General features: G+C 47.2%; 8 non-coding genes across 8 annotated transcripts; all 8 read right to left on the bottom strand.

Annotated features, from left to right (window-relative positions):
- Positions 1 to 34,050: 34,050 nt before the first annotated feature.
- Positions 34,051 to 34,123, bottom strand: TRNAI-GAU (transfer RNA isoleucine (anticodon GAU)). Its single transcript has one exon. It is a non-coding gene; the product is annotated as a tRNA-Ile (tRNA).
- A 1,985-nt stretch (positions 34,124 to 36,108) lies between these two features.
- On the bottom strand, positions 36,109 to 36,181 carry TRNAD-GUC (transfer RNA aspartic acid (anticodon GUC)). Its single transcript has one exon. It is a non-coding gene; the product is annotated as a tRNA-Asp (tRNA).
- A 9,014-nt stretch (positions 36,182 to 45,195) lies between these two features.
- Positions 45,196 to 45,268, bottom strand: TRNAK-CUU (transfer RNA lysine (anticodon CUU)). Its single transcript has one exon. It is a non-coding gene; the product is annotated as a tRNA-Lys (tRNA).
- Positions 45,269 to 49,344: 4,076 nt separating this feature from the next.
- TRNAK-CUU (transfer RNA lysine (anticodon CUU)) lies at positions 49,345 to 49,417 on the bottom strand. Its single transcript has one exon. It is a non-coding gene; the product is annotated as a tRNA-Lys (tRNA).
- Positions 49,418 to 52,319: 2,902 nt separating this feature from the next.
- TRNAK-CUU (transfer RNA lysine (anticodon CUU)) lies at positions 52,320 to 52,392 on the bottom strand. The gene has a single exon. It is a non-coding gene; the product is annotated as a tRNA-Lys (tRNA).
- A 3,159-nt stretch (positions 52,393 to 55,551) lies between these two features.
- On the bottom strand, positions 55,552 to 55,624 carry TRNAN-AUU (transfer RNA asparagine (anticodon AUU)). Its single transcript has one exon. It is a non-coding gene; the product is annotated as a tRNA-Asn (tRNA).
- A 1,102-nt stretch (positions 55,625 to 56,726) lies between these two features.
- Positions 56,727 to 56,799, bottom strand: TRNAN-AUU (transfer RNA asparagine (anticodon AUU)). The gene has a single exon. It is a non-coding gene; the product is annotated as a tRNA-Asn (tRNA).
- Positions 56,800 to 59,223: 2,424 nt separating this feature from the next.
- Positions 59,224 to 59,296, bottom strand: TRNAN-AUU (transfer RNA asparagine (anticodon AUU)). Its single transcript has one exon. It is a non-coding gene; the product is annotated as a tRNA-Asn (tRNA).
- Between the last annotated feature and the right edge of the window lie 12,793 nt (positions 59,297 to 72,089).

Here is a 72,089-nt window from a genome sequence, read left to right as displayed (position 1 = left end):
TCACCGCGTGTCGAGCCCAGATTGAGAAATGTGCCTACGGAACTCTCCAAGACGAATTGCTGAGAGACCGAATAGTAGTCGGGGTGCGAGACAAAGCCCTGTCGGAAAAAATGCAATTAGACGGAAACCTTACACTGGAGAAACCGATCTCAACCGCCCGCCATGCCGAAGAAGTTCGCCGACAACAACAAGAATTAAACGCAGGAAGTTATAAAAACGGAACTCCGGCTGTTGTCGAAAAGCTTGGCTCTCGAAACACCTCTCAGACGAAGGAGAACAGGCGACCAAGAGCAACTCATCCTTCAAGACCAATTCAACGCGATCACAAGGTTACTTCAGATACCTGCAAGAAATGCGGAATGTTCGAGAAACACAATCGAGAGCGATGCCCAGCATATAGAGCAGTTTGCAGGAAGTGTAAGAAGATTGGCCGCTACGAGCGTGTGTGTCAAAGGTTAACCACCAACTACAATCGTGAGGTCACATCGCAAATGATCTCTGTGGATGATGATGACTCAACGCCAATGGATACGTTCTTGGGAAAAGTCAGCAGCGACGAGATACAAGATCGTTGGATGGTAAACATTAGGATTAATGCAAAACAAGTTCAATTCAAGATAGATACCGGCGCGGACGTTTGCGTATTACCAGACTCGCTGTACAAGGCGAAATTTCAAGACTTAGCACTGAATAAATCTGACCGACGTCTGTTTGGACCAGGGAAGACCTTGATTAACTGCAAAGGTTTCATTGAAGCCTACCTGTCAAGTAGAGATACCACCATCCATGACAAGGTCTATGTCATCGACCAATTGCAAGTTCCACTTCTAAGCCTCAGAGCAAGTGAAGACCTGAAAATAGTTCAAAGAATCGATGAGCTGCAACTCACGGAGACGAGTATAAGACCAAAGGACCATTATCCTCAACTATTTACCGGCTTAGGACGAGTCAAACGAAGCTACAAACTGAAGCTGAAACCGAACGCAGTACCGTATGCAGTGACGACTCCACGTCGAGTTGCGATTCCTTTGATGTCACAAGTCGAAGCTGAATTGAAACGAATGGTGGACTTGGGAGTAATCCGGAGAGTCGAGGACCCCACAGACTGGTGCGCTCCCATGGTGGTCGTGAGAAAGGATTCTGGCGAATTAAGGATATGCGTGGATTATACGCAACTGAATAACTACGTACAACGTGAACGGTACCAGATACCGGCTGTAGACCATACGCTTGGACGACTGGCTGGAGCCGAGATCTTCTCAAAACTTGATTGTAATTCCGGTTATTGGCAGATACCGCTACATCCGGACTCCATATTACTTACGACTTTCATGACGCCATTTGGAAGATATTGCTGCAATTGCCTGCCCTTTGGTTTAACATCTGCATCCGAGCACTACCAAAGCCAAATGTCTTCGTATATTGAAGGCGTCAAGAACACAGTTTGTCATCAGGACGACATTCTAGTATGGGGCAAGGACATGGCCGAACATGATGAAAACCTAAAGGAAGTTCTCGAAAGATTGAAAGACCAAGGAGTCACGCTCAATGAAAGGAAATGCCTCTTTGGAGTCAAAATTCAAATTCAAATTCAAAATGTTTATTTTTTACTTATCATTACATATACAGTTTGCTACGGGGCTAAGTCACATTGTGACTTGTAAGCCCCGTGCCTATCTGCTTAATTTAATACAACAATTTAATTTAAAATATAGATTTAACAATGGTGTATTATAATAATTAGTGTTAAAGATTCATGAAAAAAGAATTAATGAATTTATGTTATATCCACTTAAAATTGAACAGTGGCGTGGTATATTATAAAAAATTTAACAAAAGGATCAAGTTTTTGGGGCACGTAATAGACAGTGCCGGGATCAGTCCAGACGAGGAGAAGGTTCGAGCCATAGTCGAGATGAAATCACCATCTGATGTCGCAGAGCTACGTCGTCTATTAGGAATGGTAAATTATCTTGGAAAGTTCATTCCCCGAATGGCCGAGCAGCTTAAACCACTAAGTAGTCTATTGAGCACCAAGAACAGCTGGATTTGGGGCCCAAGTCAAGAAATGGCCTTCAAATACCTCAAGACGACACTCACAAGCAAGCCTGTTTTGGGTATCTTCGATCCAAGGAAGCCAACAGTAGTATCCGCCGATGCGTCAAGCTATGGGATTGGAGCAATACTTCGACAAGAACAAGCCAATGGAACTTACAAAGTCATTGCCTATGCCTCGAAGACGTTATCCTCGACAGAACAACGCTATGCGCAGATCGAGAACGAGGCGTATGCATTAACGTGGGCATGCCAGCGATTTGAGGATTTCATAACGGGTATAACAATAAAGCTAGAAACTGATCATCAGCCCCTTGTTTCCATATTGCATTCGAAACAACTGGACGATTTATCTCCGAGACTGCAAAGGCTACGTTTACGCATGATGCGATACTCGTACAAGGTCTCCTACGTGCCTAGCTCCGAAATTAAATGGTTGTCAGGTATTGTGGAAAACCTTGACTTTTTACGTCACATCTGAGACCTCACAACACGGCTCCCGGATAGACTCGAACCACCGACCTATTGGTTAACAGCCGAACGTGCTAACCATTGCGCCACGGAAGCCCAAAAATTAAATGGTCGTCAGGTGTTGTGGAAAAAACCTTGACTTTTTACGTCACATCTGAGACGTCACAACACCGCTCCCGGATGGGCTCGAGCCACACACCTATTGGTTAACAGCCGAACGCGCTAACCTTTGAGCCACGGAAGCTCAGAAATTAAATGGTTGTCAGGTATTTTGTATAAGTTATGACTTTTTACGTTACATCTGAGACCCTACAACACCTCTTCCGGTTGGGCTCGAACCACCAACCTTTCGGTTAACAGCCGAACGCGCTAACCATTGCGCCAAGGAAGCCCAAAAATTTAATGGTCGTCAGGTATTGTTGCAAAACTTTGTCTTTCTACGTTACATTTGAGATCCCACACCACCGCTCCCGGGTGGGCTCGAACCACCAACCTATTGGTTAACAGGCGAACGCGCTAACCATTGAGCCACGGAAGCTCAGAATTTAAATGGTTGTCACGTATTGCGGAAAAGTTTTGACTTTTTACGCTATATCTGAGACCCCACAACACCTCTCTCGAGTGGGCTCGAACCTTCAACCTTTCGATTAACAGCTGAACGCGCTAATCATTGCGCCACGGAAGCCCAAAAATTAAATGGTCGTCAGGTGCTGTGGAAAAAACCTTGACTTTTTACGTCACATCTGAGACGTCACAACACCGCTCCCGGATGGGCTCGAACCACACACCTATTGGTTAACAGCCGAACGCGCTAACCTTTGAGCCACGGAAGCTCAGAAATTAAAAGGTTGTCAGGTATTGTGGATAAGTTATGACTTTTTACGTTACATGTGTGACCCTACAACACCTCTTCCGGTTGGGCTCGAACCACCAACCTTTCGGTTAACAGCCGAACGCGCTAACCATTGCGCCAAGGAAGCCCAAAAATTTAATGGTCGTCAGGTATTGTGGCAAAACTTTGGCTTTCTACGTTACATTTGAGATCCCACACCACCGCTCCCGGGTGGGCTCGAACCACCAACCTATTGGTTAACAGCCGAACGCGCTAACCATTGAGCCACGGAAGCTCAGAAATTAAATGGTTGTCACGTATTGTGGATAAGTTTTGACTTTTTACGCTACATCTGAGACCCCACAACACCTCTTCCGGGTGGGCCTGAACCACCAGCCTTTCGATTAACAGTTGAACGCGCTAATAATTGCGCCACGAAAGCCCAAAAATTAAATGTTCGTCAGGTATTGTGGAAAAACTCTGACATTTTACGTTACATCTGAGACCTCACAACACCGCTCCCGGATAGGCTCTAACCACCAACCTATTGGTTAACAGCCGAACGCGCTAACCATTCAGCCACGGAAGCTCAGAAATTAAATGGTTGTCACGTATTGTGGAAAAGTTTTGACTTTTTACGCTACATCTGAGACGTCACAACACCGCTCCCGGATGGGCTCGAACCACCAACCTATTGGTTAACAGGCGAACGCGCTAACCATTGAGCCACGGAAGCTCAGAATTTAAATGGTTGTCACGTATTGCGGAAAAGTTTTGACTTTTTACGCTATATCTGAGACCCCACAACACCTCTCTCGAGTGGGCTCGAACCTTCAACCTTTCGATTAACAGCTGAACGCGCTAATCATTGCGCCACGGAAGCCCAAAAATTAAATGGTCGTCAGGTGCTGTGGAAAAAACCTTGACTTTTTACGTCACATCTGAGACGTCACAACACCGCTCCCGGATGGGCTCGAACCACACACCTATTCGTTAACAGCCGAACGCGCTAACATTTGAGCCAAGGAAGCCCAAAAATTTAATGGTCGTCAGGTATTGTGGCAAAACTTTGGCTTTCTACGTTACATTTGAGATCCCACACCACCGGTCCCGGGTGGGCTCGAACCACCAACCTATTGGTTAACAGCCGAACGCGCTAACCATTGAGCCAAGGAAGCTCAGAAATTAAATGGTTGTCACGTATTGTGGATAGGTTTTGACTTTTTACACTACATCTGAGACCCCACAACACCTCTTCCGGGTGGGCTTGAACCGCCAGCCTTTCGATTAACAGTTGAACGCGCTAATAATTGCGCCACGGAAGCCCAAAAATTAAATGTTCGTCAGGTATTGTGGAAAAACTCTGACATTTTACGTTACATCTGAGACGTCACAACACCGCTCCCGGATGGGCTCGAACCACCAACCTTTCGGTTAACAGCTGAACGCGCTGACCATTGCGCCACGGAAGCCCAAAAATTAAATGGTCGTCAGGTATTGTGGAAAAATTTTGGCTTTCAACGTTACATTTGAGATCCCAAAATACCGCTCCCGGGTGGGCTCGAACCACCAACCTATTGGTTAACAGCCGAATTCGCTAACCATTGAGCCACGGAAGCTCAGAATTTAAGTGGTTGTCACATAGTGTGGAAAAGTTTTGACATTTTACGTTAGATCTGAGACGTCACAACACCGCTCCCGGATGGGCTCGAACCACCAACCTTTCGGTTAACAGCTGAACGCGCTAATCATTGCGCCACGGAAGCCCAAAAATTAAATGTTCGTCAGGTATTGTGGAAAAACTCTGACATTTTACGTTACATCTGAGACCTCACAACACCGCTCCCGGATGGGCTCGAACCACCAACCTATTGGTTAACAGCCGAACGCGCTAACCATTGCGCCACGGAAGACCAAAAATTAAATGGTCGTCAGGTGTTGTGGAAAAAACCTTGACTTTTTACGTCACATCTGAGACGTCACAAAACCGCTCCCGGATGGGCTCGAACCACACACCTATTGGTTAACAGCCGAACGCGCTAACCTTTGAGCCACGGAAGCTCAGAAATTAAATGGTTGTCAGGTATTGTGGATAAGTTATGACTTTTTACGTTACATGTGTGACCCTACAACACCTCTTCCGGTTGGGCTCGAACCACCAACCTTTCGGTTAACAGCCGAACGCGCTAAACATTGCGCCAAGGAAGCCCAAAAATTTAATGAACGTCAGGTATTGTGGCAAAAGTTTGGCTTTCTACGTTACATTTGAGATCCCACACCACCGCTCCCGGGTGGGCTCGAACCACCAACCTATTGGTTAACAGCCGAACGCGCTAACCATTGAGCCACGGAAGCTCAGAAATTAAATGGTTGTCACGTATTGTGGATAAGTTTTGACTTTTTACGCTACATCTGAGACCCCACAACACCTCTTCCGGGTGGGCCTGAACCAATAGCCTTTCGATTAACAGTTGAACGCGCTAATAATTGCGCCACGGAAGCCCAAAAATTAAATGTTCGTCAGGTATTGTGGAAAAACTCTGACATTTTACGTTACATCTGAGACCTCACGACACCGCTCCCGGATGGGCTCTAACCACCAACCTATTGGTTAACAGCCGAACGCGCTAACCATTCAGCCACGGAAGCTCAGAAATTAAATGGTTGTCACGTATTGTGGAAAAGTTTTGACTTTTTACGCTACATCTGAGACCCCACAACACCTCTCCCGGTTGGGCTCGAACCACCAACCTTTCGATTAACAGCTGAACGCGCTAACCATTGCGCCACGGAAGCCCAAAAATTCAATGTTCGTCAGGTATTGTGGAAAAACCTTGACGTTTTACGTCACATCTGAGACCTCAAAACACCGCTCCCGGATGGGCTCTAACCACCAACCTATTGGTTAACAGCCGAACGCGCTAACCATTGAGCCACGAAAGCTCAGAAATTAAATGGTCGTCACGTATTGTGGAAAAACTTTGGCTTTCTACGTTACATTTGAGATCCCACAACACCGCTCCCGGGTGGGCTCGAACCACCAACCTATTGGTTAACAGCCGAACGCGTTAACCATTGCGCCACGGAAGCCCAAAAATTAAATGGTCGTCAGGTATTGTGGAAAAACTTTGGCTTTCTACGTTACGTTTGAGATCCCACAACGCCGCTCCCGGGTGGGCTCGAACCACTAAATTATTTGTTAACTGCTGAACGCGCTAACCATTGCGCCACGGAAGCTCAGAAATTAAATGGTTGTCACGTATTGTGGAAAAGTTTTGACTTTTTACGCTACATCTGAGACCCCACAACACCTCTCCCGGGTGGGCTCGAACCACCAACCTTTCGATTAACAGCTGAACGCGCTAACCATTGTGCCACGGAAGCCCAAAAGTTAAATGCTCGTTAGGTATTGTGTAAAAACCTTGACTTTTTACGTCACATCTGAGACCTCACTACACCGCTCCCGGATGGGCTCGAACCACCAACCTATTGGTTAACAGCCGAACGCGCTAACCATTGCGACACGGAAGCCCAAAAGTTAAATGCTCGTCAGGTATTATGTAAAAACCTTGGCTTTTTACGTCACATCTGAGACCTCACAACACCGCTCCCGGATGGGGTCGAACCACCAACCTATTGGTTAACAGCCGAACGCGCTAACCATTGAGCCACGGAAGCTCAGAAATTAAATTGTTGTCAGGTATTGTGGAAAAACTTTGGCTTTCTACGTTACATTTGAGACCCCACAACACCTCTCCCGGGTGGGCTCGAACCACCAACCTTTCGATTAACAGCTGAACGCGCTAACCATTGTGCCACGGAAGCCCAAAAATTAAATGCTCGTCAGGTATTGTGTAAAAACCTTGACTTTTTACGTCACATCTGAGACCTCACAACACCGCTCCCAGATGGGCTCGAACCACCAACCTATTGGTTAACAGCCGAACGCGCAAACCATTGCGCCACGGAAGCCCAAAAGTTAAATGCTCGTCAGGTATTGTGTAAAAACCTTGACTTTTTACGTCACATCTGAGACCTCACAACACCGCTCCCGGATGGGCTCGAACCACCAACCTATTGGTTAACAGCCGAACGCGCTAACCATTGCGCCACGGAAGCCCAAAAGTTAAATGCTTGTTAGGTATTGTGGAAAACCTTGACTTTTTACGTCACATCTGAGACCTCACAACACCGCTCCCGGATGGGCTCTAACCACCAACCTATTGGTTAACAGCCGAACGCGCTAACCATTGAGCCACGAAAGCTCAGAAATTAAATGGTCGTCACGTATTGTGGAAAAACTTTGGCTTTCTACGTTACATTTGAGATCCCACAACACCGCTCCCGAGTGGGCTCGAACCACCAACCTATTGGTTAACAGCCGAACGCGTTAACCATTGCGCCACGGAAGCCCAAAAATTAAATGGTCGTCAGGTTTTGTGGAAAAACTTTGGCTTTCTACGTTACGTTTGAGATCCCACAACGCCGCTCCCGGGTGGGCTCGAACCACTAAATTATTTGTTAACTGCTGAACGCGCTAACCATTGCGCCACGGAAGCTCAGAAATTAAATGGTTGTCACGTATTGTGGAAAAGTTTTGACTTTTTACGCTACATCTGAGACCCCACAACACCTCTCCCGGGTGGGCTCGAACCACCAACCTTTCGATTAACAGCTGAACGCGCTAACCATTGCGCCACGGAAGCCCAAAATTTCAATGTTCGTCAGGTATTGTGGAAAAACTCTGACATTTTATGTTACATCTGAGACGTCACAACACCGCTCCCGGGAGGGCTCAAACCACCAGTCTTTTGAATAGCAGCTGAACGCGCTAACCATTGCGCCACGGAAGCCCAAAAATTAAATTGTCGTCCGGTATTGTGGAAAAACTTTGACTTTTTACGTAACATCTGAGACCTCATAGCACCGCTCCCGGGTGTGCTCGAACCACCAACCTTTCTGTTAACAGCCGAACGCGCTAACGATTGCGCCACGGAAGCCCAGAATTTAAATGGTCGTCCGGTATTGTGGAAAAACCTTGACTTTTTACGTCACATCTGAGACGTCACAACACCGCTCCCGGATGGGCTCGAACCACCAACCTATTGGTTAACAGCCGAACGCGCTAACCATTGAGCCACGGAAGCTCAGAAATTAAACTGTTGTCAGGTATTGTGGAAAAACATTGGCTTTCTACGTTACATTTGAGACCCCACAACACCTCTCCCGGGTGGGCTCGAACCACCAGTCTTTTGAATAGCAGCTGAACGCGCTAACCATTGCGCCACGGAAGCCCAAAAATTAAATTGTCGTCCGGTATTGTGGAAAAACTTTGACTTTTTACGTAACATCTGAGACCTCATAGCACCGCTCCCGGGTGTGCTCGAACCACCAACCTTTCTGTTAACAGCCGAACGCGCTAACCATTGTGCCACGGAAGCCCAAAAGTTAAATGCTCGTTAGGTATTGTGTAAAAACCTTGACTTTTTACGTCACATCTGAGACCTCACTACACCGCTCCCGGATGGGCTCGAACCACCAACCTATTGGTTAACAGCCGAACGCGCTAACCATTGCGACACGGAAGCCCAAAAGTTAAATGCTCGTCAGGTATTATGTAAAAACCTTGGCTTTTTACGTCACATGTGAGACCTCACAACACCGCTCCCGGATGGGGTCGAACCACCAACCTATTGGTTAACAGCCGAACGCGCTAACCATTGAGCCACGGAAGCTCAGAAATTAAATTGTTGTCAGGTATTGTGGAAAAACTTTGGCTTTCTACGTTACATTTGAGACCCCACAACACCTCTCCCGGGTGGGTTCGAACCACCAACCTTTCGATTAACAGCTGAACGCGCTAACCATTGTGCCACGGAAGCCCAAAAATTAAATGCTCGTCAGGTATTGTGTAAAAACCTTGACTTTTTACGTCACATCTGAGACCTCACAACACCGCTCCCGGATGGGCTCGAACCACCAACCTATTGGTTAACAGCCGAACGCGCAAACCATTGCGCCACGGAAGCCCAAAAGTTAAATGCTCGTCAGGTATTGTGTAAAAACCTTGACTTTTTACGTCACATCTGAGACCTCACAACACCGCTCCCGGATGGGCTCGAACCACCAACCTATTGGTTAACAGCCGAACGCGCTAACCATTGCGCCACGGAAGCCCAAAAGTTAAATGCTTGTTAGGTATTGTGTAAAAACATTGACTTTTTACGTCACATCCGAGACCTCACAACACCGCTAGCGGATGGGCTCGAACCACCAACCTATTGGTTAACAGCCGAACGCGCTAACCATTGCGCCACGGAAGCCCAAAAGTTAAATGCTCGTCAGGTATTATGTAAAAACCTTGACTTTTTACGTCACATCTGAGACCTCACAACACCGCTCCCGGATGGGGTCGAACCACCAACCTATTGGTTAACAGCCGAACGCGCTAACCATTGCGCCACGGAAGCCCAAAAATTAAATGGTCGTCATTTATTGTGCAAAAACTTTGGCTTTCTACGTTACATTTCAGATCCCACAACACCGCTCCCGGGTGGGCTCGAACCACCAACCTATTGGTTAACAGCCGAACGCGCTAACCATTGAGCCACGGAAGCTCAAAAATTAAATGGTTGTCAGGTATTGTGGAAAACCTTGACTTTTTACGTCACATCTGAGACCTCACAACACCGCTCCCGGATGGGCTCGAACCACCAACCTATTGGTTAACAGCCGAACGCGCTAACCATTGCGCCACGGAAGCCCAAAAGTTAAATGCTCGTCAGGTATTGTGTAAAAACCTTGACTTTTTACGTCACATCTGAGACCTCACGACACCGCTCCCGGATGGGCTCGAACCACCAACCTATTGGTTAACAGCCAAACGCGCTAACCATTGAGCCACGGAAGCTCAGAAATTAAATTGTTGTCAGGTATTGTGGAAAAACTTTGGCTTTCTACGTTACATTTGAGACCCCACAACACCTCTCCAGGGTGGGCTCGAACCACCAACCTTTCGATTAACAGCTGAACGCGCAAACCATTGTGCCACGGAAGCCCAAAAATTAAATGCTCGTCAGGTATTGTTTAAAAACCTTGACTTTTTACGTCACGTCTGAGACCTCACAACCCCGCTCCCGGATGGGCTCGAACCACCAACCTATTGGTTAACAGCCGAAAGCGCTAACCATTGCGCCACGGAAGCCCAAAAATTAAATGGTCGTCAGGTATTGTGGAAAAACTTTGGCTTTCTACGTTACATTTGAGATCACACAACACCGCTCCCGGGTGGGCTCGAACCACCAACCTATTGGTTAACAGCTGAACGCGCTTACCATTGAGCCACGGAAGCTCAGAAATTAAACGGTTGTCAGGTATTGTGGAAAAACTTTGGCTTTCTACGTTACATTTGAGACCCCACAACACCTCTCCAGGGTGGGCTCGAACCACCAACCTTTCGATTAACAGCTGAACGCGCTAACCATTGCGCCACGGAAGCCCAAAAATTAGATGCTCGTCAGATATTGTGTAAAAACCTTGACTTTTTACGTCACATCTGAGACCTCACAACACCGCTCCCGGATGGGCTCGAACCACCAACCTATTGGTTAACAGCCGAACGCGCTAACCATTGCGCCACGGAAGCCCAAAAGTTAAATGCTCGTCAGGTATCGCGTAAAAACCTTGACTTTTTACGTCACATCTGAGACGTCACAACACCGCTCCTGGATGGGCTCGAACCACCAACCTTTCGGTTAACAGCCGAACGCGCTAACCATTGCGCCACGGAAGCCCAAAAATTAAATGGTCGTCAGGTATTGTGGCAAAACTTTGGCTTTCTACGTTACATTTGAGATCCCACACCACCGCTCCCGGGTGGGCTCGAACCACCAACCTATTGGTTAACAGCCGAACGCGCTAACCATTGAGCCACGGAAGCTCAGAAATTAAATGGTTGTCACGTATTGTGGATAAGTTTTGACTTTTTACGCTACATCTGAGACCCCACAACACCTCTTCCGGGTGGGCCTGAACCACCAGCCTTTCGATTAACAGTTGAACGCGCTAATAATTGCGCCACGGAAGCCCAAAAATTAAATGTTCGTCAGGTATTGTGGAAAAACTCTGACATTTTACGTCACATCTGAGACCTCACAACACCGCTCCCGGATGGGCTCGAACCACCAACCTATTGGTTAACAGCCGAACGCGCTAACCATTGAGCCACGGAAGCTCAAAAATTAAATGGTTGTCAGGTATTGTGGAAAACCTTGACTTTTTACGTCACATCTGAGACCTCACAACACCGCTCCCGGATGGGCTCGAACCACCAACCTATTGGTTAACAGCCGAACGCGCTAACCATTGCGCCACGGAAGCCCAAAAGTTAAATGCTCGTCAGGTATTGTGTAAAAACCTTGACTTTTTACGTCACATCTGAGACCTCACGACACCGCACCCGGATGGGCTCGAACCACCAACCTATTGGTTAACAGCCGAACGCGCTAACCATTGAGCCACGGAAGCTCAGAAATTAAATTGTTGTCAGGTATTGTGGAAAAACTTTGGCTTTCTACGTTACATTTGAGACCCCACAACACCTCTCCCGGGTGGGCTCGAACCACCAACCTTTCGATTAACAGCTGAACGCGCAAACCATTGTGCCACGGAAGCCCAAAAATTAAGTGCTCGTCAGGTATTGTTTAAAAACCTTGACTTTTTACGTCACGTCTGAGACCTCACAACACCGCTCCCGGATGGGCTCGAACCACCAACCTATTGGTTAACAGCCGAAAGCGCTAACCATTGCGCCACGGAAGCCCAAAAATTAAATGGTCGTCAGGTATTGTGGAAAAACTTTGGCTTTCTACGTTACATTTGAGATCACACAACACCGCTCCCGGGTGGGCTCGAACCACCAACCTATTGGTTAACAGCTGAACGCGCTAACCATTGCGCCACGGAAGCCCAAAAATTAGATGCTCGTCAGATATTGTGTAAAAACCTTGACTTTTTACGTCACATCTGAGACCTCACAACACCGCTCCCGGATGGGCTCGAACCACCAACCTATTGGTTAACAGCCGAACGCGCTAACCATTGCGCCACGGAAGCCCAAAAGTTAAATGCTCGTCAGGTATCGCGTAAAAACCTTGACTTTTTACGTCACATCTGAGACGTCACAACACCGCTCCTGGATGGGCTCGAACCACCAACCTTTCGGTTAACAGCCGAACGCGCTAACCATTGCGCCACGGAAGCCCAAAAATTAAATGGTCGTCAGGTATTGTGGCAAAACTTTGGCTTTCTACGTTACATTTGAGATCCCACACCACCGCTCCCGGGTGGGCTCGAACCACCAACCTATTGGTTAACAGCCGAACGCGCTAACCATTGAGCCACGGAAGCTCAGAAATTAAATGGTTGTCACGTATTGTGGATAAGTTTTGACTTTTTACGCTACATCTGAGACCCCACAACACCTCTTCCGGGTGGGCCTGAACCACCAGCCTTTCGATTAACAGTTGAACGCGCTAATAATTGCGCCACGGAAGCCCAAAAATTAAATGTTCGTCAGGTATTGTGGAAAAACTCTGACTTTTTACGTCACATCTGAGACCTCACAACACCGCTCCCGGATGGGCTCTAACCACCAACCTATTGGTTAACAGCCGAACGCGCTAACCATTGAGCCACGAAAGCTCAGAAATTAAATGGTCGTCACGTATTGTGGAAAAACTTTGGCTTTCTACGTTACATTTGAGATCCCACAACACCGCTCCCGGGTGGGCTCGAACCACCAACCTATTGGTTAACAGCCGAACGCGTTAACCACTGCGCCACGGAAGCCCAAAAATTAAATGGTCGTCAGGTATAGTGGAAAAACTTTGGCTTTCTACGTTACGTTTGAGATCCCACAACGCCGCTCCCGGGTGGGCTCGAACCACTAAATTATTTGTTAACTGCTGAACGCGCTAACCATTGCGCCACGGAAGCTCAGAAATTAAATGGTTGTCACGTATTGTGGAAAAGTTTTGACTTTTTACGCTACATCTGAGACCCCACAACACCTCTCCTGGGTGGGCTCGAACCACCAACCTTTCGATTAACAGCTGAACGCGCTAACCATTGCGCCACGGAAGCCCAAAATTTCAATGTTCGTCAGGTATTGTGGAAAAACTCTGACATTTTATGTTACATCTGAGACGTCACAACACCGCTCCCGGGAGGGCTCAAACCACCAGTCTTTTGAATAGCAGCTGAACGCGCTAACCATTGCGCCACGGAAGCCCAAAAATTAAATGGTCGTCCGGTATTGTGGAAAAACTTTGACTTTTTACGTAACATCTGAGACCTCATAGCACCGCTCCCGGGTGTGCTCGAACCACCAACCTTTCTGTTAACAGCCGAACGCGCTAACGATTGCGCCACGGAAGCCCAGAATTTAAATGGTCGTCCGGTATTTTGGAAAAACCTTGACTTTTTACGTCACATCTGAGACGTCACAACACCGCTCCCGGTTGGGCTCGAACCACCAACCTATTGGTTAACAGCCGAACGCGCTAACCATTGAGCCACGGAAGCTCAGAAATTAAACTGTTGTCAGGTATTGTGGAAAAACTTTGGCTTTCTACGTTACATTTGAGACCCCACAACACCTCTCCCGGGTGGGCTCGAACCACCAACCTTTCGATTAACAGCTGAACGCGCTAACCATTGTGCCACGGAAGCCCAAAAGTTAAATGCTTGTTAGGTATTGTGTAAAAACCTTGACTTTTTACGTCACATCTGAGACCTCACTACACCGCTCCCGGATGGGCTCGAACCACCAACCTATTGGTTAACAGCCGAACGCGCTAACCATTGCGACACGGAAGCCCAAAAGTTAAATGCTCGTCAGGTATTATGTAAAAACCTTGGCTTTTTACGTCACATGTGAGACCTCACAACACCGCTCCCGGATGGGGTTGAACCACCAACCTATTGGTTAACAGCCGAACGCGCTAACCATTGAGCCACGGAAGCTCAGAAATTAAATTGTTGTCAGGTATTGTGGAAAAACTTTGGCTTTCTACGTTACATTTGAGACCCCACAACACCTCTCCCGGGTGGGCTCGAACCACCAACCTTTCGATTAACAGCTGAACGCGCTAACCATTGTGCCACGGAAGCCCAAAAGTTAAATGCTCGTTAGGTATTGTGTAAAAACCTTGACTTTTTACGTCACATCTGAGACCTCACTACACCGCTCCCGGATGGGCTCGAACCACCAACCTATTGGTTAACAGCCGAACGCGCTAACCATTGCGACACGGAAGCCCAAAAGTTAAATGCTCGTCAGGTATTATGTAAAAACCTTGGCTGTTTACGTCACATCTGAGACCTCACAACACCGCTCCCGGATGGGGTCGAACCACCAACCTATTGGTTAACAGCCGAACGCGCTAACCATTGAGCCACGGAAGCTCAGAAATTAAATTGTTGTCAGGTATTGTGGAAAAACTTTGGCTTTCTACGTTACATTTGAGACCCCACAACACCTCTCCCGGGTGGGCTCGAACCACCAACCTTTCGATTAACAGCTGAACGCGCTAACCATTGTGCCACGGAAGCCCAAAAATTAAATGCTCGTCAGGTATTGTGTAAAAACCTTGACTTTTTACGTCACATCTGAGACCTCACAACACCGCTCCCGGATGGGCTCGAACCACCAACCTATTGGTTAACAGCCGAACGCACAAACCATTGCGCCACGGAAGCCCAAAAGTTAAATGCTCGTCAGGTATTGTGTAAAAACCTTGACTTTTTACGTCACATCTGAGACCTCACAACACCGCTCCCGGATGGGCTCGAACCACCAACCTATTGGTTAACAGCCGAACGCGCTAACCATTGCGCCACGGAAGCCCAAAAGTTAAATGCTTGTTAGGTATTGTGGAAAAACCTTGACTTTTTACGTCACATCTGAGACCTCACAACACCGCTCCCGGATGGGCTCTAACCACCAACCTATTGGTTAACAGCCGAACGCGCTAACCATTGAGCCACGAAAGCTCAGAAATTAAATGGTCGTCACGTATTGTGGAAAAACTTTGGCTTTCTACGTTACATTTGAGATCCCACAACACCGCTCCCGGATGGGCTCGAACCACACACCTATTCGTTAACAGCCGAACGCGCTAACCTTTGAGCCAAGGAAGCCCAAAAATTTAATGGTCGTCAGGTATTGTAGCAAAACTTTGGCTTTCTACGTTACATTTGAGATCCCACACCACCGCTCCCGGGTGGGCTCGAACCACCAACCTATTGGTTAACAGCTGAACGCGCTAACCATTGAGCCACGGAAGCTCAGAAATTAAATGGTTGTCACGTATTGCAGAAAAGTTTTGACTTTTTACGCTACATCTGAGACCCCACAACACCTCTCTCGGGTGGGCTCGAACCTTCAACCTTTCGATTAACAGCTGAACGCGCTAATCATTGCGCCACGGAAGCCCAAAAATTAAATGGTCGTCAGGTGCTGTGGAAAAAACCTTGACTTTTTACGTCACATCTGAGACGTCACAACACCGCTCCCGGATGGGCTCGAACCACACACCTATTCGTTAACAGCCGAACGCGCTAACCTTTGAGCCAAGGAAGCCCAAAAATTTAATGGTCGTCAGGTATTGTGGCAAAACTTTGGCTTTCTACGTTACATTTGAGATCCCACACCACCGGTCCCGGGTGGGCTCGAACCACCAACCTATTGGTTAACAGCCGAACGCGCTAACCATTGAGCCACGGAAGCTCAGAAATTAAATGGTTGTCACGTATTGTGGATAGGTTTTGACTTTTTACACTACATCTGAGACCCCACAACACCTCTTCCGGGTGGGCTTGAACCGCCAGCCTTTCGATTAACAGTTGAACGCGCTAATAACTGCGCCACGGAAGCCCAAAAATTAAATGATCGTCAGGTATTGTGGAAAAACTCTGACATTTTACGTTACATCTGAGACGTCACAACACCGCTCCAGGATGGGCTCGAACCACCAACCTTTCGGTTAACAGCTGAACGCGCTGACCATTGCGCCACGGAAGCCCAAAAATTAAATGGTCGTCAGGTATTGTGGAAAAATTTTGGCTTTCAACGTTACATTTGAGATCCCAAAATACCGCTCCCGGGTGGGCTCGAACCACCAACCGATTGGTTAACAGCCGAATTCGCTAACCATTGAGCCACGGAAGCTCAGAATTTAAGTGGTTGTCACATATTGTGGAAAAGTTTTGACATTTTACGTTACATCTGAGACGTCACAACACCGCTCCCGGATGGGCTCGAACCACCAACCTTTCGGTTAACAGCCGAACGCGCTAACCATTGCGCCACGGAAGACCAAAAATTAAATGGTCGTCAGGTGTTGTGGAAAAAACCTTGACTTTTTACGTCACATCTGAGACGTCACAAAACCGCTCCCGGATGGGCTCGAACCACACACCTATTGGTTTACAGCCGAACGCGCTAACCTTTGAGCCACGGAAGCTCAGAAATTAAATGGTTGTCAGGTATTGTGGATAAGTTATGACTTTTTACGTTACATGTGTGACCCTACAACACCGCTCCCGGATGGGCTCGAACCACCAACCTTTCGGTTAACAGCCGAACGCACAAACCATTGCGCCACGGAAGCCCAAAAGTTAAATGCTCGTCAGGTATTGTGTAAAAACCTTGACTTTTTACGTCACATCTGAGACCTCACAACACCGCTCCCGGATGGGCTCGAACCACCAACCTATTGGTTAACAGCCGAACGCGCTAACCATTGCGCCACGGATGCCCAAAAGTTAAATGCTCGTCAGGTATTGTGTAAAAACCTTGACTTTTTACGTCACATCTGAGACCTCACGACACCGCTCCCGGATGGGCTCGAACCACCAACCTATTGGTTAACAGCCGAACGCGCTAACCATTGAGCCACGGAAGCTCAGAAATTAAATTGTTGTCAGGTATTGTGGAAAAACTTTGGCTTTCTACGTTACATTTGAGACCCCACAACACCTCTCCCGGGTGGGCTCGAACCACCAACCTTTCGATTAACAGCTGAACGCGCAAACCATTGTGCCACGGAACCCCAAAAATTAAATGCTCGTCAGGTATTGTGTAAAAACCTTGACTTTTTACGTCACGTCTGAGACCTCACAACACCGCTCCCGGATGGGCTCGAACCACCAACCTATTGGTTAACAGCCGAACGCGCTAACCATTGCGCCACGGAAGCCCAAAAATTAAACGGTTGTCAGGTATTGTGGAAAAACTTTGGCTTTCTACGTTACATTTGAGACCCCACAACACCTCTCCAGGGTGGGCTCGAACCACCAACCTTTCGATTAACAGCTGAACGCGCTAACCATTGCGCCACGGAAGCCCAAAAATTAGATACTCGTCAGATATTGTGTAAAAACCTTGACTTTTTACGTCACATCTGAGACCTCACAACACCGCTCCCGGATGGGCTCGAACCACCAACCTATTGGTTAACAGCCGAACGCGCTAAAATTAAATGGTCGTCACGTATTGTGGAAAAACTTTGGCTTTCTACGTTACATTTGAGATCCCACAACACCGCTCCCGGGTGGGCTCGAACCACCAACCTATTGGTTAACAGCCGAACGCGTTAACCATTGCGCCACGGAAGCCCAAAAATTAAATGGTCGTCAGGTATTGTGTAAAAAATGGTTAGCCGAACGCGCTAACCATTGCGCCACGGAAGCCCAAAAGTTAAATGCTCGTCAGGTATTGTGTAAAAACCTTGACTTTTTACGTCACATCTGAGACCTCACGACACCGCTCCCGGATGGGCTCGAACCACCAACCTATTGGTTAACAGCCGAACGCGCTAACCATTGAGCCACGGAAGCTCAGAAATTAAATTGTTGTCAGGTATTGTGGAAAAACTTTGGCTTTCTACGTTACATTTGAGACCCCACAACACCTCTCCCGGGTGGGCTCGAACCACCAACCTTTCGATTAACAGCTGAACGCGCAAACCATTGTGCCACGGAAGCCCAAAAATTAAATGCTCGTCAGGTATTGTGTAAAAACCTTGACTTTTTACGTCACGTCTGAGACCTCACAACACCGCTCCCGGATGGGCTCGAACCACCAACCTATTGGTTAACAGCCGAACGCGCTAACCATTGCGCCACGGAAGCCCAAAAATTAAACGGTTGTCAGGTATTGTGGAAAAACTTTGGCTTTCTACGTTACATTTGAGACCCCACAACACCTCTCCAGGGTGGGCTCGAACCACCAACCTTTCGATTAACAGCTGAACGCGCTAACCATTGCGCCACGGAAGCCCAAAAATTAGATACTTGTCAGATATTGTGTAAAAACCTTGACTTTTTACGTCACATCTGAGACGTCACAACACCGCTCCTGGATGGGCTCGAACCACCAACCTTTCGGTTAACAGCCGAACGCGCTAACCATTGCGCCACGGAAGCCCAAAAATTAAATGGTCGTCACGTATTGTGGAAAAACTTTGGCTTTCTACGTTACATTTGAGATCCCACAACACCGCTCCCGGGTGGGCTCGAACCACCAACCTATTGGTTAACAGCCGAACGCGTTAACCATTGCGCCACGGAAGCCCAAAAATTAAATGGTCGTCAGGTATTGTGGAAAAACTTTGGCTTTCTACGTTACGTTTGAGATCCCACAACGCCGCTCCCGGGTGGGCTCGAACCACTAAATTATTTGTTAACTGCTGAACGCGCTAACCATTGCGCCACGGAAGCTCAGAAATTAAATGGTTGTCACGTATTGTGGAAAAACTTTGACTTTTTACGTAACATCTGAGACCTCATAGCACCGCTCCCGGGTGTGCTCGAACCACCAACCTTTCTGTTAACAGCCGAACGCGCTAACGATTGCGCCACGGAAGCCCAGAATTTAAATGGTCGTCCGGTATTTTGGAAAAACCTTGACTTTTTACGTCACATCTGAGACGTCACAACACCGCTCCCGGATGGGCTCGAACCACCAACCTATTGGTTAACAGCCGAACGCGCTAACCATTGAGCCACGGAAGCTCAGCAATTAAACTGTTGTCAGGTATTGTGGAAAAACTTTGGCTTTCTACGTTACATTTGAGACCCCACAACACCTCTCCCGGGTGGGCTCGAACCACCAACCTTTCGATTAACAGCTGAACGCGCTAACCATTGTGCCACGGAAGCCCAAAAGTTAAATGCTCGTTAGGTATTGTGTAAAAACCTTGACTTTTTACGTCACATCTGAGACCTCACTACACCGCTCCCGGATGGGCTCGAACCACCAACCTATTGGTTAACAGCCGAACGCGCTAACCATTGCGACACGGAAGCCCAAAAGTTAAATGCTCGTCAGGTATTATGTAAAAACCTTGGCTTTTTACGTCACATCTGAGACCTCACAACACCGCTCCCGGATGGGGTCGAACCACCAACCTATTGGTTAACAGCCGAACGCGCTAACCATTGAGCCACGGAAGCTCAGAAATTAAATTGTTGTCAGGTATTGTGGAAAAACTTTGGCTTTCTACGTTACATTTGAGACCCCACAACACCTCTCCCGGGTGGGCTCGAACCACCAACCTTTCGATTAACAGCTGAACGCGCTAACCATTGTGCCACGGAAGCCCAAAAATTAAATGCTCGTCAGGTATTGTGTAAAAACCTTGACTTTTTACGTCACATCTGAGACCTCACAACACCGCTCCCGGATGGGCTCGAACCACCAACCTATTGGTTAACAGCCGAACGCACAAACCATTGCGCCACGGAAGCCCAAAAGTTAAATGCTCGTCAGGTATTGTGTAAAAACCTTGACTTTTTACGTCACATCTGAGACCTCACAACACCGCTTCCGGATGGGCTCGAACCACCAACCTATTGGTTAACAGCCGAACGCGCTAACCATTGCGCCACGGAAGCCCAAAAGTTAAATGCTTGTTAGGTATTGTGGAAAAACCTTGACTTTTTACGTCACATCTGAGACCTCACAACACCGCTCCCGGATGGGCTCTAACCACCAACCTATTGGTTAACAGCCGAACGCGCTAACCATTGAGCCACGAAAGCTCAGAAATTAAATGGTCGTCACGTATTGTGGAAAAACTCTGACATTTTACGTCACTTCTGAGACCTCACAACACCGCTCCCGGATGGGCTCGAACCACCACCCTATTGGTTAAAAGCTGAACGCGCTAACCATTCAGCCACGGAAGCTCAGAAATTAAATGGTTGTCACGTATTGTGGAAAAACTTTGGCTTTCTACGTTACATTTGAGATCCCACAACACCGCTCCCGGGTGGGCTCGAACCACCAATCTATTTGTTAACAGCCGAACGCGTTAACCATTGCGCCACGGAAGCCCAAAAATTAAATGGTCGTCAGGTATTGTGGAAAAACTTTGGCTTTCTACGTTACGTTTGAGATCCCACAACGCCGCTCCCGGGTGGGCTCGAACCACTAACCTATTTGTTAACTGCTGAACGCGCTAACCATTGCGCCACGGAAGCCCAAAAATTAAATGCTCGTCAGGTATTGTGTAAAAACCTTGACTTTTTACGTCACTTCTGAGACCTCACAACACCGCTCCCGGATGGGCTCGAACCACCAACCTATTGGTTAACAGCCGAACGCGCTAACCATTGAGCCACGAAAGCTCAGAAATTAAATGGTTGTCAGGTGTTGTGGATAAGTTATGACTTATTACGTTACATCTGAGACCCTACAACACCTCTCTCGGTTGGGCTCGAACCACCAACCTTTCGGTTAACAGCCGAACGCGCTAACCATTGCGCCAAGGAAGCCCAAAATATAAATGGTCGTCAGGTATTGTGGAAAAACTTTGTCTTTCTACGTTACATTTGAGATCCCACAACACCGCTCCCGGGTGGGCTCGAACCACCACCCTATTGGTTAAAAGCTGAACGCGCTAACCATTCAGCCACGGAAGCTCAGAAATTAAATGGTTGTCACGTATTGTGGAAAAACTTTGGCTTTCTACGTTACATTTGAGATCCCACAACACCGCTCCCGGGTGGGCTCGAACCACCAACCTATTTGTTAACAGCCGAACGCGTTAACCATTGCGCCACGGAAGCCCAAAAATTAAATGGTCGTCAGGTATTGTGGAAAAACTTTGGCTTTCTACGTTACGTTTGAGATCCCACAACGCCGCTCCCGGGTGGGCTCGAACCACTAACCTATTTGTTAACTGCTGAACGCGCTAACCATTGCGCCACGGAAGCCCAAAAATTAAATGCTCGTCAGGTATTGTGGAAAAACTCTGACATTTTACGTTATATCTGAGACCTCACAACACCGCTCCCGGATGGGCTCGAACCACCAACCTATTGGTTAACAGCCGAACGCGCTAACCATTGAGCCACGGAAGCTCAGAGATTAAATGGTTGTCATGTGTTGTGGATAAGTTATGACTTATGACGTTACATCTGAGACCCTACAACACCTCTCTCGGTTGGGCTCGAACCACCAACCTTTCGGTTAACAGCCGAACGCGCTAACCATTGCGCCAAGGAAGCCCAAAATATAAATGGTCGTCAGGTATTGTGGAAAAACTTTGTCTTTCTACGTTACATTTGAGATCCCACAACACAGCTCCCGGGTGGGCTCGAACCACCACCCTATTGGTTAAAAGCTGAACGCGCTAACCATTCAGCCACGGAAGCTCAGAGATTAAATGGTTGTCAGGTGTTGTGGATAAGTTATGACTTATGACGTTACATCTGAGACCCTACAACACCTCTCTCGGTTGGGCTCGAACCACCAACCTTTCGGTTAACAGCCGAACGCGCTAACCATTGCGCCAAGGAAGCCCAAAATATAAATGGTCGTCAGGTATTGTGGAAAAACTTTGTCTTTCTACGTTACATTTGAGATCCCACAACACAGCTCCCGGGTGGGCTCGAACCACCACCCTATTGGTTAAAAGCTGAACGCGCTAACCATTCAGCCACGGAAGCTCAGAAATTAAATGGTTGTCACGTATTGTGGAAAAACTTTGGCTTTCTACGTTACATTTGAGATCCCACAACACCTCTCCCGGGTGGGCTCGAACCACCAACCTTTCGATTAACAGCTGAACGCGCAAACCATTGTGCCACGGAAGCCCAAAAATTAAATGCTCGTCAGGTATTGTGTAAAAACCTTGACTTTTTACGTCACGTCTGAGACCTCACAACACCGCTCCCGGATGGGCTCGAACCACCAACCTATTGGTTAACAGCCGAACGCGCTAACCATTGCGCCACGGAAGCCCAAAAATTAAACGGTTGTCAGGTATTGTGGAAAAACTTTGGCTTTCTACGTTACATTTGAGACCCCACAACACCTCTCCAGGGTGGGCTCGAACCACCAACCTTTCGATTAACAGCTGAACGCGCTAACCATTGCGCCACGGAAGCCCAAAAATTAGATACTTGTCAGATATTGTGTAAAAACCTTGACTTTTTACGTCACATCTGAGACGTCACAACACCGCTCCTGGATGGGCTCGAACCACCAACCTTTCGGTTAACAGCCGAACGCGCTAACCATTGCGCCACGGAAGCCCAAAAATTAAATGGTCGTCACGTATTGTGGAAAAACTTTGGCTTTCTACGTTACATTTGAGATCCCACAACACCGCTCCCGGGTGGGCTCGAACCACCAACCTATTGGTTAACAGCCGAACGCGTTAACCATTGCGCCACGGAAGCCCAAAAATTAAATGGTCGTCAGGTATTGTGGAAAAACTTTGGCTTTCTACGTTACGTTTGAGATCCCACAACGCCGCTCCCGGGTGGGCTCGAACCACTAAATTATTTGTTAACTGCTGAACGCGCTAACCATTGCGCCACGGAAGCTCAGAAATTAAATGGTTGTCACGTATTGTGGAAAAACTTTGACTTTTTACGTAACATCTGAGACCTCATAGCACCGCTCCCGGGTGTGCTCGAACCACCAACCTTTCTGTTAACAGCCGAACGCGCTAACGATTGCGCCACGGAAGCCCAGAATTTAAATGGTCGTCCGGTATTTTGGAAAAACCTTGACTTTTTACGTCACATCTGAGACGTCACAACACCGCTCCCGGATGGGCTCGAACCACCAACCTATTGGTTAACAGCCGAACGCGCTAACCATTGAGCCACGGAAGCTCAGAAATTAAACTGTTGTCAGGTATTGTGGAAAAACTTTGGCTTTCTACGTTACATTTGAGACCCCACAACACCTCTCCCGGGTGGGCTCGAACCACCAACCTTTCGATTAACAGCTGAACGCGCTAACCATTGTGCCACGGAAGCCCAAAAGTTAAATGCTCGTTAGGTATTGTGTAAAAACCTTGACTTTTTACGTCACATCTGAGACCTCACTACACCGCTCCCGGATGGGCTCGAACCACCAACCTATTGGTTAACAGCCGAACGCGCTAACCATTGCGACACGGAAGCCCAAAAGTTAAATGCTCGTCAGGTATTATGTAAAAACCTTGGCTTTTTACGTCACATCTGAGACCTCACAACACCGCTCCCGGATGGGGTCGAACCACCAACCTATTGGTTAACAGCCGAACGCGCTAACCATTGAGCCACGGAAGCTCAGAAATTAAATTGTTGTCAGGTATTGTGGAAAAACTTTGGCTTTCTACGTTACATTTGAGACCCCACAACACCTCTCCCGGGTGGGCTCGAACCACCAACCTTTCGATTAACAGCTGAACGCGCTAACCATTGTGCCACGGAAGCCCAAAAATTAAATGCTCGTCAGGTATTGTGTAAAAACCTTGACTTTTTACGTCACATCTGAGACCTCACAACACCGCTCCCGGATGGGCTCGAACCACCAACCTATTGGTTAACAGCCGAACGCACAAACCATTGCGCCACGGAAGCCCAAAAGTTAAATGCTCGTCAGGTATTGTGTAAAAACCTTGACTTTTTACGTCACATCTGAGACCTCACAACACCGCTTCCGGATGGGCTCGAACCACCAACCTATTGGTTAACAGCCGAACGCGCTAACCATTGCGCCACGGAAGCCCAAAAGTTAAATGCTTGTTAGGTATTGTGGAAAAACCTTGACTTTTTACGTCACATCTGAGACCTCACAACACCGCTCCCGGATGGGCTCTAACCACCAACCTATTGGTTAACAGCCGAACGCGCTAACCATTGAGCCACGAAAGCTCAGAAATTAAATGGTCGTCACGTATTGTGGAAAAACTCTGACATTTTACGTCACTTCTGAGACCTCACAACACCGCTCCCGGATGGGCTCGAACCACCAACCTATTGCTTAACAGCCGAACGCGCTAACCATTGCGCCACGGAAGCCCAAAAGTTAAATACTCGTCAGGTATTGTTTAAAAACCTTGACTATTTACGTCACATCTGAGACCTCACAACACCGCTCCCGGATGGGCTCGAACTACCAACCTATTGGTTAACAGCCGAACGCGCTAACCATTGAGCCACGGAAGCTCAGAAATTAAATGGTTGTCAGGTGTTGTGGAAAAACTTTGGCTTTCTACGTTACATTTGAGACCCCACAACACCTCTCCCGGGTGGGCTCGAACCACCAACCTTTCGATTAACAGCTGAGCGCGCTAACCATTGCGCCACGGAATCCCAAAAATTAAATGCTCGTCAGGTATTGTGTAAAAACCTTGACTTTTTACGTCACATCTGAGACCTCACAACACCGCTCCCGGATGGGCTCGAACCACCAACCTATTGGTTAACAGCCGAACGCGCTAACCATTGCGCCACGGAAGCCCAAAAATTAAATGGTCGTCAGGTATTGTGGAACAATTTTGGCTTTCTACGTTACATTTGAGATCACACAACACCGCTCCCGGGTGGGCTCGAACCACCAACCTATTGGTTAACAGCCGAACGCGCTAACCATTGCGCCAAGGAAGCCCAAAATTTAAATGCTCGTCAGGTATTGTGAAAAAACCTTGACTTTTTACGTCACATCTGAGACCTCACAACACCGCTCCCGGATGGGCTCGAACCACCAACCTATTGCTTAACAGCCGAACGCGCTAACCATTGCGCCACGGAAGCCCAAAAGTTAAATACTCGTCAGGTATTGTGTAAAAACCTTGACTTCTTACGTCACATCTGAGACCTCACAACACCGCTCCCGGATGCGCTCGAACCACCAACCTATTGGTTAACAGCCGAACGCGCTAACCATTGCGCCACGGAAGCCCAAAAGTTAAATGCTCGTCAGGTATTGTGTAAAAACCTTGACTATTTACGTCACATCTGAGACCTCACAACACCGCTCCCGGATGGGCTCGAACTACCAACCTATTGGTTAACAGCCGAACGCGCTAACCATTGAGCCACGGAAGCTCAGAAATTAAATGGTTGTCAGGTGTTGTGGAAAAACTTTGGCTTTCTACGTTACATTTGAGACCCCACAACACCTCTCCCGGGTGGGCTCGAACCACCAACCTTTCGATTAACAGCTGAACGCGCTAACCATTGCGCCACGGAATCCCAAAAATTAAATGCTCGTCAGGTATTGTGTAAAAACCTTGACTTTTTACGTCACATCTGAGACCTCACAAAACCGCTACCGGATGGGCTCGAACCACCAACCTACTGGTTAACAGCCGAACGCGCTAACCATTGCGCCACGGAAGCCCAAAAGTTAAATACTCGTCAGGTATTGTGTAAAAACCTTGACTTCTTACGTCACATCTGAGACCTCACAACACCGCTCCCGGATGGGCTCGAACCACCAACCTATTGGTTAACAGCCGAACGCGCTAAACATTGCGCCACGGAAGCCCAAATGTTAAATGCTCGTCAGGTATTGTGTAAAAACCTTGACTTTTTACGTCACATCTGAGACCTCACAACACCGCTCCCGGATGGGCTCGAACCACCAACCTATTGGTTAACAGCCGAACGCGCTAACCATTGCGCCACGGAAGCCCAAAAGTTAAATGCTCGTCAGGTATTGTGTAAAAACCTTGATTTTTTACGTCAAATCTGAGACCTCACAACACCGCTCCCTGATGGGGTCGAACCACCAACCTATTGGTTAACAGCCGAACGCGCTAACCATTGCGCCACGGAAGCCCAAAAATTAAATGGTCGTCATTTATTGTGCAAAAACTTTGGCTTTCTACGTTACATTTGAGATCCCACATCACCGCTCCCGGGTGGGCTCGAACCACCAACCTATTGGTTAACAGCCGAACGCGCTAACCATTGAGCCACGGAAGCTCAGAAATTAAATGGTTGTCAGGTATTGTGGAAAAACTTTGACTTTTTACGTCACATCTGAGACCTCACAACACCGCTCCCGGATGGGCTCGAACCACCAACCTTTCGGTTAACAGCCGAACGCGCTAACCATTGCGCCACGGACGCCCAAAAAAAATGGTCGTCAGGTATTGTGGAAAAACTTTGGCTTTCTACGTTACATTTGAGATCACACAACACCGCTCCCTGGTGGGCTCGAACCACCAACCTATTGGTTAACAGCCGAACGCGCTAACCATTGCGCCACGGAAGCCCAAAAATTAAATGGTCGTCAGGTATTGTGGAAAAACTTTGGCTTTCTACGTTACATTTGAGATCACATAACACCGCTCCCGGGTGGGCTCGAACCACCAACCTATTGGTAACAGCTGATCGCGCTAACCATTGCGCCACGGAAGCCCAAAAATTAAATGCTCGTCAGGTATTGTGGAAAAACTCTGACATTTTACGTTACATCTGAGACGTCACAACACCGCTCCCGGGAGGGCTCGAACCACCAACCTTTCGGTTAACAGCTGAACGCGCTGACCATTGCGCCACTGAAGCCCAAAAATTAAATTTTCGTCAGGTATTGAGGTAAAACTTTGACTTTTTACTTCACATCCTAGACCTCACAACACCGCTCCCGGATGGGCTCCAACCAACAAACTTTCGATTGACAGCCGAACGCGCTAACCATTGAGCCACGGAAGCTCTGAAATTAAATGGTTGTCACGTATTGTGGAAAAGTTTTGACTTTTTACGCTACATCTGAGACCCCACAACACCTCTACCGGGTGGGCTCGAACCACCAACCTTTCGATTAACAGCTGAACGCGCTAACCATTGCGCCACGGAAGTCCAAAAATTAAATGTTCGTCAGGTATTGTGGAAAAACTCTGACATTTTACGTTACATCTGAGACATCACAACACCGCTCCCGGATGGGCTAGAACCTCCAACCTATTGGTTAACAGCCGAACGCGCTAACCATTGAGCCACGGAAGCTCAGAAATTAAATGGTTGTCAGGTATTGTTGAAAATTACGACTTTTCACGCTTCATCTGAGACCTCACAACACCTCTCACGGGTGGGCTCGAATACCAACCTTTCGATTAACAGCTGAACGCGCTAACCATTGCGCCACGGAAGCCCAAAAATTAAATGCTCGTCAGGTATTGTGGAAAAACTCTGACATTTTACGTTACATCTGAGACGTCACAACACCGCTCCCGGGAGGGCTCGAACCACCAACCTTTCGGTTAACAGCTGAACGCGCTGACCATTGCGCCACTGAAGCCCAAAAACTAAATTTTCGTCAGGTATTGAGGTAAAACCTTGTCTTTTTACTTCACATCTGAGACCTCACAACACCGCTCCTGGATGGGCTCGAACCACCAACCTTTCGGTTAACAGCCGAACGCGCTAACCATTCGCCACGGACGCCCAAAAATTAAATGGTCGTCAGGTATTGTGGAAAAACTTTGGCTATTTACGTTACATTTGAGATCCAAAAACACCGCTCCCGGGTGGGCTCGAACCACCAACCTATTGGTTAACAGCCGAACGCGCTAACCATTGAGCCACGGAAGATCAGAAATTAAATGGTTGTCACGTATTGTGGAAAAGTTTTGACTTTTAACGCTACATCTGAGACCCCACAACACCTCTTCCGGTGGGCTCGAACCACCAACCTTTCGATTAAGTGCTCGACGCGCTAATTATTGCGCCACGGAAGGCCAAAAATTAAATGTTCGTCAGGTATTGTGGAAAAACTCTGACATTTTACGTAACATCTGGGACGTCACAACACCGCTCCCGGATGGGCTCGAACCACCAACCTTTCGGTTAACAGCCGAACGCGCTAGCCATTGCGCCACGGACGCCCAAAAATTAAATGGTTGTCAGGTTTTGTTGAAAAGTTACGACTTTTCACGCTACATCTGAGACCCCACAAAACCTCTCTTTTGGGCTCGAACCACCAACCTTTCGGTTAACAGCTGAACGCGCTAACCATTGCGCCACGGAAGCCCAAAAATTAAATGGTCGTCAGGTATTGTGGAAAAACTTTGGCTATTTACGTTACATTTGAGATCCAAAAACACCGCTCCCGGGTGGGCTCGAACCACCAAGCTAATGGTTAACAGCCGAACGCGCTAACCATTGAGCCACGAAAGATCAGAAAATAAATGGTTATCACGTATTATGGAAAAAGTTTGACTTTTCACGCTACATCTGAGACCTCACAACACCTCTCCCGGGTGGGCTCGAACCACCAACCTTTCCATAAACAGCTGAACGCGCTAACCATTGCGCCACGGAAGCCCAAAAAATAAATGCTCGTCAGGTATTGAGGTAAAACTTTAACTTTTTACTTCACATCCGAGACCTCACAACACCGCTCCCGGATGGGCTCGAACCACCAACCTTTCGATTAACAGCCGAACGCGCTAACCATTGAGCCACGGAAGCTCAGAAATTGAATGGTTGTCACGTATTGTGGAAAAGTTTTGACTTTTTACGCTACATCTGAGACCCCACATCACCTCTTCCGGGTGGGCTCGAACCACCAACCTTTCGATTAACAGCTGAACGCGCTAACCATTGCGCCACGGAAGCCCAAAAATTAAATGTTCGTCAGGTATTGTGGAAAAACTCTGACATTTTACGTTACATCTGAGACATCACAACACCGCTCCCGGATGGGCTAGAACCACCAACCTATTGGTTAACAGCCGAACGCGCTAACCATTGAGCCACGGAAGCTCAGAAATTAAATGGTTGTCAGGTATTGTTGAAAAGTTACGACTTTTCACGCTACATCTGAGACCCCACAAAACCTCTCTCGTTTGGGCTCGAACCACCAACCTTTCGGTTAACAGCTGAACGCGCTGACCATTGCGCCACTGAAGCCCAAAAATTAAATTTTCGTCAGGTATTGAGGTAAAACTTTGACTTTTTACTTCACATCTGAGGCCTCACAACACCGCTCCCGGATGGGCTCGAACCACCAACCTTTCGGTTAACAGCCGAATGCGCTAACCATTCGCCACGGACGCCCAAAAATTAAATGGTCGTCAGGTATTGTGGAAAAATTTTGGCTATTTACGTTACATTTGAGATCCAAAAACACCGCTCCCGGATGGGCTCGAACCACCAACCTATTGGTTAACAGCCGAACGCGCTAACCATTGAGCCACGAAAGATCAGAAAATAAATGGTTATCACGTATTATGGGAAAAGTTTGACTTTTCACGCTACATCTGAGACCTCACAACACCGCTCCCGGATGGGCTCGAACCACCAACCTTTCGATTAACAGCCGAACGCGCTAACCATTGAGCCACGGAAGCTCAGAAATTGAACGGTTGTCACGTATTGTGGAAAAGTTTTGACTTTTTACGCTACATCTGAGACCCCACATCACCTCTTCCGGGTGGGCTCGAACCACCAACCTTTCGATTAACAGCTGAACGCGCTAACCATTGCGCCACGGAAGCCCAAAAATTAAATGTTCGTCAGGTATTGTGGAAAAACTCTGACATTTTACGTTACATCTGAGACATCACAACACCGCTCCCGGATGGGCTAGAACCACCAACCTATTGGTTAACAGCCGAACGCGCTAACCATTGAGCCACGGAAGCTCAGAAGTTAAATGGTTGTCAGGTATTGTTGAAAAGTTACGACTTTTCACGCTACATCTGAGACCCCACAAAACCTCTCTCGTTTGGGCTCGAACCACCAACCTTTCGGTTAACAGCTGAACGCGCTGACCATTGCGCCACTGAAGCCCAAAAATTAAATTTTCGTCAGGTATTGAGGTAAAACTTTGACTTTTTACTTCACATCTGAGGCCTCACAACACCGCTCCCGGATGGGCTCGAACCACCAACCTTTCGGTTAACAGCCGAATGCGCTAACCATTGAGCCACGAAAGCTCAGAAAATAAATGGTTGTCACGTATTGTGGAAAAGTTTTGACTTTTTACGCTACATATGAGACCCAACAACACCTCTCCCGGGTGGGCTCGAACCACCAAACTTTCGATTAACAGCTGAACGCGCTAACCATTGCGCCACGCAAGCCCAACAATTAAATGTTCGTCAGGTATTGTGGAAAAACTCTGACATTTTACGTTACATCTGAGACGTCACAACACTTCTCCCGGATAGGCTCGAACCACCAACCAATTGGTTAACAGCCGAACGCGCTAACCATTGAGCCACAGAAGCTCAGAAATTAAATGGTTGTTAGGTTTTGTGGATAAGTTATGACTTTTTACGTTACATCTTAGACCCTACAACACCTCTCCCAGGTGGGCTCGAACCACCATCCTTTCGGTTAACAGCCGAACGCGCTAACCATTGCGCCAAGGAAGCCCAAAAATTAAATGGTTGTCACGTATTGTGGAAAAGTTTTGACTTTTAACGCTACATCTGAGACCCCACAACACCTCTTACGGGTGGGCTCGAACCACCAACCTTTCGATTAAGAGCTGGACGCGCTAATTACTGCGCCACGGAAGCCCAAAAATTAAATGTTCGTCAGGTATTGTGGAAAAACTCTGACATTTTACGTAACATCTGAGACGTCACAACACCGCTCCCGGATGGGCTCGAACCACCAACCTTTCGGTTAACAGCCGAACGCGCTAGCCATTGCGCCACGGATGCCCAAAAATTAAATGGTTGTCAGGTATTTTTGAAAAGTTACGACTTTTCACGCTTCATCTGAGACCCCACAAATCCTCTCTCGTTTGGGCTCGAACCACCAACCTTTCGGTTAACAGCTGAACGCACTAACCATTGCGCCACGGAAGCCCAAAAATTAAATGGTCGTCAGGTATTGTAGAAAAACTTTGGCTATTTACGTTACATTTGAGATCCAAAAACACCGCTCCCGGGTGGGCTCGAACCACCAAGCTATTGGTTAACAGCCTAACGCGCTAACCATTGAGCCACGAAAGATCAGAAAATAAATGGTTATCACGTATTATGGAAAAATTTTGACTTTTCACGCTACATCTGAGACCTAACAACACCTCTCCCGGGTGGGCTCGAACCACCAACCTTTCGGTTAACAGCCGAATGCGCTAACCATTCGCCACGGACGCCCAAAAATTAAATGGTCGTCAGGTATTGTGGAAAAATTTTGGCTATTTACGTTACATTTGAGATCCAAAAACACCGCTCCCGGGTGGGCTCGAACCACCAACCTATTGGTTAACAGCCGAACGCGCTAACCATTGAGCCACGAAAGATCAGAAAATAAATGGTTATCACGTATTATGGAAAAAGTTTGACTTTTCACGCTACATCTGAGACCTCACAACACCGCTCCCGGATGGGCTCGAACCACCAACCTTTCGATTAACAGCCGAACGCGCTAACCATTGAGCCACGGAAGCTCAGAAATTGAATGGTTGTCACGTATTGTGGAAAAGTTTTGACTTTTTACGCTACATCTGAGACCCCACATCACCTCTTCCGGGTGGGCTCGAACCACCAACCTTTCGATTAACAGCTGAACGCGCTAACCATTGCGCCACGGAAGCCCAAAAATTAAATGTTCGTCAGGTATTGTGGAAAAACTCTGACATTTTACGTTACATCTGAGACATCACAACACCGCTCCCGGATGGGCTAGAACCACCAACCTATTGGTTAACAGCCGAACGCGCTAACCATTGAGCCACGGAAGCTCAGAAGTTAAATGGTTGTCAGGTATTGTTGAAAAGTTACGACTTTTCACGCTACATCTGAGACCCCACAAAACCTCTCTCGTTTGGGCTCGAACCACCAACCTTTCGGTTAACAGCTGAACGCGCTGACCATTGCGCCACTGAAGCCCAAAAATTAAATTTTCGTCAGGTATTGAGGTAAAACTTTGACTTTTTACTTCACATCTGAGGCCTCACAACACCGCTCCCGGATGGGCTCGAACCACCAACCTTTCGGTTAACAGCCGAATGCGCTAACCATTGAGCCACGAAAGCTCAGAAAATAAATGGTTGTCATGTATTGTGGAAAAGTTTTGACTTTTTACGCTACATATGAGACCCAACAACACCTCTCCCGGGTGGGCTCGAACCACCAAACTTTCGATTAACAGCTGAACGCGCTAACCATTGCGCCACGCAAGCCCAACAATTAAATGTTCGTCAGGTATTGTGGAAAAACTCTGACATTTTACGTTACATCTGAGACGTCACAACACTTCTCCCGGATAGGCTCGAACCACCAACCAATTGGTTAACAGCCGAACGCGCTAACCATTGAGCCACAGAAGCTCAGAAATTAAATGGTTGTTAGGTTTTGTGGATAAGTTATGACTTTTTACGTTACATCTTAGACCCTACAACACCTCTCCCAGGTGGGCTCGAACCACCATCCTTTCGGTTAACAGCCGAACGCGCTAACCATTGCGCCAAGGAAGCCCAAAAATTAAATGGTTGTCACGTATTGTGGAAAAGTTTTGACTTTTAACGCTACATCTGAGACCCCACAACACCTCTTACGGGTGGGCTCGAACCACCAACCTTTCGATTAAGAGCTGGACGCGCTAATTACTGCGCCACGGAAGCCCAAAAATTAAATGTTCGTCAGGTATTGTGGAAAAACTCTGACATTTTACGTAACATCTGAGACGTCACAACACCGCTCCCGGATGGGCTCGAACCACCAACCTTTCGGTTAACAGCCGAACGCGCTAGCCATTGCGCCACGGATGCCCAAAAATTAAATGGTTGTCAGGTATTTTTGAAAAGTTACGACTTTTCACGCTTCATCTGAGACCCCACAAATCCTCTCTCGTTTGGGCTCGAACCACCAACCTTTCGGTTAACAGCTGAACGCACTAACCATTGCGCCACGGAAGCCCAAAAATTAAATGGTCGTCAGGTATTGTAGAAAAACTTTGGCTATTTACGTTACATTTGAGATCCAAAAACACCGCTCCCGGGTGGGCTCGAACCACCAAGCTATTGGTTAACAGCCTAACGCGCTAACCATTGAGCCACGAAAGATCAGAAAATAAATGGTTATCACGTATTATGGAAAAATTTTGACTTTTCACGCTACATCTGAGACCTAACAACACCTCTCCCGGGTGGGCTCGAACCACCAACCTTTCGGTTAACAGCCGAATGCGCTAACCATTCGCCACGGACGCCCAAAAATTAAATGGTCGTCAGGTATTGTGGAAAAATTTTGGCTATTTACGTTACATTTGAGATCCAAAAACACCGCTCCCGGGTGGGCTCGAACCACCAACCTATTGGTTAACAGCCGAACGCGCTAACCATTGAGCCACGAAAGATCAGAAAATAAATGGTTATCACGTATTATGGAAAAAGTTTGACTTTTCACGCTACATCTGAGACCTCACAACACCGCTCCCGGATGGGCTCGAACCACCAACCTTTCGATTATCAGCCGAACGCGCTAACCATTGAGCCACGGAAGCTCAGAAATTGAATGGTTGTCACGTATTGTGGAAAAGTTTTGACTTTTTACGCTACATCTGAGACCCCACATCACCTCTTCCGGGTGGGCTCGAACCACCAACCTTTCGATTAACAGCTGAACGCGCTAACCATTGCGCCACGGAAGCCCAAAAATTAAATGTTCGTCAGGTATTGTGGAAAAACTCTGACATTTTACGTTACATCTGAGACATCACAACACCGCTCCCGGATGGGCTAGAACCACCAACCTATTGGTTAACAGCCGAACGCGCTAACCATTGAGCCACGGAAGCTCAGAAGTTAAATGGTTGTCAGGTATTGTTGAAAAGTTACGACTTTTCACGCTACATCTGAGACCCCACAAAACCTCTCTCGTTTGGGCTCGAACCACCAACCTTTCGGTTAACAGCTGAACGCGCTGACCATTGCGCCACTGAAGCCCAAAAATTAAATTTTCGTCAGGTATTGAGGTAAAACTTTGACTTTTTACTTCACATCTGAGGCCTCACAACACCGCTCCCGGATGGGCTCGAACCACCAACCTTTCGGTTAACAGCCGAATGCGCTAACCATTGAGCCACGAAAGCTCAGAAAATAAATGGTTGTCACGTATTGTGGAAAAGTTTTGACTTTTTACGCTACATATGAGACCCAACAACACCTCTCCCGGGTGGGCTCGAACCACCAAACTTTCGATTAACAGCTGAACGCGCTAACCATTGCCCCACGCAAGCCCAACAATTAAATGTTCGTCAGGTATTGTGGAAAAACTCTGACATTTTACGTTACATCTGAGACGTCACAACACTTCTCCCGGATAGGCTCGAACCACCAACCAATTGGTTAACAGCCGAACGCGCTAACCATTGAGCCACAGAAGCTCAGAAATTAAATGGTTGTTAGGATTTGTGGATAAGTTATGACTTTTTACGTTACATCTTAGACCCTACAACACCTCTCCCAGGTGGGCTCGAACCACCATCCTTTCGGTTAACAGCCGAACGCGCTAACCATTGCGCCAAGGAAGCCCAAAAATTAAATGGTTGTCACGTATTGTGGAAAAGTTTTGACTTTTAACGCTACATCTGAGACCCCACAACACCTCTTCCGGGTGGGCTCAAACCACCAACCTTTCGATTAAGAGCTGGACGCGCTAATTACTGCGCCACGGAAGCCCAAAAATTAAATGTTCGTCAGGTATTGTGGAAAAACTCTGACATTTTACGTAACATCTGAGACGTCACAACACCGCTCCCGGATGGGCTCGAACCACCAACCTTTCGGTTAACAGCCGAACGCGCTAGCCATTGCGCCACGGACGCCCAAAAATTAAATGGTTGTCAGGTATTGTTGAAAAGTTACGACTTTTCACGCTACATCTGAGACCCCACAAATCCTCTCTCGTTTGGGCTCGAACCACCAACCTTTCGGTTAACAGCTGAACGCACTAACCATTGCGCCACGGAAGCCCAAAAATTAAATGGTCGTCAGGTATTGTAGAAAAACTTTGGCTATTTACGTTACATTTGAGATCCAAAAACACCGCTCCCGGGTGGGCTCGAACCACCAAGCTATTGGTTAACAGCCGAACGCGCTAACCATTGAGCCACGAAAGACCAGAAAATAAATGGTTATCACGTATTATGGAAAAAGTTTGACTTTTCACGCTACATCTGAGACCTCACAACACCTCTCCCGGGTGGGCTCGAACCACCAACCTTTCGATTAACAGCTGAACGCGCTAACCATTGCGCCACGGAAGCCCAAAAATTAAATGCTCGTCAGGTATTGTGGAAAAACTCTCACATTTTACGTTACATCTGAGACGTCACAACACCGCTCCCGGGTGGGCTCGAACCACCAACCTTTCGGTTAACAGCTGAACGCGCTGACCATTGCGCCACTGAAGCCCAAAAATTAAATTTTCGTCAGCTATTGAGGTAAAACTTTGACTTTTTACTTCACATCCGAGACCTCACAACACCGCTCCCGCATGGGATCGAACCACCAACCTTTCGATTGACAGCCGAACGCGCTAACCATTGAGCCACGGAAGCTCAGAAATTAAATGGTTGTCAGGTATTGTGGAAAAACTCTGACATTTTACGTTACATCTGAGACATCACAACACCGCTCCCGGATGGGCTAGAACCTCCAACCTATAGGTTAACAGCCGAACGCGCTAACCATTGAGCCACGGAAGCCCAGAAATTAAATGGTTGTCAGGTATTGTTGAAAAGTTACGACTTTTCAAGCTACATCTGAGACCCCACAAAACCTCTCTCGTTTGGGCTCGAACCACCAACCTTTCGGTTAACAGCTGAACGCGCTGACCATTGCGCCACTGAAGCCCAAAAATTAAATTTTCGTCAGGTATTGAGGTAAAACTTTGACTTTTTACTTCACATCTGAGGCCTCAAAACACCGCTACCGGATGGGCTCGAACCACCAACCTTTCGGTTAACAGCCGAACGCGCTAACCATTGCGCCACGGACGCCCAAAAAAAATGGTCGTCAGGTATTGCGGAAAAACTTTGGCTATTTACGTTACATTTGAGATCCAAAAACACCGCTCCCGGGTGGGCTCGAACCACCAAGCTATTGGTTAACAGCCGAACGCGCTAACCATTGAGCCACGAATGATCAGAAAATAAATGGTTATCACGTATTATGGAAAAAGTTTGACTTTTCACGCTTCATCTGAGACCTCACAACACCTCTCCCGGGTGGGCTCGAATACCAACCTTTCGATTAACAGCTGAACGCGCTAACCATTGCGCCACGGAAGCCCAAAAATTAAATGCTCGTCAGGTATTGTGGAAAAACTCTGACATTTTACGTTACATCTGAGACGTCACAACACCGCTCCCGGGAGGGCTCGAACCACCAACCTTTCGGTTAACAGCTGAACGCGCTGACCATTGCGCCACTGAAGCCCAAAAATTAAATTTTCGTCAGGTATTGAGGTAAAACCTTGTCTTTTTACTTCACATCTGAGACCTCACAACACCGCTCCCGGATGGGCTCGAACCACCAACCTTTCGGTTAACAGCCGAACGCGCTAACCTTTCGCCACGGACGCCCAAAAATGAAATGGTAGTCAGGTATTGTGGAAAAACTTTGGCTATTTACGTTACATTTGAGATCCAAAAACACCGCTCCCGGGTGGGCTCGAACCACCAACCTATTGGTTAACAGCCGAACGCGCTAACCATTGAGCCACGGAAGATCAGAAATTAAATGGTTGTCACGTATTGTGGAAAAGTTTTGACTTTTAACGCTACATCTGAGACCCCACAACACCTCTTCCGGGTGGGCTCGAACCACCAACCTTTCGATTAAGTGCTCGACGCCCTAATTATTGCGCCACGGAAGGCCAAAAATTAAATGTTCGTCAGGTATTGTGGAAAAACTCTGACATTTTACGTAACATCTGAGACGTCACAACACCGCTCCCGGATGGGCTCGAACCACCAACCTTTCGGTTAACAGCCGAACGCGCTAGCCATTGCGCCACGGACGCCCAAAAATTAAATGGTTTACAGGTTTTGTTGAAAAGTTACGACTTTTCACGCTACATCTGAGACCCCACAAAACCTCTCTTTTGGGCTCGAACCACCAACCTTTCGGTTAACAGCTGAACGCGCTAACCATTGCGCCACGGAAGCCCAAAAATTAAATGGTCGTCAGGTATTGTGGAAAAACTTTGGCTATTTACGTTACATTTGAGATCCAAAAACACCGCTCCCGGGTGGGCTCGAACCACCAAGCTATTGGTTAACAGCCGAACGCGCTAACCATTGAGCCACGAAAGATCAGAAAATAAATGGTTATAACGTATTATGGAAAAAGTTTGACTTTTCACGCTACATATGAGACCTCACAACACCTCTCCCGGGTGGGCTCGAACCACCAACCTTTCGATTAACAGCTGAACGCGCTAACCATTGCGCCACGGAAGCCCAAAAAATAAATGCTCGTCAGGTATTGAGGTAAAACTCTGACATTTTACGTTACATCTGAGACATCACAACACCGCTCCCGGATGGGCTAGAACCACCAACCTATTGGTTAACAGCCGAAAGCGCTAACCATTGAGCCACGGAAGCTCAGAAATTAAATGGTTGTCAGGTATTGTTGAAAAGTTACGACTTTTCACGCTACATCTTAGACCCCACAAAACCTCTCTCGTTTGGGCTCGAACCACCAACCTTTCGGTTAACAGCTGAACGCGCTGACCATTGCGCCACTGAAGCCCAAAAATTAAATGTTCGTCAGGTATTGTGGAAAAACTCTGACATTTTACGTTACATCTGAGACGTCACAACACTTCTCCCGGATGGGCTCGAACCACCAACCTATTGGTTAATAGCCGAACGCGCTAACCATTGCGCCACTGAAGCCCAAAAATTAAATTTTCGTCAGGTATTGAGGTAAAACTCTGACATTTTACGTTACATCTGAGACGTCACAACACTTCTCCCGGATAGGCTCGAACCACCAACCAATTGGTTAACAGCCGAACGCGCTAACCATTGAGCCACAGAAGCTCAGAAATTAAATGGTTGTTAGGTTTTGTGGATAAGTGTGACATTATGCTTTGTATTATTAGTAGGCCAGTTTATGAACAGCCCCATATTAGCTTAATGTCTATTATTTATCTAATCTCTCGTGTATAAAAAGGCCCCCTCTCTGTGTTAAAAATTCAGTCTATCTCGGATCTCGATCATATATAAATCATTGTAAATAAAACCATAGTTTTAAAGTATCAACTCCTGTGTAGTCGTACAAACACACAACATGGTGTCAGAAGTTCGTTAATGTGGTATTTAGTCGCGCGATATCACGGTTAGCTTTAATTCGTTAATCAGTAATCGACTAGATTTGCGGTCTACCTCGACACGGAAAATGCAGAACGCCGCAGCCTTTCAAGTGCAACCGCCTTGCCAATTCAACTTTTCGAATTCCAATGAGAGGCCCCGATGGAGGAGGAGGTTCGAGAGATTCAGATCCGCGTCCGGTCTTAGTTCCAAGACAGGAGAGGAACAAGTCAACGCGTTAATATACATGATGGGCGACAAAGCTGATGACGTATTCTTGTCATTTACGTTTGCCACCGATGCAGAGAAGTCTGACTTCAATGTCGTTATGAATAAATTCGAAGGACATTTCATTCTCCGGAGGAACGTTATCTACGAGCGAGCAACCTTCAACTCACGAGTTCAGCAAGATGGCGAACCGGTAGAAGAGTTTATCACCGCGTGTCGAGCCCAGATTGAGAAATGTGCCTACGGAACTCTCCAAGACGAATTGCTGAGAGACCGAATAGTAGTCGGGGTGCGAGACAAAGCCCTGTCGGAAAAAATGCAATTAGACGGAAACCTTACACTGGAGAAACCGATCTCAACCGCCCGCCATGCCGAAGAAGTTCGCCGACAACAACAAGAATTAAACGCAGGAAGTTATAAAAACGGAACTCCGGCTGTTGTCGAAAAGCTTGGCTCTCGAAACACCTCTCAGACGAAGGAGAACAGGCGACCAAGAGCAACTCATCCTTCAAGACCAATTCAACGCGATCACAAGGTTACTTCAGATACCTGCAAGAAATGCGGAATGTTCGAGAAACACAATCGAGAGCGATGCCCAGCATATAGAGCAGTTTGCAGGAAGTGTAAGAAGATTGGCCGCTACGAGCGTGTGTGTCAAAGGTTAACCACCAACTACAATCGTGAGGTCACATCGCAAATGATCTCTGTGGATGATGATGACTCAACGCCAATGGATACGTTCTTGGGAAAAGTCAGCAGCGACGAGATACAAGATCGTTGGATGGTAAACATTAGGATTAATGCAAAACAAGTTCAATTCAAGATAGATACCGGCGCGGACGTTTGCGTATTACCAGACTCGCTGTACATGGCGAAATTTCAAGACTTAGCACTGAATAAATCTGACCGACGTCTGTTTGGACCAGGGAAGACCTTGATTAACTGCAAAGGTTTCATTGAAGCCTACCTGTCAAGTAGAGATACCACCATCCATGACAAGGTCTATGTCATCGACCAATTGCAAGTTCCACTTCTAAGCCTCAGAGCAAGTGAAGACCTGAAAATAGTTCAAAGAATCGATGAGCTGCAACTCACGGAGACGAGTATAAGACCAAAGGACCATTATCCTCAACTATTTACCGGCTTAGGACGAGTCAAACGAAGCTACAAACTGAAGCTGAAACCGAACGCAGTACCGTATGCAGTGACGACTCCACGTCGAGTTGCGATTCCTTTGATGTCACAAGTCGAAGCTGAATTGAAACGAATGGTGGACTTGGGAGTAATCCGGAGAGTCGAGGACCCCACAGACTGGTGCGCTCCCATGGTGGTCGTGAGAAAGGATTCTGGCGAATTAAGGATATGCGTGGATTATACGCAACTGAATAACTACGTACAACGTGAACGGTACCAGATACCGGCTGTAGACCATACGCTTGGACGACTGGCTGGAGCCGAGATCTTCTCAAAACTTGATTGTAATTCCGGTTATTGGCAGATACCGCTACATCCGGACTCCATATTACTTACGACTTTCATGACGCCATTTGGAAGATATTGCTGCAATTGCCTGCCCTTTGGTTTAACATCTGCATCCGAGCACTACCAAAGCCAAATGTCTTCGTATATTGAAGGCGTCAAGAACACAGTTTGTCATCAGGACGACATTCTAGTATGGGGCAAGGACATGGCCGAACATGATGAAAACCTAAAGGAAGTTCTCGAAAGATTGAAAGACCAAGGAGTCACGCTCAATGAAAGGAAATGCCTCTTTGGAGTCAAAATTCAAATTCAAATTCAAAATGTTTATTTTTTACTTATCATTACATATACAGTTTGCTACGGGGCTAAGTCACATTGTGACTTGTAAGCCCCGTGCCTATCTGCTTAATTTAATACAACAATTTAATTTAAAATATAGATTTAACAATGGTGTATTATAATAATTAGTGTTAAAGATTCATGAAAAAAGAATTAATGAATTTATGTTATATCCACTTAAAATTGAACAGTGGCGTGGTATATTATAAAAAATTTAACAAAAGGATCAAGTTTTTGGGGCACGTAATAGACAGTGCCGGGATCAGTCCAGACGAGGAGAAGGTTCGAGCCATAGTCGAGATGAAATCACCATCTGATGTCGCAGAGCTACGTCGTCTATTAGGAATGGTAAATTATCTTGGAAAGTTCATTCCCCGAATGGCCGAGCAGCTTAAACCACTAAGTAGTCTATTGAGCACCAAGAACAGCTGGATTTGGGGCCCAAGTCAAGAAATGGCCTTCAAATACCTCAAGACGACACTCACAAGCAAGCCTGTTTTGGGTATCTTCGATCCAAGGAAGCCAACAGTAGTATCCGCCGATGCGTCAAGCTATGGGATTGGAGCAATACTTCGACAAGAACAAGCCAATGGAACTTACAAAGTCATTGCCTATGCCTCGAAGACGTTATCCTCGACAGAACAACGCTATGCGCAGATCGAGAACGAGGCGTATGCATTAACGTGGGCATGCCAGCGATTTGAGGATTTCATAACGGGTATAACAATAAAGCTAGAAACTGATCATCAGCCCCTTGTTTCCATATTGCATTCGAAACAACTGGACGATTTATCTCCGAGACTGCAAAGGCTACGTTTACGCATGATGCGATACTCGTACAAGGTCTCCTACGTGCCTGGAAAATCCTTAGTTGCCGCTGATACATTGTCTAGAGCTCCGTTGATAGACGTTGACGACAACGAGCTACAACAAGAAATTTCTGCTCACGTACAGTTAGTAATGATGACCCCACCCACTACAGATCCAAAGCTTGCGGAAATTCTTCATAAACAACAGGAAGATGCTACATGCAGAACATTACAACGTTACCTCGAACATGGATGGCCGGAGAAAAAACGCGTACACAGTAGTTGTAATGACTACTTCAGCTACAGGCATGAAATCACCATCCAAGACGGAATCATCATGAAAGGCAGCAGACTGCTCATTCCAAGTTCCATGCGTCCAGAAATAATGGATCGAATTCATCAAGGTCACATGGGAATCGTCAAATGTCGAGAAAGAGCCAAACAATCCGTCTGGTGGCCTGGAATTTCACGGGAAATCGAAGATAAGGTGAAAAGATGCGAACGATGTCTCAAAGAATCAGTCAACTTTCATGAGCCCTTAAAACCAACAAGCTTACCCGAACGACCATGGCAAGCAGTTGCCATAGATATGCTACATCATGGGGGAAAATGGTACCTGGTCATGATGGACTACTACTCAAAATATCTGGAATTGGCTCGAATGAAAGATCAAACTACAAAAACTGTCATCGAGATCATCGAAGATATATTTGCACGACACGGAATTCCAGAGGTGGTCCGCAGCGATAATGGCACTAATTTATCAGCGACAAGAACCTTGGAATTCATCGCATTCTCCAAGAAATATGGATTTCGATCTATCACGAGCAGCCCAAGATATCCTCAAAGTAATGGGTTCGCAGAAGCAGCAGTAAAGACAGCGAAATCCATTTTAAAGAAATCTGACAACATCCCTTTGGCACTGTTGGCGTACCGATCTACACCGACGTCCAATGGTTTCAGTCCAGCACAAATGCTTATGAGTCGCCATCTCCGAACAACGCTCCCATTACCGTCAAACATGCTTGTCCCGACGATCTTATCAGCAGAACGTATCAAAGAAACATCACTAACGCAGAAAAAAACTCAGAAACGAAATTACGACCAACGCCATAGAGTCAGAGAGCTACACAAATTAGATCTTGGGAAAAGGGTATGGATAACCGATTTACGCAAAGAAGGAACCGTTTTCGAGAAAGCAGAGGAGCCCCGATCATATATAATCGAGACGTCTAAAGGAAGGATTCGAAGAAACCGGTTCCATCTAGTTCCCCTACCGGACAGTCATCAAAATCACGGAATCAAGTCTTTCACTCCGGAATCGAGTATTGGCCCAGAGGACGTCATAGATCCACCAAACATCATTGATCGAGAGGAACCTGTCTCTGAGCCAGCCCACGACAATCATCCATGCAATGCTGAAAACCTTCAAGATACCGACCGAGAGAACTTGCGAGCTGATCCATCTGAGTCCAATACCACGAGGTCACCGGAAAGTACGAATAAGAGAAAGACAAGAAGCAAATTGCCAAAAGACGACAAAGGGACAGTAACACGATCCGGAAGAATCTCAAAGCCATCGACTAAGTTAAATTTATAAAACGCATTCTTATTTGTATAAAAAAAGGGGATGTGACATTATGCTTTATATTATTAGTAGGCCAGTTTATGAACAGCCCCATATTAGCTTAATGTCTATTATTTATCTAATCTCTCGTGTATAAAAAGGCCCCCTCTCTGTGTTAAAAATTCAGTCTACCTCGGACCTCGATCATGTATAAATCATTGTAAATAAAACCATAGTTTTAAAGTATCAACTCCTGTGTAGTCGTACAAACACACAACAATAAGTTATGACTTTTTACGTTACATCTGAGACCCTACAACACCTCTCCCAGGTGGGCTCGAACCACCATCCTTTCGGTTAACAGCCGAACGCGCTAACCATTGCGCCAAGGAAGCCCAAAAATTAAATGGTAGTCAGGTATTGTGGAAAAACTTTGGCTTTCTACGTTACATTTGAGATCCCACAACACCGCTCCCGGGTGGGCTCGAACCACCAACCTTTCGATTAACAGCTGGACGCGCTAATTATTGCGCCACGGAAGCCCAAAAATTAAATGTTCGTCAGGTATTGTGGAAAAACTCTGACATTTTACGTAACATCTGAGACGTCACAACACCGCTCCCGGATGGGCTCGAACCACCAACCTTTCGGTTAACAGCCGAACGCGCTAACCATTGCGCCATGGACGCCCAAAAAAAAATGGTCGTCAGGTATTGTGGAAAAACTTTGGCTTTTTACGTTAAATTAGAGATCCCACAACACCGCTCCCGGGTGGGCTGGAACCACCAACCTATCGGTTAACAGCCGAACGCGCTAACCATTGCGCAACGGAAGCCCAAATATTAAATGGTCGTCAGGTATTGAGGTAAAACTTTGTCTTTTTACTTCACATCTGAGACCTCACAACACCGCTCCCGGCTGGGCTCGAACCACCACCTTTCGGTTAACAGCCGAACGCGCTAACCATTGCGCCACGGACGCCCAAAAATTAAATGGTCGTCAGGTATTGTGGAAAAACTTTGGCTATTTACGTTACATTTGAGATCCCAAAACACCGCTCCCGGATGGGCTCGAACCACCAACCTTTCGATTAACAGCCGAACGCGCTAACATTGAGCCAGGGAAGCCCAAAAATTAAATGTTCGTCAGGACAATAAATAAAAATGTACCTCAATTTTTAATAACATTTTAAAAATCGACGTTTCACGGCCAAAGAAGCATATTTTGAGTATTTCTACACTATTTTCAAATGTAACCACTGAAACCATTATTTTTATACTTTTTGCTTTAATTCAAGCAATTTAACGATATTCATTCAAAAAACTGTTAAAATTCAATTTTCAATAAGAAATCGTATTCACGGATTTTGTGTCTTGAAGAAGAAAAACCTGCGATTTTTTCGGTACTTTTTTGAATGCATTTTTTTCTGGAGAAATTTTTGACCGAATTCAGCTTAATTCAATATAAAACACTCATTAAAAGTCATTTCATCTCGATTGAACAATAAATAAAAATGTACCTCGATTTTTAATAACATTTTCAAAATCGACGTAACTCGGCCTCAGATATGGCCGTTGCCGAGAGTGCTAGTTAAAAATTCGAATTTAAATTAAGTGAGACAAATTAACCTTCATCTTTATAACCTTGACTTTTTACGTCACATCTGAGACCTCACAACACCGCTCCGGGATGGGGTCGAACCACCAACCTATTGGTTAACAGCCGAACGCGCTAACCATTGAGCCACGGAAGCTCAGAAATTAAATGGTTGTCAGGTATTGTGGAAAACCTTGACTTTTTACGTCACATCTGAGACCTCACAACACCGCTCCCGGATGGGCTCGAACCACCAACCTATTGGTTAAGAGCCGAACGTGCTAACCATTGCGCCACGGAAGCCCAAAAATTAAATGGTCGTCAGGTATTGTGGAAAAACTTTGGCTTTCTACGTTACATTTGAGATCACACAACACCGCTTCCGGGTGGGCTCGAACCACCAACCTATTGGTTAACAGCCGAAGGCGCTAACCATTGCGCCAAGGAAGCCCAAAATTTAAATGCTCGTCAGGTATTGTGTAAAAACCTTGACTTTTTACGTCACATCTGAGACCTCACAACACCGCTCCCGGATGGGCTCGAACCACCAACCTATTGCTTAACAGCCGAACGCGCTAACCATTGCGCCACGGAAGCCCAAAAGCTAAATGCTCGTCAGGTATTGTGCAAAAGCTTGACTTTTTACGTCACATCTGAGACCTCACAACACCGCTCCCGGATGGGCTCGAACCACCAACCTATTGGTTAACAGCCGAACGCGCTAACCATTGCGCCACGGAAGCCCAAAAGTTAAATACTCGTCAGGTATTGTGTAAAAACCTTGACTTCTTACGTCACATCTGAGACCTCACAACACCGCTCCCGGATGGGCTCGAACCACCAACCTATTGGTTAACCGCCGAACGCGCTAACCATTGCGCCACGGAAGCCCAAAAGTTAAATGCTCGTCAGGTATTGTGTAAAAACCTTGACTTTTTACGTCACATCTGAGACCTCACAACACCGCTCCCGGATGGGCTCGAACCACCAACCTATTGGTTAACAGCCGAACGCGCTAACCATTGCGCCACGGAAGCCCAAAAGTTAAATGCTCGTTAGGTATTGTGTAAAAACCTTGACTTTTTACGTCACATCTGAGACCTCACAACACCGCTCCCGGATGGGCTCGAACCACCAACCTATTGGTTAACAGCCGAACGCGCTAACCATTGCGCCACGGAAGCCCAAAAGTTAATTGCTCGTCAGGTATTATGTAAAAACCTTGACTTTTTACGTCACATCTGAGACCTCACAACACCGCTCCCGCATGGGGTCGAACGACCAACCTATTGGTTAACAGCCGAACGCGCTAACCATTGCGCCACGGAAGCCCAAAAATTAAATGGTCGTCATTTATTGTGCAAAAACATTGGCTTTCTACGTTACATTTCAGATCCCTCAACACCGCTCTCGGGTGGGCTCGAACCACCAACCTATTGGTTAACAGCCGAACGCGCTAACCATTGCGCCACGGAAGCCCAAAAGTTAAATGCTCGTCAGGTATTGTGTAAAAACCTTGACTTTTTACGTCACATCTGAGACCTCACAACACCGCTCCCGGATGGGCTCGAACCACCAACCTATTGGTTAACAGCCGAAAGCGCTAACCATTGCGCCACGGAAGCCCAAAAGTTAAATGATCGTTAGGTATTGTGTAAAAACCTTGACTTTTTACGTCACATCTGAGACCTCACAACACCGCTCCCGGATGGGCTCGAACCACCAACCTATTGGTTAACAGCCGAACGCGCTAACCATTGCGCCACGGAAGCCCAAAAGTTAAATGCTCGTCAGGTATTATGTAAAAACCTTGACTTTTTACGTCACATCTGAGACCTCACAACACCGCTCCCGGATGGGGTCGAACCACCAACCTATTGGTTAACAGCCGAACGCGCTAACCATTGAGCCACCGAAGCTCAGAAATTAAATGGTTGTCAGCTATTGTGGAAAAACTTTAGCTTTCTACGTTACATTTGAGACCCCACAACACCTTTCCCGGGTGGGCTCGAACCACCCACCTTTCGATTAACAGCTGAACGCGCTAACCATAGCGCCACGGGAGCCCAAAAATTAAATGCTCGTCAGGTATTGTGGAAAACCTTGACTTTTTACGTCACATCTGAGACCTCACAACACGGCTCCCGGATGGGCTCGAACCACCAACCTATTGTTTAACAGCCGAACGCGCTAACCATTGCGCCACGGAAGCCCAAAAATTAAATGGTCGTCATTTATTGTGCTAAAACTTTGGCTTTCTACGTTACATTTCAGATCCCACAACACCGCTCCCGGGTGGGCTCGAACCACCAACCTATTGGTTAACAGCCGAACGCGCTAACCATTGAGCCACGGAAGCTCCGAAATTAAATGGTTGTCAGGTATTGTGGAAAACCTTGACTTTTTACGTCACATCTGAGACCTCACAACACGGCTCCCGAATGGGCTCGAACCACCAACCTATTGGTTAACAGCCGAACGCGCTAACCATTGCGCCACGGAAGCCCAAAAGCTAAATGCTCGTCAGGTATTGTGCAAAAAACTTGACTTTTTACGTCACATCTGAGACCTCACAACACGGCTCCCGGATGGGGTCGAACCACCAACCTATTGGTTAACAGCCGAACGCGCTAACCATTGCGCCACGGAAGCCCAAAAATTAAATGGTCGTCATTTATTGTGCAAAAACTTTGGCTTTCTACGTTACATTTGAGATCCCACAACACCGCTCCCGGGTGGGCTCGAACCACCAACCTATTGGTTAACAGCCGAACGCGCTAACCATTGAGCCACGGAAGCTCAGAAATTAAATGGTTGTCAGGTATTGTGGAAAAACTTTGGCTTTCTACGTTACATTTGAGATCACACAACACCGCTCCCGGGTGGGCTCGAACCACCAACCTATTGGTTAACAGCCGAACGCGCTAACCATTGCGCCACGGAAGCCCAAAAGCTAAATGCTCGTCAGGTATTGTGCAAAAAACTTGACTTTTTACGTCACATCTGAGACCTCACAACACCGCTCCCGGATGGGCTCGAACCACCAACCTATTGGTTAACAGCCGAACGCGCTAACCATTGCGCCACGGAAGCCCAAAAGTTAAATGCTCGTCAGGTATTGTGTAAAAACCTTGACTTTTTACGTCACATCTGAGACCTCACAACACCGCTCCCGGATGGGCTCGAACCACCAACCTATTGGTTAACAGCCGAACGCGCTAACCATTGAGCCACGGAAGCTCAGATAATTAAATTGTTGTCAGGTATTGTGGAAAAACTTTGGCTTTCTACGTTACATTTGAGACCCCACAACACCTCTCCCGTGTGGGCTCGAACCACCAACCTTTCGGTTAACAGCCGAACGCGCTAACCATTGCGCAACGGAAGCCCAAATATTAAATGGTCGTCAGGTATTGAGGTAAAACTTTGTCTTTTTACTTCACATCTGAGACCTCACAACACCGCTCCCGGCTGGGCTCGAACCACCACCTTTCGGTTAACAGCCGAACGCGCTAACCATTGCGCCACGGACGCCCAAAAATTAAATGGTCGTCAGGTATTGTGGAAAAACTTTGGCTATTTACGTTACATTTGAGATCCCAAAACACCGCTCCCGGATGGGCTCGAACCACCAACCTTTCGATTAACAGCCGAACGCGCTAACATTGAGCCAGGGAAGCCCAAAAATTAAATGTTCGTCAGGACAATAAATAAAAATGTACCTCAATTTTTAATAACATTTTAAAAATCGACGTTTCACGGCCAAAGAAGCATATTTTGAGTATTTCTACACTATTTTCAAATGTAACCACTGAAACCATTATTTTTATACTTTTTGCTTTAATTCAAGCAATTTAACGATATTCATTCAAAAAACTGTTAAAATTCAATTTTCAATAAGAAATCGTATTCACGGATTTTGTGTCTTGAAGAAGAAAAACCTGCGATTTTTTCGGTACTTTTTTGAATGCATTTTTTTCTGGAGAAATTTTTGACCGAATTCAGCTTAATTCAATATAAAACACTCATTAAAAGTCATTTCATCTCGATTGAACAATAAATAAAAATGTACCTCGATTTTTAATAACATTTTCAAAATCGACGTAACTCGGCCTCAGATATGGCCGTTGCCGAGAGTGCTAGTTAAAAATTCGAATTTAAATTAAGTGAGACAAATTAACCTTCATCTTTATAACCTTGACTTTTTACGTCACATCTGAGACCTCACAACACCGCTCCGGGATGGGGTCGAACCACCAACCTATTGGTTAACAGCCGAACGCGCTAACCATTGAGCCACGGAAGCTCAGAAATTAAATGGTTGTCAGGTATTGTGGAAAACCTTGACTTTTTACGTCACATCTGAGACCTCACAACACCGCTCCCGGATGGGCTCGAACCACCAACCTATTGGTTAAGAGCCGAACGTGCTAACCATTGCGCCACGGAAGCCCAAAAATTAAATGGTCGTCAGGTATTGTGGAAAAACTTTGGCTTTCTACGTTACATTTGAGATCACACAACACCGCTTCCGGGTGGGCTCGAACCACCAACCTATTGGTTAACAGCCGAAGGCGCTAACCATTGCGCCAAGGAAGCCCAAAATTTAAATGCTCGTCAGGTATTGTGTAAAAACCTTGACTTTTTACGTCACATCTGAGACCTCACAACACCGCTCCCGGATGGGCTCGAACCACCAACCTATTGCTTAACAGCCGAACGCGCTAACCATTGCGCCACGGAAGCCCAAAAGCTAAATGCTCGTCAGGTATTGTGCAAAAGCTTGACTTTTTACGTCACATCTGAGACCTCACAACACCGCTCCCGGATGGGCTCGAACCACCAACCTATTGGTTAACAGCCGAACGCGCTAACCATTGCGCCACGGAAGCCCAAAAGTTAAATACTCGTCAGGTATTGTGTAAAAACCTTGACTTCTTACGTCACATCTGAGACCTCACAACACCGCTCCCGGATGGGCTCGAACCACCAACCTATTGGTTAACCGCCGAACGCGCTAACCATTGCGCCACGGAAGCCCAAAAGTTAAATGCTCGTCAGGTATTGTGTAAAAACCTTGACTTTTTACGTCACATCTGAGACCTCACAACACCGCTCCCGGATGGGCTCGAACCACCAACCTATTGGTTAACAGCCGAACGCGCTAACCATTGCGCCACGGAAGCCCAAAAGTTAAATGCTCGTTAGGTATTGTGTAAAAACCTTGACTTTTTACGTCACATCTGAGACCTCACAACACCGCTCCCGGATGGGCTCGAACCACCAACCTATTGGTTAACAGCCGAACGCGCTAACCATTGCGCCACGGAAGCCCAAAAGTTAATTGCTCGTCAGGTATTATGTAAAAACCTTGACTTTTTACGTCACATCTGAGACCTCACAACACCGCTCCCGCATGGGGTCGAACCACCAACCTATTGGTTAACAGCCGAACGCGCTAACCATTGCGCCACGGAAGCCCAAAAGTTAATTGCTCGTCAGGTATTATGTAAAAACCTTGACTTTTTACGTCACATCTGAGACCTCACAACACCGCTCCCGCATGGGGTCGAACGACCAACCTATTGGTTAACAGCCGAACGCGCTAACCATTGCGCCACGGAAGCCCAAAAATTAAATGGTCGTCATTTATTGTGCAAAAACTTTGGCTTTCTACGTTACATTTGAGATCCCACAACACCGCTCCCGGGTGGGCTCGAACCACCAACCTATTGGTTAACAGCCGAACGCGCTAACCATTGAGCCACGGAAGCTCAGAAATTAAATGGTTGTCAGGTATTGTGGAAAAACTTTGGCTTTCTACGTTACATTTGAGATCACACAACACCGCTCCCGGGTGGGCTCGAACCACCAACCTATTGGTTAACAGCCGAACGCGCTAACCATTGCGCCACGGAAGCCCAAAAGCTAAATGCTCGTCAGGTATTGTGCAAAAAACTTGACTTTTTACGTCACATCTGAGACCTCACAACACCGCTCCCGGATGGGCTCGAACCACCAACCTATTGGTTAACAGCCGAACGCGCTAACCATTGCGCCACGGAAGCCCAAAAGTTAAATGCTCGTCAGGTATTGTGTAAAAACCTTGACTTTTTACGTCACATCTGAGACCTCACAACACCGCTCCCGGATGGGCTCGAACCACCAACCTATTGGTTAACAGCCGAACGCGCTAACCATTGAGCCACGGAAGCTCAGATAATTAAATTGTTGTCAGGTATTGTGGAAAAACTTTGGCTTTCTACGTTACATTTGAGACCCCACAACACCTCTCCCGTGTGGGCTCGAACCACCAACCTTTCGGTTAACAGCCGAACGCGCTAACCATTGCGCAACGGAAGCCCAAATATTAAATGGTCGTCAGGTATTGAGGTAAAACTTTGTCTTTTTACTTCACATCTGAGACCTCACAACACCGCTCCCGGCTGGGCTCGAACCACCACCTTTCGGTTAACAGCCGAACGCGCTAACCATTGCGCCACGGACGCCCAAAAATTAAATGGTCGTCAGGTATTGTGGAAAAACTTTGGCTATTTACGTTACATTTGAGATCCCAAAACACCGCTCCCGGATGGGCTCGAACCACCAACCTTTCGATTAACAGCCGAACGCGCTAACATTGAGCCAGGGAAGCCCAAAAATTAAATGTTCGTCAGGACAATAAATAAAAATGTACCTCAATTTTTAATAACATTTTAAAAATCGACGTTTCACGGCCAAAGAAGCATATTTTGAGTATTTCTACACTATTTTCAAATGTAACCACTGAAACCATTATTTTTATACTTTTTGCTTTAATTCAAGCAATTTAACGATATTCATTCAAAAAACTGTTAAAATTCAATTTTCAATAAGAAATCGTATTCACGGATTTTGTGTCTTGAAGAAGAAAAACCTGCGATTTTTTCGGTACTTTTTTGAATGCATTTTTTTCTGGAGAAATTTTTGACCGAATTCAGCTTAATTCAATATAAAACACTCATTAAAAGTCATTTCATCTCGATTGAACAATAAATAAAAATGTACCTCGATTTTTAATAACATTTTCAAAATCGACGTAACTCGGCCTCAGATATGGCCGTTGCCGAGAGTGCTAGTTAAAAATTCGAATTTAAATTAAGTGAGACAAATTAACCTTCATCTTTATAACCTTGACTTTTTACGTCACATCTGAGACCTCACAACACCGCTCCGGGATGGGGTCGAACCACCAACCTATTGGTTAACAGCCGAACGCGCTAACCATTGAGCCACGGAAGCTCAGAAATTAAATGGTTGTCAGGTATTGTGGAAAACCTTGACTTTTTACGTCACATCTGAGACCTCACAACACCGCTCCCGGATGGGCTCGAACCACCAACCTATTGGTTAAGAGCCGAACGTGCTAACCATTGCGCCACGGAAGCCCAAAAATTAAATGGTCGTCAGGTATTGTGGAAAAACTTTGGCTTTCTACGTTACATTTGAGATCACACAACACCGCTTCCGGGTGGGCTCGAACCACCAACCTATTGGTTAACAGCCGAAGGCGCTAACCATTGCGCCAAGGAAGCCCAAAATTTAAATGCTCGTCAGGTATTGTGTAAAAACCTTGACTTTTTACGTCACATCTGAGACCTCACAACACCGCTCCCGGATGGGCTCGAACCACCAACCTATTGCTTAACAGCCGAACGCGCTAACCATTGCGCCACGGAAGCCCAAAAGCTAAATGCTCGTCAGGTATTGTGCAAAAGCTTGACTTTTTACGTCACATCTGAGACCTCACAACACCGCTCCCGGATGGGCTCGAACCACCAACCTATTGGTTAACAGCCGAACGCGCTAACCATTGCGCCACGGAAGCCCAAAAGTTAAATACTCGTCAGGTATTGTGTAAAAACCTTGACTTCTTACGTCACATCTGAGACCTCACAACACCGCTCCCGGATGGGCTCGAACCACCAACCTATTGGTTAACCGCCGAACGCGCTAACCATTGCGCCACGGAAGCCCAAAAGTTAAATGCTCGTCAGGTATTGTGTAAAAACCTTGACTTTTTACGTCACATCTGAGACCTCACAACACCGCTCCCGGATGGGCTCGAACCACCAACCTATTGGTTAACAGCCGAACGCGCTAACCATTGCGCCACGGAAGCCCAAAAGTTAAATGCTCGTTAGGTATTGTGTAAAAACCTTGACTTTTTACGTCACATCTGAGACCTCACAACACCGCTCCCGGATGGGCTCGAACCACCAACCTATTGGTTAACAGCCGAACGCGCTAACCATTGCGCCACGGAAGCCCAAAAGTTAATTGCTCGTCAGGTATTATGTAAAAACCTTGACTTTTTACGTCACATCTGAGACCTCACAACACCGCTCCCGCATGGGGTCGAACGACCAACCTATTGGTTAACAGCCGAACGCGCTAACCATTGCGCCACGGAAGCCCAAAAATTAAATGGTCGTCATTTATTGTGCAAAAACTTTGGCTTTCTACGTTACATTTCAGATCCCTCAACACCGCTCTCGGGTGGGCTCGAACCACCAACCTATTGGTTAACAGCCGAACGCGCTAACCATTGCGCCACGGAAGCCCAAAAGTTAAATGCTCGTCAGGTATTGTGTAAAAACCTTGACTTTTTACGTCACATCTGAGACCTCACAACACCGCTCCCGGATGGGCTCGAACCACCAACCTATTGGTTAACAGCCGAAAGCGCTAACCATTGCGCCACGGAAGCCCAAAAGTTAAATGATCGTTAGGTATTGTGTAAAAACCTTGACTTTTTACGTCACATCTGAGACCTCACAACACCGCTCCCGGATGGGCTCGAACCACCAACCTATTGGTTAACAGCCGAACGCGCTAACCATTGCGCCACGGAAGCCCAAAAGTTAAATGCTCGTCAGGTATTATGTAAAAACCTTGACTTTTTACGTCACATCTGAGACCTCACAACACCGCTCCCGGATGGGGTCGAACCACCAACCTATTGGTTAACAGCCGAACGCGCTAACCATTGAGCCACCGAAGCTCAGAAATTAAATGGTTGTCAGCTATTGTGGAAAAACTTTAGCTTTCTACGTTACATTTGAGACCCCACAACACCTTTCCCGGGTGGGCTCGAACCACCCACCTTTCGATTAACAGCTGAACGCGCTAACCATAGCGCCACGGGAGCCCAAAAATTAAATGCTCGTCAGGTATTGTGGAAAACCTTGACTTTTTACGTCACATCTGAGACCTCACAACACGGCTCCCGGATGGGCTCGAACCACCAACCTATTGTTTAACAGCCGAACGCGCTAACCATTGCGCCACGGAAGCCCAAAAATTAAATGGTCGTCATTTATTGTGCTAAAACTTTGGCTTTCTACGTTACATTTCAGATCCCACAACACCGCTCCCGGGTGGGCTCGAACCACCAACCTATTGGTTAACAGCCGAACGCGCTAACCATTGAGCCACGGAAGCTCCGAAATTAAATGGTTGTCAGGTATTGTGGAAAACCTTGACTTTTTACGTCACATCTGAGACCTCACAACACGGCTCCCGAATGGGCTCGAACCACCAACCTATTGGTTAACAGCCGAACGCGCTAACCATTGCGCCACGGAAGCCCAAAAGCTAAATGCTCGTCAGGTATTGTGCAAAAAACTTGACTTTTTACGTCACATCTGAGACCTCACAACACGGCTCCCGGATGGGGTCGAACCACCAACCTATTGGTTAACAGCCGAACGCGCTAACCATTGCGCCACGGAAGCCCAAAAATTAAATGGTCGTCATTTATTGTGCAAAAACTTTGGCTTTCTACGTTACATTTGAGATCCCACAACACCGCTCCCGGGTGGGCTCGAACCACCAACCTATTGGTTAACAGCCGAACGCGCTAACCATTGAGCCACGGAAGCTCAGAAATTAAATGGTTGTCAGGTATTGTGGAAAAACTTTGGCTTTCTACGTTACATTTGAGATCACACAACACCGCTCCCGGGTGGGCTCGAACCACCAACCTATTGGTTAACAGCCGAACGCGCTAACCATTGCGCCACGGAAGCCCAAAAGCTAAATGCTCGTCAGGTATTGTGCAAAAAACTTGACTTTTTACGTCACATCTGAGACCTCACAACACCGCTCCCGGATGGGCTCGAACCACCAACCTATTGGTTAACAGCCGAACGCGCTAACCATTGCGCCACGGAAGCCCAAAAGTTAAATGCTCGTCAGGTATTGTGTAAAAACCTTGACTTTTTACGTCACATCTGAGACCTCACAACACCGCTCCCGGATGGGCTCGAACCACCAACCTATTGGTTAACAGCCGAACGCGCTAACCATTGAGCCACGGAAGCTCAGATAATTAAATTGTTGTCAGGTATTGTGGAAAAACTTTGGCTTTCTACGTTACATTTGAGACCCCACAACACCTCTCCCGTGTGGGCTCGAACCACCAACCTTTCGATTAACAGCTGAACGCGGTAACCATTGTGCCACGGAAGCCCAAAAATTAAATGCTCGTCAGGTATTGTGTAAAAACCTTGACTTTTTACGTCACATCTGAGACCTCACAACACCGCTCCCGGATGGGCTCGAACCACCAACCTATTGGTTAATAGCCGAACGCGCTAACCATTGAGCCACGGAAGCTCAGAAATTAAATGGTTGTCAGCTATTGTGGAAAAACTTTAGCTTTCTACGTTACATTTGAGACCCCACAACACCTTTCCCGGGTGGGCTCGAACCACCAACCTTTCGATTAACAGCTGAACGCGCTAACCATAGCGCCACGGGAGCCCAAAAATTAAATGCTCGTCAGGTATTGTGTAAAAACCTTGACTTTTAACGTCACATCTGAGACCTCACAACACCGCTCCCGGATGGGCTTGAACCACCAACCTATTGGTTAACAGCCGAACGCGCTAACCATTGCGCCACGGAAGCCCAAAAGTTAAATGCTCGTCAGGTATTATGTAAAAACCTTGACTTTTTACGTCACATCTGAGACCTCACAACACCGCTCCCGGATGGGGTCGAACCACCAACCTATTGGTTAACAGCCGAACGCGCTAACCATTGCGCCACGGAAGCCCAAAAATTAAATGGTCGTCATTTATTGTGCAAAAACTTTGGCTTTCTACGTTACATTTCAGATCCCACAACACCGCTCCCGGGTGGGCTCGAACCACCAACCTATTGGTTAACAGCCGAACGCGCTAACCATTGAGCCACGGAAGCTCCGAAATTAAATGGTTGTCAGGTATTGTGGAAAACCTTGACTTTTTACGTCACATCTGAGACCTCACAACACGGCTCCCGGATAGACTCGAACCACCGACCTATTGGTTAACAGCCGAACGTGCTAACCATTGCGCCACGGAAGCCCAAAAATTAAATGGTCGTCAAGTATTGTGGAAAAACTTTGGCTTTCTACGTTACATTTGAGATCACACAACACCGCTCCCGGATGGGCTCGAACCACCAACCTATTGGTTAACAGCCGAACGCGCTAACCATTGAGCCACGGAAGCTCAGAAATTAAATGGTTGTCAGCTATTGTGGAAAAACTTTAGCTTTCTACGTTACATTTGAGACCCCACAACACCTTTCCCGGGTGGGCTCGAACCACCAACCTTTCGATTAACAGCTGAACGCGCTAACCATAGCGCCACGGGAGCCCAAAAATTAAATGCTCGTCAGGTATTGTGTAAAAACCTTGACTTTTTACGTCACATCTGAGACCTCACAACACCGCTCCCGGATGGGCTCGAACCACCAACCTATTGGTTAATAGCCGAACGCGCTAACCATTGAGCCACGGAAGCTCAGAAATTAAATGGTTGTCAGCTATTGTGGAAAAACTTTAGCTTTCTACGTTACATTTGAGACCCCACAACACCTTTCCCGGGTGGGCTCGAACCACCAACCTTTCGATTAACAGCTGAACGCGCTAACCATAGCGCCACGGGAGCCCAAAAATTAAATGCTCGTCAGGTATTGTGTAAAAACCTTGACTTTTAACGTCACATCTGAGACCTCACAACACCGCTCCCGGATGGGCTTGAACCACCAACCTATTGGTTAACAGCCGAACGCGCTAACCATTGCGCCACGGAAGCCCAAAAGTTAAATGCTCGTCAGGTATTATGTAAAATCCTTGACTTTTTACGTCACATCTGAGACCTCACAACACCGCTCCCGGATGGGGTCGAACCACCAACCTATTGGTTAACAGCCGAACGCGCTAACCATTGCGCCACGGAAGCCCAAAAATTAAATGGTCGTCATTTATTGTGCAAAAACTTTGGCTTTCTACGTTACATTTCAGATCCCACAACACCGCTCCCGGGTGGGCTCGAACCACCAACCTATTGGTTAACAGCCGAACGCGCTAACCATTGAGCCACGGAAGCTCCGAAATTAAATGGTTGTCAGGTATTGTGGAAAACCTTGACTTTTTACGTCACATCTGAGACCTCACAACACGGCTCCCGGATAGACTCGAACCACCGACCTATTGGTTAACAGCCGAACGTGCTAACCATTGCGCCACGGAAGCCCAAAAATTAAATGGTCGTCAAGTATTGTGGAAAAACTTTGGCTTTCTACGTTACATTTGAGATCACACAACACCGCTCCCGGATGGGCTCGAACCACCAACCTATTGGTTAACAGCCGAACGCGCTAACCATTGAGCCACGGAAGCTCAGAAATTAAATGGTTGTCAGCTATTGTGGAAAAACTTTAGCTTTCTACGTTACATTTGAGACAACACAACACCTTTCCCGGGTGGGCTCGAACCACCAACCTTTCGATTAACAGCTGAACGCGCTAACCATAACGCCACGGGAGCCCAAAAATTAAATGCTCGTCAGGTATTGTGTAAAAACCTTGACTTTTAACGTCACATCTGAGACCTCACAACACCGCTCCCGGATGGGCTCGAACCACCAACCTATTGGTTAACAGCCGAACGCGCTAACCATTGCGCCACGGAAGCCCAAAAGTTAAATGCTCGTCAGGTATTATGTAAAAACCTTGACTTTTTACGCCACATCTGAGACCTCACAACACCGCTCCCGGATGGGGTCGAACCACCAACCTATTGGTTAACAGCCGAACGCGCTAACCATTGAGCCACGGAAGCTCAGAAATTAAATGGTTGTCAGCTATTGTGGAAAAACTTTAGCTTTCTACGTTACATTTGAGACCCCACAACACCTTTCCCGGGTGGGCTCGAACCACGAACCTTTCAATTAACAGCTGAACGCGCTAACCATAGCGCCACGGGAGCCCAAAAATTAAATGCTCGTCAGGTATTGTGTAAAAACCTTGACTTTTAACGTCACATCTGAGACCTCACAACACCGCTCCCGGATGGGCTTGAACCACCAACCTATTGGTTAACAGCCGAACGCGCTAACCATTGCGCCACGGAAGCCCAAAAGTTAAATGCTCGTCAGGTATTATGTAAAAACCTTGACTTTTTACGTCACATCTGAGACCTCACAACACCGCTCCCGGATGGGGTCGAACCACCAACCTATTGGTTAACAGCCGAACGCGCTAACCATTGCGCCACGGAAGCCCAAAAATTAAATGGTCGTCATTTATTGTGCAAAAACTTTGGCTTTCTACGTTACATTTCAGATCCCACAACACCGCTCCCGGGTGGGCTCGAACCACCAACCTATTGGTTAACAGCCGAACGCGCTAACCATTGAGCCACGGAAGCTCCGAAATTAAATGGTTGTCAGGTATTGTGGAAAACCTAGACTTTTTACGTCACATCTGAGACCTCACAACACGGCTCCCGGATAGACTCGAACCACCGACCTATTGGTTAACAGCCGAACGTGCTAACCATTGCGCCACGGAAGCCCAAAAATTAAATGGTCGTCAAGTATTGTGGAAAAACTTTGGCTTTCTACGTTACATTTGAGATCACACAACACCGCTCCCGGATGGGCTCGAACCACCAACCTATTGGTTAACAGCCGAACGCGCTAACCATTGAGCCACGGAAGCTCAGAAATTAAATGGTTGTCAGCTATTGTGGAAAAACTTTAGCTTTCTACGTTACATTTGAGACCCCACAACACCTTTCCCGGGTGGGCTCGAACCACCAACCTTTCGATTAACAGCTGAACGCGCTAACCATAGCGCCACGGGAGCCCAAAAATTAAATGCTCGTCAGGTATTGTGTAAAAACCTTGACTTTTTACGTCACATCTGAGACCTCACAACACCGCTCCCGGATGGGCTCGAACCACCAACCTATTGGTTAATAGCCGAACGCGCTAACCATTGAGCCACGGAAGCTCAGAAATTAAATGGTTGTCAGCTATTGTGGAAAAACTTTAGCTTTCTACGTTACATTTGAGACCCCACAACACCTTTCCCGGGTGGGCTCGAACCACCAACCTTTCGATTAACAGCTGAACGCGCTAACCATAGCGCCACGGGAGCCCAAAAATTAAATGCTCGTCAGGTATTGTGTAAAAACCTTGACTTTTAACGTCACATCTGAGACCTCACAACACCGCTCCCGGATGGGCTTGAACCACCAACCTATTGGTTAACAGCCGAACGCGCTAACCATTGCGCCACGGAAGCCCAAAAGTTAAATGCTCGTCAGGTATTATGTAAAAACCTTGACTTTTTACGTCACATCTGAGACCTCACAACACCGCTCCCGGATGGGGTCGAACCACCAACCTATTGGTTAACAGCCGAACGCGCTAACCATTGCGCCACGGAAGCCCAAAAATTAAATGGTCGTCATTTATTGTGCAAAAACTTTGGCTTTCTACGTTACATTTCAGATCCCACAACACCGCTCCCGGGTGGGCTCGAACCACCAACCTATTGGTTAACAGCCGAACGCGCTAACCATTGAGCCACGGAAGCTCCGAAATTAAATGGTTGTCAGGTATTGTGGAAAACCTTGACTTTTTACGTCACATCTGAGACCTCACAACACGGCTCCCGGATAGACTCGAACCACCGACCTATTGGTTAACAGCCGAACGTGCTAACCATTGCGCCACGGAAGCCCTAAAATTAAATGGTCGTCAAGTATTGTGGAAAAACTTTGGCTTTCTACGTTACATTTGAGATCACACAACACCGCTCCCGGATGGGCTCGAACCACCAACCTATTGGTTAACAGCCGAACGCGCTAACCATTGAGCCACGGAAGCTCAGAAATTAAATGGTTGTCAGCTATTGTGGAAAAACTTTAGCTTTCTACGTTACATTTGAGACCCCACAACACCTTTCCCGGGTGGGCTCGAACCACCAACCTTTCGATTAACAGCTGAACGCGCTAACCATAACGCCACGGGAGCCCAAAAATTAAATGCTCGTCAGGTATTGTGTAAAAACCTTGACTTTTAACGTCACATCTGAGACCTCACAACACCGCTCCCGGATGGGCTCGAACCACCAACCTATTGGTTAACAGCCGAACGCGCTAACCATTGCGCCACGGAAGCCCAAAAGTTAAATGCTCGTCAGGTATTATGTAAAAACCTTGACTTTTTACGCCACATCTGAGACCTCACAACACCGCTCCCGGATGGGGTCGAACCACCAACCTATTGGTTAACAGCCGAACGCGCTAACCATTGAGCCACGGAAGCTCAGAAATTAAATGGTTGTCAGCTATTGTGGAAAAACTTTAGCTTTCTACGTTACATTTGAGACCCCACAACACCTTTCCCGGGTGGGCTCGAACCACGAACCTTTCGATTAACAGCTGAACGCGCTAACCATAGCGCCACGGGAGCCCAAAAATTAAATGCTCGTCAGGTATTGTGTAAAAACCTTGACTTTTAACGTCACATCTGAGACCTCACAACACCGCTCCCGGATGGGCTTGAACCACCAACCTATTGGTTAACAGCCAAACGCGCTAACCATTGCGCCACGGAAGCCCAAAAGTTAAATGCTCGTCAGGTATTATGTAAAAACCTTGACTTTTTACGTCACATCTGAGACCTCACAACACCGCTCCCGGATGAGGTCGAACCACCAACCTATTGGTTAACAGCCGAACGCGCTAACCATTGCGCCACGGAAGCCCAAAAATTAAATGGTCGTCATTTATTGTGCAAAAACTTTGGCTTTCTACGTTACATTTCAGATCCCACAACACCGCTCCCGGGTGGGCTCGAACCACCAACCTATTGGTTAACAGCCGAACGCGCTAACCATTGAACCACGGAAGCTCCGAAATTAAATGGTTGTCAGGTATTGTGGAAAACCTTGACTTTTTACGTCACATCTGAGACCTCACAACACGGCTCCCGGATGGGCTCGAACCACCAACCTATTGGTTAACAGCCGAACGTGCTAACCATTGCGCCACGGAAGCCCAAAAATTAAATGGTCGTCAAGTATTGTGGAAAAACTTTGGCTTTCTACGTTACATTTGAGATCACACAACACCGCTCCAGGATGGGCTCGAACCACCAACCTATTGGTTAACAGCCGAACGCGCTAACCATTGAGCCACGGAAGCTCAGAAATTAAATGGTTGTCAGCTATTGTGGAAAAACTTTAGCTTTCTACGTTACATTTGAGACCCCACAACACCTTTCCCGGGTGGGCTCGAACCACCAACCTTTCGATTAACAGCTGAACGCGCTAACCATAACGCCACGGGAGCCCAAAAATTAAATGCTCGTCAGGTATTGTGTAAAAACCTTGACTTTTAACGTCACATCTGAGACCTCACAACACCGCTCCCGGATGGGCTCGAACCACCAACCTATTGGTTAACAGCCGAACGCGCTAACCATTGCGCCACGGAAGCCCAAAAGTTAAATGCTCGTCAGGTATTATGTAAAAACCTTGACTTTTTACGCCACATCTGAGACCTCACAACACCGCTCCCGGATGGGGTCGAACCACCAACCTATTGGTTAACAGCCGAACGCGCTAACCATTGAGCCACGGAAGCTTAGAAATTAAATGGTTGTCAGCTATTGTGGAAAAACTTTAGCTTTCTACGCTACATTTGAGACCCCACAACACCTTTCCCGGGTGGGCTCGAACCACCAACCTTTCGATTAACAGCTGAACGCGCTAACCATAACGCCACGGGAGCCCAAAAATTAAATGCTCGTCAGGTATTGTGTAAAAACCTTGACTTTTAACGTCACATCTGAGACCTCACAACACCGCTCCCGGATGGGCTCGAACCACCAACCTATTGGTTAACAGCCGAACGCGCTAACCATTGCGCCAAGGAAGCCCAAAAGTTAAAGGCTCGTCAGGTATTATGTAAAAACCTTGACTTTTTACGCCACATCTGAGACCTCACAACACCGCTCCCGGATGGGGTCGAACCACCAACCTATTGGTTAACAGCCGAACGCGCTAACCATTGCGCCACGGAAGCCCAAACATTAAATGGTCGTCATTTATTGTGCAAAAACTTTGGCTTTATACGTTACATTTGAGATCACACAACACCGCTCCCGGATGGGCGAACCACCAACCTATTGGTTAACAGCCGAACGCGCTAACCATTGAGCCACGGAAGCTCAGAAATTAAATGGTTGTCAGCTATTGTGGAAAAACTTTAGCTTTCTACGTTACATTTGAGACCCCACAACACCTTTCCCGGGTGGGCTCGAACCACCAACCTTTCGATTAACAGCTGAACGTGCTAACCATTGCGCCACGGGAGCCCAAAAATTAAATGCGCGTCAGGTATTGTGTAAAAACCTTGACTTTTTACGTCACATCTGAGACCTCACAACACCGCTCCCGGATGGGCTCGAACCACCAACCTATTGGTTAACAGCCGAACGCGCTAAACATAGCGCCACGGAAGCCCAAAAGTTAAATGCTCGTCAGGTATTGTGTAAAAACCTTGACTTTTTACGTCACATCTGAGACCTCACAACACCGCTCCCGGATGGGCTCGAACCACCAACCTATTGGTTAACAGCCGAACGCGCTAACCATTGCGCCACGGAAGCCCAAAAGTTAAATGCTCGTCAGGTATTGTGTAAAAACCTTGACTTTTTACGTCAAATCTGAGACCTCAAAACACCGCTCCCGGATGGGGTCGAACCACCTACCTATTGGCTAACAGCCGAACGCGCTAACCATTGCGCCACGGAAGCCCAAAAATTAAATGGTCGTCATTTATTGTGCAAAAACTTGGGCTTTCTACGTTACATTTGAGATCCCACAACACCGCTCCCGGGTGGGCTCGAACCACCAACCTATTGGTTAACAGCCGAACGCGCTAACCATTGAGCCACGGAAGCTCAGAAATTAAATGGTTGTCAGGTATTGTGGAAAAACTTTGGCTTTCTACGTTACATTTGAGATCACACAACACCGCTCTCGGGTGGGCTCGAACCACCAACCTATTGGTTAACAGCCGAACGCGCTAACCATTGCGCCACGGAAGCCCAAAAGCTAAATGCTCGTCAGGTATTGTGCAAAAAACTTGACTTTTTACGTCACATCTGAGACCTCACAACACCGCTCCCGGATGGGCTCGAACCACCAACCTATTGGTTAACAGCCGAACGCGCTAACCATTGCGCCACGGAAGCCCAAAAGTTAAATGCTCGTCAGGTATTGTGTAAAAACCTTGACTTTTTACGTCACATCTGAGACCTCACAACACCGCTCCCGGATGGGCTCGAACCACCAACCTATTGGTTAACAGCCGAACGCGCTAACCATTGAGCCACGGAAGCTCAGAAATTAAATTGTTGTCAGGTATTGTGGAAAAACTTTGGCTTTCTACGTTACATTTGAGACCCCACAACACCTCTCCCGGGTGGGCTCGAACCACCAACCTTTCGATTAACAGCTGAACGCGGTAACCATTGTGCCACGGAAGCCCAAAAATTAAATGCTCGTCAGGTATTGTGTAAAAACCTTGACTTTTTACGTCACATCTGAGACCTCACAACACCGCTCCCGGATGGGCTCGAACCACCAACCTATTGGTTAACAGCCGAACGCGCTAACCATTGCGCCACGGAAGCCCAAAAGTTAAATGCTCGTCAGGTATTGTGCAAAAACTTTGGCTTTCTACGTTACATTTCAGATCCCTCAACACCGCTCTCGGGTGGGCTCGAACCACCAACCTATTGGTTAACAGCCGAACGCGCTAACCATTGCGCCACGGAATCCCAAAAGTTAAATGCTCGTCAGGTATTGTGTAAAAACCTTGACTTTTTACGTCACATCTGAGACCTCACAACACCGCTCCCGGATGGGCTCGAACCACCAACCTATTGGTTAACAGCCGAACGCGCTAACCATTGCCCCACGGAAGCCCAAAAGTTAAATGATCGTTAGGTATTGTGTAAAAACCTTGACTTTTTACGTCACATCTGAGACCTCACAACACCGCTCCCGGATGGGCTCGAACCACCAACCTATTGGTTAACAGCCGAACGCGCTAACCAATGCGCCACGGAAGCCCAAAAGTTAAATGCTCGTCAGGTATTATGTAAAAACCTTGACTTTTTACGTCACATCTGAGACCTCACAACACCGCTCCCGGATGGGGTCGAACCACCAACCTATTGGTTAACAGCCGAACGCGCTAACCATTGCGCCACGGAAGCCCAAAAATTAAATGGTCGTCATTTATTGTGCAAAAACTTTGGCTTTCTACGTTACATTTCAGATCCCACAACACCGCTCCCGGGTGGGCTCGAACCACCAACCTATTGGTTAACAGCCGAACGCGCTAACCATTGAGCCACGGAAGCTCCGAAATTAAATGGTTGTCAGGTATTGTGGAAAACCTTGACTTTTTACGTCACATCTGAGACCTCACAACACGGCTCCCGGATGGGCTCGAACCACCAACCTATTGGTTAACAGCCGAACGTGCTAACCATTGCGCCACGGAAGCCCAAAAATTAAATGGTCGTCAGGTATTATGTAAAAACCTTGACTTTTTACGTCACATCTGAGACCTCACAACACCGCTCCCGGATGGGCTCGAACCACCAACCTATTGGTTAACAGCCGAACGCGCTAACCAATGCGCCACGGAAGCCCAAAAGTTAAATGCTCGTCAGGTATTATGTAAAAACCTTGACTTTTTACGTCACATCTGAGACCTCACAACACCGCTCCCGGATGGGGTCGAACCACCAACCTATTGGTTAACAGCCGAACGCGCTAACCATTGCGCCACGGAAGCCCAAAAATTAAATGGTCGTCATTTATTGTGCAAAAACTTTGGCTTTCTACGTTACATTTCAGATCCCACAACACCGCTCCCGGGTGGGCTCGAACCACCAACCTATTGGTTAACAGCCGAACGCGCTAACCATTGAGCCACGGAAGCTCCGAAATTAAATGGTTGTCAGGTATTGTGGAAAACCTTGACTTTTTACGTCACATCTGAGACCTCACAACACGGCTCCCGGATGGGCTCGAACCACCAACCTATTGGTTAACAGCCGAACGTGCTAACCATTGCGCCACGGAAGCCCAAAAATTAAATGGTCGTCAGGTATTGTGGAAAAACTTTGGCTTTCTACGTTACATTTGAGACCACACAACACCGCTCCCGGATGGGCTCGAACCACCAACCTATTGGTTAACAGCCGAACGCGCTAACCATTGAGCCACGGAAGCTCAGAAATTAAATGGTTGTCAGGTATTGTGGAAAAACTTTAGCTTTCTACGTTACATTTGAGATCACACAACACCGCTCCCGGGTGGGCTCGAACCACCAACCTATTGGTTAACAGCCGAACGCGCTAACCATTGCGCCACGGAAGCCCAAAAGCTAAATGCTCGTCAGGTATTGTGCAAAAAACTTGACTTTTTACGTCACATCTGAGACCTCACAACACCGCTCCCGGATGGGCTCGAACCACCAACCTATTGGTTAACAGCCGAACGCGCTAACCATTGCGCCACGGAAGCCCAAAAGTTAAATGCTCGTCAGGTATTGTGTAAAAACCTTGACTTTTTACGTCACATCTGAGACCTCACAACACCGCTCCCGGATGGGCTCGAACCACCAACCTATTGGTTAACAGCCGAACGCGCTAACCATTGAGCCACGGAAGCTCAGAAATTAAATTGTTGTCAGGTATTGTGGAAAAACTTTGGCTTTCTACGTTACATTTGAGACCCCACAACACCTCTCCCGGGTGGGCTCGAACCACCAACCTTTCGATTAACAGCTGAACGCGGTAACCATTGTGCCACGGAAGCCCAAAAATTAAATGCTCGTCAGGTATTGTGTAAAAACCTTGACTTTTTACGTCACATCTGAGACCTCACAACACCGCTCCCGGATGGGCTCGAACCACCAACCTATTGGTTAACAGCCGAACGCGCTAACCATTGCACCACGGAAGCCCAAAAGTTAAATGCTCGTCAGGTATTGTGCAAAAACTTTGGCTTTCTACGTTACATTTCAGATCCCTCAACACCGCTCTCGGGTGGGCTCGAACCACCAACCTATTGGTTAACAGCCGAACGCGCTAACCATTGCGCCACGGAAGCCCAAAAGTTAAATGCTCGTCAGGTATTGTGTAAAAACCTTGACTTTTTACGTCACATCTGAGACCTCACAACACCGCTCCCGGATGGGCTCGAACCACCAACCTATTGGTTAACAGCCGAACGCGCTAACCATTGCCCCACGGAAGCCCAAAAGTTAAATGATCGTTAGGTATTGTGTAAAAACCTTGACTTTTTACGTCACATCTGAGACCTCACAACACCGCTCCCGGATGGGCTCGAACCACCAACCTATTGGTTAACAGCCGAACGCGCTAACCAATGCGCCACGGAAGCCCAAAAGTTAAATGCTCGTCAGGTATTATGTAAAAACCTTGACTTTTTACGTCACATCTGAGACCTCACAACACCGCTCCCGGATGGGGTCGAACCACCAACCTATTGGTTAACAGCCGAACGCGCTAACCATTGCGCCACGGAAGCCCAAAAATTAAATGGTCGTCATTTATTGTGCAAAAACTTTGGCTTTCTACGTTACATTTCAGATCCCACAACACCGCTCCCGGGTGGGCTCGAACCACCAACCTATTGGTTAACAGCCGAACGCGCTAACCATTGAGCCACGGAAGCTCCGAAATTAAATGGTTGTCAGGTATTGTGGAAAACCTTGACTTTTTACGTCACATCTGAGACCTCACAACACGGCTCCCGGATGGGCTCGAACCACCAACCTATTGGTTAACAGCCGAACGTGCTAACCATTGCGCCACGGAAGCCCAAAAATTAAATGGTCGTCAGGTATTGTGGAAAAACTTTGGCTTTCTACGTTACTTTTGAGACCACACAACACCGCTCCCGGATGGGCTCGAACCACCAACCTATTGGTTAACAGCCGAACGCGCTAACCCTTGAGCCACGGAAGCTCAGAAATTAAATGGTTGTCAGCTATTGTGGAAAAACTTTAGCTTTCTACGTTACATTTGAGACCCCACAACACCTTTCCCGGGTGGGCTCGAACCACCAACCTTTCGATTAACAGCTGAACGTGCTAACCATTGCGCCACGGGAGCCCAAAAATTAAATGCTCGTCAGGTATTGTGTAAAAACCTTGACTTTTTACGTCACATCTGAGACCTCACAACACCGCTCCCGGATGGGCTCGAACCACCAACCTATTGGTTAACAGCCGAACGCGCTAACCATTGCGCCACGGAAGCCCAAAAGTTAAATGCTCGTCAGGTATTATGTAAAAACCTTGACTTTTTACGTCACATCTGAGACCTCACAACACCGCTCCCGGATGGGGTCGAACCACCAACCTATTGGTTAACAGCCGAACGCGCTAACCATTGCGCCACGGAAGCCCAAAAGTTAAATGATCGTTAGGTATTGTGTAAAAACCTGGACTTTTTACGTCACATCTGAGACCTCACAACACCGCTCCCGGATGGGCTCGAACCACCAACCTATTGGTTAACAGCCGAACGCGCTAACCATTGCGCCACGGAAGCCCAAAAGTTAAATGCTCGTCAGGTATTATGTAAAAACCTTGACTTTTTACGTCACATCTGAGACCTCACAACACCGCTCCCGGATGGGGTCGAACCACCAACCTATTGGTTAACAGCCGAACGCGCTAACCATTGCGCCACGGAAGCCCAAAATTTAAATGGTCGTCATTTATTGTGCAAAAACTTTGGCTTTCTACGTTACATTTCAGATCCCACAACACCGCTCCCGGGTGGGCTCGAACCACGTACCTATTGGTTAACAGACGAACGCGCTAACCATTGAGCCACGGAAGCTCCGAAATTAAATGGTTGTCAGGTATTGTGGAAAACCTTGACTTTTTACGTCACATCTGAGACCTCACAACACGGCTCCCGGATGGGCTCGAACCACCAACCTATTGGTTAACAGCCGAACGTGCTAACCATTGCGCCACGGAAGCCCAAAAATTAAATGGTCGTCAAGTATTGTGGAAAAACTTTGGCTTTCTACGTTACATTTGAGATCACACAACACCGCTCCCGGATGGGCTCGAACCACCAACCTATTGGTTAACAGCCGAACGCGCTAACCATTGAGCCACGGAAGCTCAGAAATTAAATGGTTGTCAGCTATTGTGGAAAAACTTTAGCTATCTACGTTACATTTGAGACCCCACAACACCTTTCCCGGGTGGGCTCGAACCACCAACCTTTCGATTAACAGCTGAACGCGCTAACCATAGCGCCACGGGAGCCCAAAAATTAAATGCTCGTCAGGTATTGTGTAAAAACCTTGACTTTTAACGTCACATCTGAGACCTCACAACACCGCTCCCGGATGGGCTCGAACCACCACCCTATTGGTTAACAGCCGAACGCGCTAACCATTGCGCCACGGAAGCCCAAAAGTTAAATGCTCGTCATTTATTGTGCAAAAACTTTGGCTTTCTACGTTACATTTCAGATCCCACAACACCGCTCCCGGGTGGGCTCGAACCACCAACCTATTGGTTAACAGCCGAACGCGCTAACCATTGAGCCACGGAAGCTCCGAAATTAAATGGTTGTCAGGTATTGTGGAAAACCTTGACTTTTTACGTCAGCTCTGAGACCTCACAACACGGCTCCCGGATGGGCTCGAACCACCAACCTATTGGTTAACAGCCGAACGTGCTAACCATTGCGCCACGGAAGCCCAAAAATTAAATGGTCGTCAGGTATTGTGGAAAAACTTTGGCTTTCTACGTTACATTTGAGATCACACAACACCGCTCCCGGATGGGCTCGAACCACCAACCTATTGGTTAACAGCCGAACGCGCTAACCATTGAGCCACGGAAGCTCAGAAATTAAATGGTTGTCAGCTATTGTGGAAAAACTTTAGCTTTCTACGTTACATTTGAGACCCCACAACACCTTTCCCGGGTGGGCTCGAACCACCAACCTTTCGATTAACAGCTGAACGCGCTAACCATAGCGCCACGGGAGCCCAAAAATTAAATGCTCGTCAGGTATTGTGTAAAAACCTTGATTTTAACGTCACATCTGAGACCTCACAACACCGCTCCCGGATGGGCTCGAACCACCAACCTATTGGTTAACAGCCGAACGCGCTAACCATTGCGCCACGGAAGCCCGAAAGTTAAATGCTCGTCAGGTATTATGTAAAAACCTTGACTTTTTACGTCACATCTGAGACCTCACAACACCGCTCCCGGATGGGGTCGAACAACCAACCTATTGGTTAACAGCCGAACGCGCTAACCATTGCGCCACGGAAGCCCAAAAATTAAATGGTCGTCATTTATTTTGCAAAAACTTTGGCTTTCTACGTTACATTTCAGATCCCACAACACCGCTCCCGGGTGGGCTCGAACCACGTACCTATTGGTTAACAGACGAACGCGCTAACCATTGAGCCACGGAAGCTCCGAAATTAAATGGTTGTCAGGTATTGTGGAAAACCTTGACTTTTTACGTCACATCTGAGACCTCACAACACGGCTCCCGGATGGGCTCGAACCACCAACCTATTGGTTAACAGCCGAACGTGCTAACCATTGCGCCACGGAAGCCCAAAAATTAAATGGTCGTCAAGTATTGTGGAAAAACTTTGGCTTTCTACGTTACATTTGAGATCACACAACACCGCTCCCGGATGGGCTCGAACCACCAACCTATTGGTTAACAGCCGAACGCGCTAACCATTGAGCCACGGAAGCTCAGAAATTAAATGGTTGTCAGCTATTGTGGAAAAACTTTAGCTATCTACGTTACATTTGAGACCCCACAACACCTTTCCCGGGTGGGCTCGAACCACCAACCTTTCGATTAACAGCTGAACGCGCTAACCATAGCGCCACGGGAGCCCAAAAATTAAATGCTCGTCAGGTATTGTGTAAAAACCTTGACTTTTAACGTCACATCTGAGACCTCACAACACCGCTCCCGGATGGGCTCGAACCACCACCCTATTGGTTAACAGCCGAACGCGCTAACCATTGCGCCACGGAAGCCCAAAAGTTAAATGCTCGTCATTTATTGTGCAAAAACTTTGGCTTTCTACGTTACATTTCAGATCCCACAACACCGCTCCCGGGTGGGCTCGAACCACCAACCTATTGGTTAACAGCCGAACGCGCTAACCATTGAGCCACGGAAGCTCCGAAATTAAATGGTTGTCAGGTATTGTGGAAAACCTTGACTTTTTACGTCAGCTCTGAGACCTCACAACACGGCTCCCGGATGGGCTCGAACCACCAACCTATTGGTTAACAGCCGAACGTGCTAACCATTGCGCCACGGAAGCCCAAAAATTAAATGGTCGTCAGGTATTGTGGAAAAACTTTGGCTTTCTACGTTACATTTGAGATCACACAACACCGCTCCCGGATGGGCTCGAACCACCAACCTATTGGTTAACAGCCGAACGCGCTAACCATTGAGCCACGGAAGCTCAGAAATTAAATGGTTGTCAGCTATTGTGGAAAAACTTTAGCTTTCTACGTTACATTTGAGACCCCACAACACCTTTCCCGGGTGGGCTCGAACCACCAACCTTTCGATTAACAGCTGAACGCGCTAACCATAGCGCCACGGGAGCCCAAAAATTAAATGCTCGTCAGGTATTGTGTAAAAACCTTGATTTTAACGTCACATCTGAGACCTCACAACACCGCTCCCGGATGGGCTCGAACCACCAACCTATTGGTTAACAGCCGAACGCGCTAACCATTGCGCCACGGAAGCCCGAAAGTTAAATGCTCGTCAGGTATTATGTAAAAACCTTGACTTTTTACGTCACATCTGAGACCTCACAACACCGCTCCCGGATGGGGTCGAACAACCAACCTATTGGTTAACAGCCGAACGCGCTAACCATTGCGCCACGGAAGCCCAAAAATTAAATGGTCGTCATTTATTTTGCAAAAACTTTGGCTTTCTACGTTACATTTCAGATCCCACAACACCGCTCCCGGGTGGGCTCGAACCACCAACCTATTGGTTAACAGCCGAACGCGCTAACCATTGAGCCACGGAAGCTCCGAAATTAAATGGTTGTCAGGTATTGTGGAAAACCTTGACTTTTTACGTCACATCTGAGACCTCACAACACGGCTCCCGGATGGGCTCGAACCACCAAGCTATTGGTTAACAGCCGAACGTGCTAACCATTGCGCCACGGAAGCCCAAAAATTAAATGGTCGTCAGGTATTGTGGAAAAACTTTGGCTTTCTACGTTACATTTGAGATCACACAACACCGCTCCCGGATGGGCTCGAACCACCAACCTATTGGTTAACAGCCGAACGCGCTAACCATTGAGCCACGGAAGCTCAGAAATTAAATGGTTGTCAGCTATTGTGGAAAAACTTTAGCTTTCTACGTTACATTTGAGACCCCACAACACCTTTCCCGGGTGGGCTCGAACCACCAACCTTTCGATTAACAGCTGAACGCGCTAACCATAGCGCCACGGGAGCCCAAAAATTAAATGCTCGTCAGGTATTGTGTAAAAACCTTGATTTTAACGTCACATCTGAGACCTCACAACACCGCTCCCGGATGGGCTCGAACCACCAACCTATTGGTTAACAGCCGAACGCGCTAAACATAGCGCCACGGAAGCCCAAAAGTTAAATGCTCGT

The sequence above is a fragment of the Phalangium opilio genome, unplaced genomic scaffold (genome assembly GCF_054372755.1).
Source record: "Phalangium opilio isolate 3A_F unplaced genomic scaffold, DU_Popi_V2 ptg001675l_1, whole genome shotgun sequence".
Taxonomy (NCBI): domain Eukaryota; kingdom Metazoa; phylum Arthropoda; class Arachnida; order Opiliones; family Phalangiidae; genus Phalangium; species Phalangium opilio.
The sequence above is the reverse complement of the archived record's forward strand: the minus strand, read 5'-3'. Positions and strand labels throughout refer to the sequence as shown.